Below are 72,089 nucleotides of genomic sequence, written 5' to 3'. Positions count from 1 at the left end.
AAACGTTTTTATGTTCTTCAACATCTACAACTGTTTCTGCTAGTTTCCCCAGATTAACATTAGATCTTGGCCATCGTGGTTTAACAGCGGTTAATTTAACAATACGGTTCAATATTTCTCTAGCAACAATATGACGACGAGTATGATATTTTATAATAAGTTTTGCAAACTCGATCATGTTTTCTCTACTAATATCACCGGAAGATCTCTCATCTCGTTTGAAAAGTTCCTTAATCAATCTGGTTTTATCATATCGTCTATCTGCGGGATTTCCACGTATTTTTTAATAAAGATCTCTGGCGCGTTCTAGCATATCCCAATTGAGTAGCTCGTACACTTTATTTGTTCTCTCGTTTTGAGACATTTATTATACTATTTATATATATTCAATTCATGATAAAATATAATTAAAACAAAACTTGATTTGATTTAAAATATATACCCACATGTTATATAATGCCATTTCAGACTGGAATGAAGAAATGCAAGTGGCTTACGCAAGGGTCAACTGAGATGTGTAATAAAAGCTGCTACAGAGAATACTGCGGCCATCATACTTTTCTTTTAGAAAAGAATAAAACAACAGGACTAAAATCATGTCTGAACTGTGGAAAAGGTGTGCGAGGTCAATATCAGATTTATACGAGTTGTGGTGAAGATCAACATCTTTTATTAATGATTTATTACAGAAAAGGTCTCCAAAGCAAGGAGTAAACAAGATAACTCCACCAACAACTGAAGAGTTTTTAGAAGAGAAATCACAAATTCTTTTGACTGGCAATGAAATAATCATGGTGAAATGAATTAAAAATAAATATAAACAGATCATGAATTCATTTTTAACAGATAAAATTCATATGAACGATGAAACTACTCCAGGTCGTAAAATTATTATAAAGATGGAAAACAACAGAATTACAGCAAAGGCGGTTACTAAACTTTACAAAGGATTTTTATATAGATCAAATACTGCAAGATTTTTATCACGAGATGAACTAGCAGGAAGACAATTACAGAAAAAAAGCCTTTTCCTTAGAAAAGAGAAAACAATTAACAAAATGGTTAAAAATATGTGTAATTATATAATTCGTTCAGTCCAAATGTCTTTGTGATTCAGTCATTTTCATTTTGTTCCATTTTTTATGTGATCTGAATTAAAAATAAATATAGAATAGTGTGTTCAGTATACGATTTTATCGCATTAAATATACTAGACCTCTTTGTCGCATAAAATATACTAAACCTCTTTATCGCATTAAATAAACATGACCTCTTTATCGCATTAAATATACATGACCTCTTTATCGCATTAAATATACTAGACCTCTTTATCGCATTAAATGTACTAGACCTCTTTATCGCATTGAATATACTAGACCTCTTTATCGCATTAAATATACTAGACCTCTTTATCGCATTAAATATGCTAGACCTCTTTATCGCATTAAATATACTAGACCTCTTTATCGCATTAAATATACATGACCTCTTTATCGCATTAAATATACTAGACCTCTTTATCGCATTAAATATACTAGACCTCTTTATCGCATTAAATATACTAAACCTCTTTATCGCATTAAATATACTAAACCTCTTTATCGCATTAAATATACTAGACCTCTTTATCGCATTAAATATACCAGACCTCTTTATCGCATTAAATATACATGACCTCTTTATCGCATTAAATATACTAAACCTCTTTATCGCATTAAATATACTAGACCTCTTTATCGCATTAAATATACTAAACCTCTTTATCGCATTAAATATACTAGACCTCTTTATCGCATTAAATATACTAAACCTCTTTATCGCATTAAATATACTAAACCTCTTTATCGCATTAAATATACATGACCTCTTTAGCAGGGCTAAAGACGGCAAAATCGATAATTATTTCTATAACAAACTGATTCGTGGATAAATGGTGGCAAATATTTCAAGCCACCGAGAGACTCACAAATCATTTTCAAAATCATTGACAATGAAATTATAACCTATCATTGGTAAAACAAATGACTTAACGATGTTTTCACTAATCAAGATCAATGAAGAGTTAGTACAAGAGTTTAATCATCGATTCAACATATTATCTCTTCCCATAGACGGTTTCGTGAAAGGAAAATGGCCTAATGCGAAATTAATGTTTACAGACACAGACTCGTTAGTCTATGAGATTGATGGCAATGATTGTGTTAATTGTGATGTTTTCTAGGATGTTTATAACAACAGAGAATTACTTGATCTTTCCGATGTTCCTCGCCAAAATTCTTTTCATGATTCTGCCAACAAAAAGGTGATTGGCAAATTCAAGGATGAGATTAGCTTCGGAATTGTTTCTGAAATTGTTGGACTGCGCAGTAAAATTTGTGTAATATTGACTGATGATGGAAATGATAAAACAAAGAAAGCGAAAGGATTAAATAACTATTATGTCAAAAACAAAATAGGATTTGCGCACTGTAAACAAGCGCTATATAGGAAATTAGGGGGAAAAAAATCCAAAATGACTCATCAAATGTTCGAAAGAAAGGCCTATTAATTGTATCTATGGAAACACCAAGCCGAGCAACTGTTGTTGTCTTTGACCCGAATTCTACACTCTGTTTCTTCGTCAGATTTAAACATATCATCTTTATACTATTGTCAGGAAAGTCACCATATCATGTTTCCCTAATTTTTCCTGACCAGTATTTTTGTAAAGCCACCTTAAGATTTGACCTTAAAAAATCTTGTGCAGACTTTGCAAATGATTCTACTCTCCGCTATAAATATTCTCTGCCATAACTAAACGACATTTTTCCTATTGTCTAAATTCTACCTTCAATTTTGACGGAAACTGTTTTGTATCGCATATTTGCTGGTGAAACAAAAAATCCATTGATGTGTCTTAGTACCCTAAAAGTCCAGATTTTTCCTGATTTTATTTTCTTAGTAGGAGGTGTTATCTGGTGATAAAAAAAAAGTCCCGGGTGAGCCAGAATTCTCATTTTACTATACTATTTGAAGGATTGAGAAAGAATACATGATATGAATATAGATGGATGGAGTGATAGTTCTATACAGGTACTGTTCTAGATTTCATCTGTTGTACTTAATTTTGACCCATCTTGTGAGCCATAGATCTGTATTACACAAGTGCTCTGCAGAAATAAAACGAGTCTTGACGCGCATTAAAACAGCATTGTCATTACTAGGCATAGTGTCCTAATTATAAAATGGGGTCATATTTCAGGACAGAGTTTCATAACACGTGGGTTTTTTTTAACTGAAGACGTGTGTGGTGTCTTCCAACAATCAACCTTTGGAGGTTATTTTACATACTTTACATTGATCGTTTTGGACGTTCAGGTTCTCTCGTGTTTTGCTTCATTTGATAGGGGTGAATGTTCAGGCCGTATCGTAGAGGCATATCAAATCATGGTATTTCCCTTGGTAACACAGTGAATGTTCTTCCATAAATATTCTTTTCACACCATTACGCTAGCATCACTTTAAAAGTTGCAGTGTTTCTCTAGTGCTGTAAGACCATACAATTACAAGGTTCAGCCTTTTGATTCAAGGATGTAGAAAATGAATCTGATTGTCGCCCCTTTGGAAGGGAAGGAGTGGGGCGCCGGAGGGTAGGATACAAAATAATCATTAATCTTTAAACTGTAACACATAATATCCCATTTTCTTTTTTATTTTAAGAATACTCTTAAAAATCTATAAAAAGAATATAATTCAATTTCATGCAAAAATATGCACGGATCTTACAGAGTAGTTGTCAAGCATCATTAGTTCATATTTCTCAAAAATGCTGATAAATTGCAGACCTCGTCACGTAAAATCTATTCTTTTTTTAAAAAATCTCTGATGCCACTCGTCATACACGTCATTTTCATCCGCTTTCTGAATAAACATCTACTAGACTCCACTGCCCTCGCCCCCTCCCCCCAGCTCAAATCAACGAAGTGCTGTGCTGTCCTGATCTGGTTGAACTCAAGGATGAATATGGCAAGACCTTAGTACCAAAATATGAGAATATTGCGCGATCTTGAGACTCGAGTTCGCAATCTGGATATTGCCAGTCAGATGATGCTTTTCAATCACATGACCTCCATAATACACATATTCTAACTCCAATTCTCGTTTCTGAGACCTCCATTTTGCGCAATCGAATCAACTACAGTATGTCATGTTGTGTATACACGAGAACTGACGTATGTCTCTTTGACTGTCATTATAATCAAACTTCCCGCCACACAATTCTCAATCGATTCCTGAATTAGAAGCAAACTTGGATGTAGGGTCGAAGGGTGGGGTGGGTGGATGTCATTTATAGTCACAAGAGCAAAGTCCCAAGCTAAGTCACAAATATGTACTTCTTTTAATTTATTCTTTTTCCACATTGTAACTTCCTGTAGCTTTATTTGATGAACATCTGACTTAGTCTAGTCTGCCGACCTGTTGAATGCGTTTGCTTTGTTGGAGTCGCCGGTTCGAAATTCAAGGTCAAGATCACACGATGAATTTTTTAAAATTATGTTTTCTAAAACATTACGTACAATGGAAGAGTAGGCACTAAATATGTTGTATTCACCTGACTGAAACAAAGGTTTTTCTTCTGCTTCATCTTATCTTGTAAACGCCATCGTTAGATTCCTTATGGCTTTCCCGTTTCATGGGGGTGGGTGGGTTAGCTGCAAGGGATAATACAACTGGTTATAGTTATACTATTCAGCATCTTAATTGTCAAGTTAATACAATAACTAACTCGTATTGCAACAATTATGACATTAAAGGCTGACATAACACCTAATGAAATAATTATATTATACGGGAATATTAAAAGTAAATTGTATTATTAGGGGTTGCTACAGTATGAAGGGGTCACAAAATAGCAGCCCAACCTTAAACTATAACGACGCACGATCAAGTGATGTTAAGCTATCTCGACGCCCGATCAAGTGATGTTAAGCGACCTCAAGAGAAACAATAGGAAGTCATATGATCTCTAATTCACTCAAATCGACCTTTCCATCATGAGTAATCAAAACTAATAGATTAAGCGTAATTGAACTACATGCAAATCCATCAAGAATATGATGCACATGTATTAAATTTTTTTTTTTCAACGCAGATCCACCATATCCAGGCCCGGCCCTAGGATGTGCGGGGCCCAAGGCAGCATGCGGGACCCCAAGGCAGCAAGCGATGAGCGGGGCACCAAGCAAAAATTAAATTGCATTGAGAAGTTGATTTCCTGAAAGCGCGGGGCCCAAGGCGGTTGCCTCGTTCGCATTGACCCAGGGCCGGACCTGGCAATATCTAGATAATAAATCAGATAAGGCGTTTATGCATGACCTTTAAATATTGCTGTTTTTATTGTTCATTTTTTGCGGGTATTTTTTTTTTTCTTCTTTTTTTTTTTACGTCGAAATACCGATTTACGTTTTCATGGCCTGAATTCGCTATACAGAAAAGAAATTATTAGGAAAATTCGTTTCGATCACATAATGGTTTGGAATGAGTGGTCGGCGAGAGATCGTCTTGTAATATTTACTGATTCGGTCTCACGAGAGAGCGATTTGGAGTCATGATCCGCTTGGTCCTAGGTAGAATTTAAGTGATTCTGTGGGGATCACGTTTCCAACTGTAAAAGTTAGAACTTTGCAGGTTTTCTAGTAGTTCGGTTACGCAAAGTCTAGGCCAACATAAAGCCTTTACAAAGATCGATTACATAGTTGGAATTCTGCATTAAAAACAAATATTCTGATCTTTCGTGTAACTGAGATCGCGCAACATTCTACATTATGACCTCAATGGCTTCTCGTAGATGCCTGCCGGTGCACACATTAAACCGGACTAGGCTATTTATATTGAATATACAGGTCCAAAAATCTGTCGTGTAGTATACTGTGTCGCTGTCATTGACGCCTGTGAGAAAATGAAGGGGAAGAAATGGATTTTAGATGCAAATTTTACCGGCGAGCCTTCACCAAGCAATTTCAAATTACTTGAAGAGGACGTGGATGAGAATTTAGAAGATGGAGGTGTGTATAGTATGAATGCACGTATGCAATGAATGACACTTTCTTTTTCTCTGTCTGCCTGTCTCTGTAACATTTGTGTGCACATTGACAAGCCCTCACACAACAAGAACAACAAAAAAAAAAGGTTAAAGTCGGGAACAGGAAACCTAGTGGGTGGGGGATTACTTCATAGACTTTTAGATAGGGCTGTGCAGCTTATGGCCCCCTCCCCCCCACGGACAAAAGCATGCATCATAATACATTAAAATTAATACATGCAGATATACCTACCATAGATGCATACTAGACCTAGGGACAATATCTAACACAACATATCCTTGTAAAAGCAGATGTGCATGGTCTCTCATTTTGCTCCAAAATTGTATTAGATTTCAGTAGGTTAGATACCAACTTTGATGCAATAAACCCTAAATTCAAAATTAAAGGCTTTTTCATATAATGAGAATCGGATAAATGTCTCCCAGGAATTTACTGAGAAAAAAAATATGAAAAAAAGCCTGTTGATGTCGGGTACCATTAGGCTAAGGGCATGTATTGAATCAGGTGGTATACGTCCCTAGATGCAAGTTCAAAGGAACTAAACCTTCCAGTACTCTAGTACTAGGGAGCATGCAACGGCCATGCAGTTACTTGTTCCAGAATTTACCAAAAACATAAGCACACAAAACTCTATGTGTGTGTGTGTGTGTACTTTTGTAACTAATGTTTGAATCAATCAGTAGAATCTGTAATTTGATCATGAGTCTGAACACAGCCTATTATAAACCACAGAGGATCGTATAGTTACTTACAATTGACCTGTCATACATGTACTATATAATAACTAGTAGTCAATTATAAGCAACGATACGAGTCCCTGTGCTATAACAGCGGATCATATATGACCAACCAGGTATGATGTGGAGGGGAGGAGGACTTGGATTTTCGAGCCAGGACATTTTGTTTCTTTTGCATGAATAATTTTTTTCAGTAATTAGGGCTGGAAATTTTCATAATCCCCATGCTAAAGTACTTATTTGATGTCAAAAATGTAATAAAACCACGTTACATTTAGTGTCATGCTTTCAAAACTTCACTTACATACACATGCAAACACACACACGCTTAATCAAGTGACGCGCTAACACATTCATACACATATACAGATCGTAATTGATTTTATTTTTCAAATTTCTTGCAGAGGTGATATGCGAGGCCATTTATCTCAGTGTTGATCCCTACATGAGGTAAATTTATTCCAGTTTGGAAAATATTGCTGACTGATTGAATGACTCTGTCTGAATATCTGTATGTGTGCATGCGTACGTGCGAGGATGCATGCATGTATGTGTAAAAACTCATACCCACCCTCACGAGCACTACTCCAAACACAAAAGGGTGGTTACTTTTATGGAACTTTGAGTTGTTAGGTACGACACAGTTTGTTTTAACCGCCTTTTATTTTTATTATTTTATGGGTTTTAACGGCACTTTGAACAGATGTTTCGCTAGATGCCATTGTGGGAAACTGCTAGAATGCAAGGGGTCCGAAGATCCATCAATCAGTCAATCAAGTCGTGGTATGGACTTTGATCTGGTGAGAATAAAGAGGATATCAGTCAGATATCGCACCATACGCAGCAAATTTGTACCAAGCAAGTAAAGCGGGAAGAGCCGAGGAAAGGTAGACTCAGGACAGACTTGTCTGAACAGAAGAGATACTACTGAACTCTTTGCAACCACCCGAGGAAAGAGCACCTTAAGCTTTGTGTTACCTGAGCTACAACACCTTGATATTGAAGGCAAAGATCAACAATATGAAACGCTTAGTCAAGCTGATATTGGAAAAAGGAAGAAAGATGGTCAAAGAAGAATAATTAGAATGTCTGAGAAGAGTTTGACGATGATTTAGAGAACATCCTAAATGCTGCTCTGCTGGGCAATGTCTACAGGAGGATCCAGTCCCTTTCAACAGTCATTTATACCACAGGAAAGGAGAGGTTTGGTGTCCATAAAACAAGCTCCAGGCCAACAACCCCTAGACCCAATAGACGTGAAGTCGTTCTAAAGAAGTTGCGGTAGGTGCTTCTGTCATCGAGGAGACAGTTCAGGGAACAACAATGGGACTGCAGTAGTTAAGAGAGGCTCTTAGCGAAAGGCTCCTTAAATTCAGAAGAAAAGAAAAACTACGAGGGATGAAAAGAATGAATTCACGCCAGAGGGCGACTTTTATAGCGAATCCCTACAAATTTGCTTCATTGTTCATTACAGCAGAGCGGTCTGGCATCTGGAGTGTAGCAGAGCGTTAGCAAAAGAGTTCTTGAGACACACTTATTCTGACCCTACAGAAGAGATGATCTGGGAGAGTGTTGTTTGATCCTACCCTTAGAACCACCATCTTGTGTCATGCAGATAGTGGAGACCACTTTGGAAAAAGTGCATGAAGTCGGAAGGAACGCTAGATCTAGCTTAGCCCCAGGACCTGGTGGTATCCTTTACAAAGTGTTAATGTACAAGATGTGCCTAAAGCTACTTAGACCTCTGTGGGGACTGATGCAGTTATATGGAGGAAAAGAAGGATCTTTGATTGGATGCAGGAAGCCGAGGGCTATGTGTACTAATGAAGAAGGATTCCAAAGATACCAGCCAGTTTCGAACGCTATCGCTGCTAAGCGTCGAAGGAAAGATGTTCTCATCGGCCTCCGCAGAGAGCATAACCAAGAACATGGTAAGCAACAAGTATATCGATATATCAGCACAGGAAGGATGAGTCCCAAAATTGTCTAGATGTATTGAACACACAAGTGCCAAAGTCAACTCATCAGAGGAGCTAGGATTCAAGATGGGAATTTGACAACTGTGTGGCTGAATCCTGCCAATGTTTATGGTTCAATACCCTACAAGTTCATTGAATTAGTTCTTGACCATTATGATATACCAGAGAGTGTATAGCAATTGATATCGATGTATTACGGCAAGCATGCAGCAACCCTACGATTTACGGCAGAGAAGTTCACCACTTTATGGATTGTGTTTGAATGGGTGCTCATCACAGGCTTACCATCTCTGTTATAATATTTGTCATGGACAAGAACCGCGTAATCAAAGCAGCAGAACAGGAGACAGGAGGGCCAAAACAACTTCAGGGACACGCATACCAATCAACATGGGATTCATTGAGTCCTAGCATTATTCACAGGAGTTGGAATCATCACCAGGGCTGTAATGCTCCAGTTAACATGGATATCAGTGGTGGAAGAATACCAAGTGGCCTAAACAAGGGTACTAGAGGCATCACAAGGTCCACTGAGAGCTAGGAGACATCTTGGAGAGGAGGAGAAATAAGAAAAGACCAGCACCAATAGCCAGGCCCAGAATTTTCAAAGAGTGAGAAACCAATAACACCTCACTAGAGAGGATGAAAACCCTCATTGAAGCAGAGAGTTGTGGTGGTATTCTTGTGGATTTTGGGAAGAAACTGGTTTTCGCGGAAATTATCCAGACGCATCTATGTCCAAATGTAGTGATTTATCAGAGTCCCGGAAGAAGCCTGTGTCCATTGAATCGGCTGTACATTAGGATAGTTGTGATGAGTCTCAGGAAAGAAAGTTGACCAAATATGCAGAGCGAATGGAGACAAGTAAGAACAGGGGATGGAGTACTTGTTGTTACCATTAGAGATGTGAATTAGAGGGTTTCGTGCTCAATCAGTCTGGAAGATGCTTATTGCTGTAAGGTTAACAGCGGAAAACCGTAAAGTGGCGGTTCAGGGAAGTGTATAACGGTTGAAAGAGTGTCCATCTGGCCATGGATGAAGCATGATTACAAGATCTGGCTGCCTACCTCTAACAGGTAGTGACTGATCAACACTTCTGACTGGCGTTCCGGGATAAGGGGCGAAACATCAAGTGATAGATGGTCCCGGCTGATGATGTTGTTTGTGATGCAGTGAATACACTGTCATACAATGTTGATAGTACTTAAATTAAAATACCAGATATTGTTTTCATTTGAACAGATGTTAATAAGCAATGGAAAGAAACAATATCATTACCACTCGCATCAATATAATATGTATTCATTAGAAAAATACACTACTTCCATACCCGATAGTTTGATATGGTTGGAAATGTGATTATATAAACAGCATATCTCCCAACGTTTGGATGAACAAGGTCATACTATTTGTCAAATTCTTTATAAAAAAAAATACAAACAAGTAAGCAAACAAATGGTTAGATCGGGTATTGCATTATCTGAGGGAAAATATATTTTTTTAAAAATGTATTGATCCATTAAATTGTAAATAAATGCAATAAAATGTACCAATTTCCATGTTCAACAAATTCAATTAAAGTCTTGTTTTCTACTTTTTATTCAGTGCTCTAAATAAGAAATCGATTTGTTTCAGGCCATTTTTTTTTTCATGACGAGAAGGTTCGCCTATAAATAATTTTCTCTATAAAGGAGTTGAAACATAAGATAAAACACCCTTATTCATTTCCTTGCCTTATTTTCGAACTTTTTTTTATCATTATATATAGTTTGTACGTGTGCGTGAGAGGTTTTGACTACTACAAAGACAGATGAAATCTATTCAGACATGTCCAAATCTGGACACTTTACATTTAAACTAGACGAGATCAGATGACACAAATGCCATCAGCAGTCGCTGTCATTGACAACACGTTGGTTCGGGATATAATGTCAAAGGTTTTAGTCAAACAGGGGACTTAAGAAGAATGAAAGTTTAATTAGAATTGTATATGAGTACCATTATTGACTTTGTAGTCTATCTACTTTGTTATTCATGATTTAGGAAACAGAAAGAATAATTCGTGATGCAAAGATAATGTTATAATTCAATCAGAGCGGTATAACTCAGTAAAACTTTGATAAGAAGAAGCGAAAATCAAACTTGACTTGTTTCATTACAAAATCTGGCGATGTACGGTTGAAGTCAGTTTTGATTATGAGGCACATTTAATTCTTTGAGACGTAATCTGGTCTGAAACAACTTTGGAGCCTTCTGTGATGTCGTTTGGCACTCTAGGAGTGAATCTGCTCACAGCCCAAACACGTCTGCTGACTAGAAAGTGTGCAACGGCTTAAGACGAGCAATGTACCTTTAATAGCAAAGAGATCATGTTTCCTTGTTTGTGAGAATATTAAAACTCTGGGAGAGAACATGCCATTTTTAATATTGTAAATCACATTTGCTTGCTTTAGGCATTGGCCTTGGTGCTTGACCATGTTTAAAATGTTGTAACAGAATAAAGCCGCACAATCAGCATTGCTGACCATGTGAATCTGTTCACGAGTATTATCAAGGGCTACGGGAAAGACATGCTGACACAAATATGGAACATAACGTCATGGAAAAACCCGACAAAATCAATGATGTTCAAAAAGATAGTGAAGTCAATGAACTAATAGCCTGTTAAAGCAATTGGGTTTCTGATTCTGGTAAAGTAAAAACATTACAAAAATTACTAATGGAATTAGCAATTAGACATTGAATTTCCCTTTGTAAATTATTTCAGTATATTTACTAAAAATATTCAAGTATCTTCTATATACTGTACAACTATTATTCAGTCATAGAGAATATATGCTGGGGATTATTTAAATATCCAGTGATTGTGCATTTTGGTGGCCTAGCACTACTATCACATTTTACTGAATATTATCTCTGGCAACTTGTGATCTTGAGATGTAGATGTGAAAACTTAAACACAAAAACCATTGCATCATATGATATATATGTAGATGTGAAAACTTGTATAAAAAACCAATGCATCATACATCATTTCAGCTAGATTTTTTGCAATGATGCCTCTCAGTTTCAAAACAATGTCATTGTTGTACAAGTTGGATGTTTTAAATTTTCCAATATGAAACTCAGGAGCTAAGTTTAAACCCAGGTCGATGTCAACCACTACCCGGCTGGTAAACTTGGTAAAATCCACTTTGATGGCAAACCTGGTGTGATCTAGATTAGCACTCTGTCTGGTTGCTACAAGTCCATACATGTCAAGAAATCCAGATTAGCACTCTGTCTGGTTGCTACAAGTCCATACATGTCAAGAAATCCAGATTAGCACTCTGTCTGGTTGCTACAAGTCCATACATGTCAAGAAGCTATATATTATTAAGCATAGTTTCTCAGGGATAAATCAACAAGTGCTTGTAGTGTTGATGAACACCCTCCACCCCATAGACGTGTGTGTCAACCTCCACCCTACAGACGTGTGTGTCAACCTCCACCCCATAGACGTGTGTGTCAACCTCCACCATAGACGTGTGTGTCAACCTTCACCCCATAGACATTGACTCGCAAATCATTAATGCAACATTTGTTACACTTCCATACTCCTTAGCCTCAGACATTGACAGTGAAACATCCTTCACACTGCTGTAGCAACCCTCATCCCTTAGACATTGACTTAGGGATCATAATGCTACATTTGTTAAACTCTTATACTCATCATAACAATCTGACAGAGACTTAGATGCCACAATGAAACATACTCATATTCCCTAGAAAGTGTCCTGAGGGTTGTAATGCAAGTTCTGTCACACTTTCATAATCACCCTCACATCTACACAAAGAGTATTGATCATGATGCAAAATCCGTCATACCCTTGCTAATCACCATCACACCCAGACAGTGGCCACAAGGCCACAATGGAAAATCCATCACATATATGATACATCATACATCTGCCTGTGTATATATGATGGCTAGTCATCAAATATTTTTTAAAATATTAATGTATATTTACTTCTTGTGAACATGTCACTTTTGCCCCCTTCCAGAAACCCAAAGGGTGGGATGACAATAACGAAATCCTACATGCAAATGGTTACCACAGGGGTAACACAACTTCAGAGTTCATGAAGTTTGACACAGCAGTTGGAAGAAATATGATAATGAATGGAAGGAATGTACCAATATGTCCCCAACACTTTTTTCCAAAACAAATGGGGATTTATTTTAAAAAAATTCAACGTATTGCGTATGTCTACTATCTATATGTCGGTACATGCAAAACTAATCATGTGATTTTCATAAGAATCCCACATTTGAGGGAAGGTAAAAAGTATAAAGAAATCACATTAGCATAATCTAAACATAGCATGCAAGGTGAATAACAATACTGATAATAATACACTTTTATGTTTTTTACTCACAAGTTAGAGAAAGCAACAACATTTGCATTTAATGATAATTTTTATGTTTTCATGTATATTTTACAAATTGTCCGATATAAACAGTTTATTGCTTCCAGATTTGTTTTGATTTGACTTTGGAAATGATAAAATCTACATGCAAGTTAAAATCAGAATAATTCAGATATAAAATATTATATTATTTTTTTTATTATACTTGAAAAGAGAACTTTTTCATGGATAATCGTAAAAAACATTTTAATTTTTTTTTAAAACGTACTTTTTTCCTCACAAGTCAGAGGAGACAGTATAAGTGTTAAATGATTTACTCGTGATCGTATTCCACACCATGGCAACAACTGCCACAACATTTGGTTTGTCGAGTAGCTGCATGCCTGAAATCATAGACAAATATATGGATGACAGCATTACACAAGCATTTAAAACTGACCTTGACTTTCCCCAACTGGCGACGCTGCAACAGCTAAGCAGTACGTACTTTTTGCATCTTTATCACTCACGCAGACGGAGCATATAACTTGTATGTGCTGTATGTGCACTCGTGTTCATGCAGCTTTAGCACCTCAGTCTCAAGCAGTACATATCTGTCATGCAGTCTCAGATGGTAACTTTTACATGTCTGTCAATGTTTATCAGAGGAAATGAAGTTCCTGATATTCAGATTAATATTTATGGACGACTATCCTCCCTCCATAAAACATGTCAGGGTCATAAAGCGTTACGCATGACCTTTAATAATTGTATTCAGTGAAAATAAGAATTTGTTGTCAAATAGTGTTTTAACTTGACTACAAACTAATTAATGTTAGTATCTTGAACCAAAAAAGAAGCAACTGCATATTTTTTTTTTTCAGGCTTTACAACGTAATGATGGGAAATGTCGTTAATGGAGAACAAGTCGCCAAGTAATTATCACATTGTTCAAATTTTTTTGTGTGTCTTATTTTATATAAATGCATTTGTATACATGTATATAACTAAGAGTTCTGGATGAAGTTAACCACATATAGAAACTAAAATTTGAAATAGAAATGCATGCTTAAGAAACAAAACATGAACTGGTACAAAAAATCTCTATGCCAAAATACTAGTATTAGCTAATTTTGTTTTACCTTTTTATTTTGTAAAATGTTTGCTTGTGAAAAATGTGGTCATTTAATTGCATCTTTTATTGCTAAGAAAAGGACAAGTATATATGAACTGTTGATTTTATTTTTAAAAAAGCATCTTAATATCTGTATACAGTTTTAAAAAATGTTAACATATGTGTACAGTTCAGTGATCAAATAATCAGTTGGTTACATGGTGTCTGTGTGAGTGTGTGAATGGGTGAGTTAGTAAAGAAGGATTTACTTTTGTTGGTTTTAATGATGCCTTTAACACATTATTGGATGCATCTTGGTTGGAAACAGGAGCTAGGTACCTTTCCCAAGGACACTGAGACAGCCGACACTGGCTGGACTTGGTGGATATCAAACCCATGACTATTAGATTACACTCTTCTTAATAAATTTCATGTTATGTTTACAAATTTTCTTTTCTGTAGAGTCATTCTCAGCAAAAATTCAGACTTTAAAGTTGGATGCCTTGTTCAGGCACACTTTGGATGGAGAAGTGTAACAAAGGTCACTGACCTGTCGAAGATCAAGCTGATACCACAGTTAGGGGATCTTTCACCCTCACTGGCGCTTGGAACACTGGGAATGCCTGGGTACGTGTACAAAACCTTAGAACATACATGTTTTTTGTTTGAAGCTCACCTTTAGGAAGTGAAGGAAAGTTATTGTATTAGCCCTGACATCGGTGTCCGTACTTATAAAAGCATATACATGTGTACATTCGCTTTGCATCTCAACCATTCCTTCATCATTTGTCCCATGCACCTATTTCAAGTGGGGTTTATTTTGATCAATCCATGGGCAGTGGAGCAAGGGGGATAACTTTGTACATACACAGACCTTATTTATATATTCTTGGTAAAGTTCTTATGTTCAGTTCATAACAATATATTTTGGCACATTGTATACATATTGTTGTACCAGAACTCACAAAAACATTAGTGAGGGTATCCATGGTGAGGAATATATATATATATATATATATATATATATATATATATATATATATATATATATATATATACACACTTTTTTATTATTACAGAATGACAGCATATTTTGGTGTATTGAAGGTGTTGAAAGTCAAAGCAGGAGAAACATTTGTTGTCACTTCAGCTGGTGGTGCCGTAGGTAGTGTTGCGGGGCAGATTGCAAAACTGAAGGTTGGTTGTAATTGTCTTAAATTGAATGTTTTGCAATTGTTGCAGCTTTTACTGTAATGTATGCCTTTTGCTCAGCTTATTAAATGAGTGTACTTCTTCATTTGTTTAAATATGGTGACAGCAAGATTTTCCATGCAATATGAATAATTAGCTCTACTGGTCATATACCAGAAGAGATTATGGGATGGTCTTGTGTCTGTCATCTGTCTGTCATTTAGTTGACATTTCTTATTGACACTCTTCCTAAGCTGCTTGGAAGAATGGCATTCATCTTTACACACACTTTCATCCAATGGTTTAGTTGGTCTGAAATGAAAATGGTTTTGATTGGATGTCCATTATGACCACCACAGTGGACATCTTGAAAATCTTAATATTTCTACTCCACCCAAATGAATAATCATATCAATAGGGGGTTTTCACTAAAAGACTTTTTATGAAATCTGGTTGGTTCTAAATAAAAGGGTGTAAATCTGAAGTGCGATAAGGCCACCACAGCAGCCATCTTGAAAATCTTGTTACTGCAACTGCTCCTGAACAGAACATCATATTTACATGGAGTTCACACAGAAAGACTTCTTAGGATGCCCCATTTGTCTGGAATGCAAATGGTGCTTAGATGTAATTTACAACATGAATGTCTCACTGTGGCCATCTTAACCATCTTGTTTTCACTACACTCCTCTTCATTGGATGGTCATATAAAAAAATGTTTTGACTAAATTGTCTTTGTATGATGTTGATTTGGTCCTAAATGAAAAGGTGCAGACATGATGTTAATATTGTCACTAGAACAGCCAGATTGAAAATATTGTTATTGGTACTATTCCTGAATGGAAAGTCATATCGACATGTGTTATTCACCAAAAGACTTCTTATGATGTCTAGTGGTGCCGATCGGAAGTCTAATATGGCTGCCACAGTGGCCGGCTTGAAAATCTTATCACTTAACTTCCCTTGAATTAATGGTCATATTAGCATGGGATTTCACTAAAAGCCATTTTTTAATGTTTGAATAATCAGTGCTGATCAGATGACCAATATATGACCATCTTGAAAATCTTATTTTCACCACCACTCTTGAACGGAAGGTCACTATGCCATGGAGTTTTCATCAGAAGAGTTCTTATGGTGTCTAATTGGTCTTAGTTGAAAGTGAATAATGACCAATATTGCCACATCTTAAAAATATCATTTCTTTTCCTCCCAAATCGATGGCTATATCAGCATGGGGTTTTCATCAGTAGAATTCTTATGATACCTACTTGGTCTAAAAGAAAGTGGTTCCAGTTGTACAACATGTCCACTAAAGTGGTTCTATTTGTATAACATGTCCACTAAAGTGGTTCTATTTGTATAACATGTCTACCAAAGTGGTTCTATTTGTATAACATGTCCACCAAAGTGGTTCTATTTGTACAACATGTCCACCAAAGTGGTTCTATTTGTACAACATGTCCACCAAAGCACCTAATTTGAAAGTCTTTTTATCACTAATATTAGAAATGGTTTTAACTTGAATTCCTGGAGAGAAAAAAAATGCACTGTAGTGAGGCAGTCCCTTCATGGAACTTCAGTTTTATGTAATGTAAAGTCCATTATTTCTACATAATATACGTGTAGTCCACTGCTGAATGGGAAATGTTAGTTTCAACTAGTTTATGAATTAATTTACATATGATAACATTTACAAGATGTTAGGAAAAAAGTTAAGAAGTGTTTATGGTCTCTCTCCTGCCCCCCCCCCCCCCCCCCCCCCCCCCCCCCCGTGATATATACTGTACAATGTTTACCTCTAGGAGTTAATAACCTCACCTCTGTTTCAAAAAGAATGTCAACAAATGCTGACCTCCCACCTGCCAAAGATAGTTGTCTAACCACAGCATTTTTCAAAATCGAATATCTGGTCACAATTACATTAAATCTGGAATTACTATTCTCAGAAGCATTAAGTCAAGGTTTAGTACAATATCTGCATCCAGTAATCATCCCTTCACATGAATATCAAACAACTGGAATGCTACTGTTTCTACACTATCCATTATTACATCCATAGTAGTGGATTAGAACACTTAAGGTAGAAACATTGTAAACAGTCTCATTGAAATTGATATATACGGTACGTCTTACCTAATCTGAGTGATTTCTCTGTATGTGACATCACACAAGGTTTCCATCAGAGATCCAGTGCTGAAAAATGATGTCTGTGTCAAATTTTCTATTGATTTACAAGGACAGTAGCTCTTTGAATTATTATTTGTAAACAAATGTCTACTTTGAAATGTTACAGGTTATAGAACCATGCATTATTAATTCAGCTAGCATTAGGAATATTTTTTTTGTACATGCAGCAATGGAAAGGCATATCATTTGAGCCAAAAAAAATGAAATTGTTTCTTCTTTTTTTATAAACTATTTACATTGAAATTATTTGATTAATGGAATCTCAAATGGGTAATGATTCAATATTAAATTTATGAAACCTGTTGAAGGCTTGCAAAAGGTGGAAATTATTTAGCATTTAAGAAATTCAATATTAAATCTATACCTGGTTGAAATCATGTAAATATACAACCTTGACCCATTTGAAGAAAAAAAAAAAATATATATATATATATATATATTACACACACACACACACACAGATTCTCAGGATTGGATTATAAATGAAAAGTTTCCAAATGATTTGCCTAACCTGTCATCATCACATGATTAAGAGACTTTACAACAATGTATGCAATGTAAGAATGGAAACTTGTATACATGTCATTGTAACATTTTTGTTCTGTAAAAATATGAGTCATTTTTATTTATCTTTCTTTCAGGGATGCAAAGTTATCGGTTTTGCTGGGAGTAAAGAGAAGTGTGACTTGATCAAAGAATATGGCTTTGACTATGCCTTTAATTACAAAGAAGTCACTCTACAGGAAGCCATGGCAAAAGCTGCACCGGAAGGAGTCGATTGCTATTTTGATAACGTAATTACCGCTCTTTGAACTATTCTCTCTCAAAGAAAAAATGATGGACTTGAAATTTCCTTTCATTAGTTCCCTGTGGAAGAGAATCTGCATTTATAAATATTAATAGGGATATTGGTAGTAATAACCAAAACATAAGGATACATTTTTCATTTATCGCATAGTTGGTACACTTTACATAGTGTTTACAGCTTAATATTTTTTATATGTCACCGCGTTAAGATATCACTTTTTGTGAATCTGATTGGTCCAAAAAGCCAATGAAATTCTTGCACAGTATTTTCATCACTGATTGGTCCAATAAGCCAATAAAATTCATTCACAGTATTCTTATTTCTGATTGGTCCATGAAGCCGATGAAATTCTTGCACAGTGTTCTCATGTTGGATTGGTTGTGACCTTGGGAAATTTCCTTAACCCCCCCCCCCCCACCCCGAACCTTTTTGTTTACTATTACTATCAACAATATAGCAGCTATCTAATAAAATGCCTGATGGACATTGTTAAAAAAATGGTCAACTGTGACAAAAACACAAAGTTGTGGTTATGTATTTCAGTAAACATGGCCCTATGTGGAATTGTTAAAATGTAAAACCAGAAAATGAGTAAAGTGTACCTGGCCCCTTGCAGCTACTCAGAAGATATTCAATCACAACACTCTTCAAAATCAAAATCAAATAATGCAGATATCTGGTTGTTGTTGTTGTTGTTGTAGGGTTTAACACCGTTTTTCAGCAAATATAGGCTATACATGGCACCCAGTATAAATGGTGGAGGAAGAACCTGGGAAAACCCTGGAAAGAATCGCCAACCTATGAGAAGCTACTAGTAAGCTTTCCCACATAATCACATTGGCCGAATTCGAGACTTGAACCCACGCAAATGGGTAAGATGGCAGTGATCCGTAACAGTGAGTGCTTTAGACCACTCAGCCACTCAGGGCCTTGCAGATATCTGGTCCAAAATTATTATTCCTTGAATCACTATGATGCACTGCAACACTTTTATGGTCTTTATTTAGTAACATTTCTGTATCCAGTAATCATCCCTGCACACAAAATATCTGACAGTTGGGATGCTACTAAATTTTTGCTGTATCCAGTACTATTATACTGATTGTCCATAGTGGAACTGACACACTTTTGGTTGTAAACGCTCTTATTAAAATCCACATACATGGCCCATCAATCACTCAAAGCAAGCGAACTGAGTGAAATAATTTCACACATAGAATTTCCACTGGAGATCTAGTGTTGACAAGTTATGTCAAATTATAACAAATCTACTTTTAAATGTCACTGGTTATTAAAGTGTGCATTATTGATTGAACTCATGCCTGTGGCTACTTTTTTATGCAGAAGAATTGATCGGTACAGCATCTGAGCCAGAATTTGATAAATGCTGAAAATCATTTGTTCTTCTTTCTATCCAAACTCATTCAACTAAAATAAAAACTGTGATGACAGAATCTCAAATGGGTAATGATTTAATATAAAATTTATGAAACTCTTGAATAATGTATCACTCACAAATGCTGTAAATGATTCTGCTCATATACATATAGCATATCCAAGTTGCCCTGCCTTCTGAAACCTTTTTTGTACTAGTACTATCAATAGTGTGGTGACCAAGGCTAGAGAGTATTTTGAAACAATGTGTAAATTTAATATTGTAATTTAAATTACAGAATTATAGGTGGGTAACTCACAGTGCTTATGTTCACATATATGGATGGATACATGATGCAGTTTCTGTTGGCAGAAGCATTTGGGGGTGTTAGATAGTAGAGGTGTGTGCTTGTCTTTGAGATTCGTCTTGGATGATACATCGAAAATTTTCATAATGGCCAATAGCTGCTTTTCTTTGACATTTTACCTACAGGTGGGTGGAGAATTCACAAATAATATATTATCCTTCATGAACATGAATGGCCGAATTGCAGTGTGTGGTTCAATGTCTACCTACACAATGGATGAGAATCAACCTACAGGTAGGTACATAGGCACAAACATGCAAACACTCACTCACATACACTGTCCATCCACCTGACTTGTATAGGTCACAGTGACCTGCTTGCTAATCATGAGTTTGTGATATAAATTTTTCTCCATTGAACACATATTTGGATTCTAAACAAACTTCAAAACTTGCGCAGGTAAGTAATTTGCATATTTGGTTAACATAACTGAAATGTTTGAATAAGTGGGTATATATATATATATATATATATATATATATATATATATATATATATACTTGAAATACTATGGTCAGTAAGCTAATTTATCTCTTGTGACAATTTAGATTTGTATTATTTCACTTAATTGAATGGTAATAATCTGGAGAACAATTATCAGATTTCATGGAACCATGGTACCAGGAATTTTATATGCCAAGTGTTCAATCAATGAGGCAGATAGTGTTTTTAGCAACAGCAACAACTGTCAAGATGATTAAAGAAAAAGGTGTAACATTTTAATTAGCACCTATATGACCCTGTGTATGATTGTTCTTGTCAAGATGATTAAAGAAAAAGGTGTAACATTTTAATTAGCACCTATATGGCCCTGTGTATGATTGTTCTTGCTACCATGATCAAATATTAATGCCTGTAATCCAAAATGGAAATTTTAGGACTGTCCACCATGAGAGCCACTACCCTCCCCTCTCTCTGTATTCACCTATCACACATTATCTGGTGTTAGATGACCCTAGTCTGCCCATAACATTTCTGGACTGGGGGTTTGTGTCATAAAGGTTTGCAAATGAGTCAAAGTTCAAAAACAGGAAATCAGTTGACAGACACAATAAACACATGCCATCTATGCAACTATTGTGTAAGTGAACTCTGTTAACATGTGCATGGGTTACATTTTTGTGTTGTAAAGGTTTCAAGTGAGCGAAAGTTCAAAACGAGGAAATCGCTTGACAGACACAGTGAACACATGCCATCTACACAACTGGGATGAAAGTGAGCTCTGATTAAAATGTGCATAGGTTAAAGTAAATGACTGTGCAGTTAAAGTTGAAAGAGATATTTACATGTTTGTAAGTTATTTTATAAGTATTGAAATCTGATTATTGAATTTCAGTTGCTCATTAATAAATTCTATGAAATAGAAAATGTGATTGTATGAAATATTACTAATGGAGTTTCACTTGGTGTAATTTTATTGAAGTCAATGACTAAGAGTTTTGGATGAGTCTCATACGTTAAAGTAAAATATTCTTAAACTACTTTTGATTTTTCTTTTCTTTATTCAGGCCCCTTGCCTTACCATACCATATTGAAGAAAGCTCTCATGGTACAAGGTTTTCATGTATACAGCTTCAGTGCTGAGTGGCCAGCTGGTCTGAATGAGATGATTCAGTGGGTGAAAGAGGTAATAGCATGTGTGTGTGTGTGTGTGTGTGTTTTATAAGTCACCATTAGGATCACTAGGTTGCTCTACAATGCTAATTAAATGATCTGATTGCCTGCCAAATTTAGGGTCAGTATTAATGAAGCACTACTTTGTATCAAATGCATTACTAAAACCTATCTGGATTTTTCCTCTGACAGATGGTTTTGGACAATTTTGAATGAAAGACATTCAGACAGTGCAGTTACAAAGAACACTTGTGAAAGAGAAATTTTAAGTTTAAATAAGATTTTCAAATTTACATTATTTAAAATCATCTGAGTATGAATTATAACAAGAGACCCAATTTGACCTGATATTGTTCACTTTGCTTGCATAACTTAAAAGTTGACTATTTTACTGAACAGCTTATGTAATATTTTATAAACAAATCCCTGTGCAAAGCTATATCCTGTTGATTTTACCTATTCTATATTATTCTGATTTAAAACTCTTGCCAGTGATATAGGTATATTCAATATCTTGTTCATAATTAGGAGATCTTGATTTAAGCCTGATTACCAATACTGTTTTGAAGTCAGACAAGAAGTAAAGTCTGTAAAGCGGTAACAAGATATGCCAATCTAATACGACTCACATTGATAATATGCACAGACATCACATTATGCAGAACCTTTCTTAGGCAATCATGATACAAGTTTATTTGCAAAGACAGAACAAAATCTGATTGAAATTCATTCTCCAGTCAGAAATAAGATTACTTCATATTTGCATATATCATATATAGGAGCATTTCCAACTTTAATGAAAATCCTATATAGAAAAGTCTTTTAAAACATTCCTCATTACTATGCATAGGTCATCATAAGTAATAATAATATACTATGCATACGATGGGCCAGTTGGACGCACTAAAGTTAATCCTCCCCGTAGAGAAATTTCTCATGGATTTCGTATGGAGTACTTCAGGAATCAATATGGAAGAGATATGGACTGAAAAAACTTATGGAATCAGACAATTTATTCCATATGAATTCCATAAATACTTCACAGCAAGCGAAAATTCCATATGGAATAAAGTTGCAACTTTAATCCATAAGCACTTTTTCCATATGGAAAGCAAGCTCATGTATTATAGCATCATGGAGAATACCCTCTGAAGAATTAATAACCTAAACTATCTGATTCAAATAGAAATATTGGTGGGAGTTAGAGTACATATATATGTCACTGTAACTGATGTGGAAGGATGAATATGTTCATACAAATTTGAAGAAACACATGTATGTCAGTTTTCTTTAATTTATTTCCACAGATGTTTAAAAACAGACAAAGACATGACCAAAAATGTAGAGAAATGTAAACATGATCAGAAAATTAATATCTGGTAGTACAAGCATAGATGAATCTTTGGATGGTGGATTTTGGGCTTGATCTGATGTTTATTCTGAAAAGTAATTTTTTTGGCTTCCTATTAAAATATAATCTTCAAAAATCATACCCTAGTGAAAATGTGACAGAAATTTCAGCAAAATCACTGAACATTTCTTGACATTCACTCAAATGTCCTTTTTCACTAAAATTATGGTAATTTAGGAGATTTTGCCAAAATTTCTGAAAATATCAGTGAAATTTTCTGATTGAAATTTCACTGACTCTGCCAACATTTCTGAAAATATCAGTGGGAATTTGTGATTGAAATTTCACTGAGAGTTTGTCAAAAATTCTAAAAAATATAATGGTATTTGTGATTTTAATATCACTGACATTTCAGTAAAAAATATCAATAATATATCAATAATATATAATAATTTTTTTTTTCTTGTACAATTTGAATGATTTTCAGCAGCATTTATATTTCCTGTTTCCGATAGCTGTAATTGTATTGTTTATTTTGGGCACAATAACTTCTTTCCACATCTTTCCTTGTTATATTTCTTTATCAAATTTTGTTGTTGTTGTATTTTTGTTTAACTTAAACCAGATTTAACTGCCCTCAAACAAGTTTTCTTGTTTTCTGTTTTAAATCAGAATTTCACTTTTCTCCTGACCCGAATCTGATTTTCCTCGATACGGACCCTTTTTTCAATATCGTCTCCGAAACTTTTTTTAGATAATGCTCTCTCCAGTCCATTCCGCAGTGAGCTTTATAATAAGTATTTGTTCTGTTTATTATTTAAAGGATGATTGCTGTAAAGAGCTTTCTGATTGGTCAACATTTTTTACTTTCCCAATGAATGAATTTTCGAGCGGGATATGAGTTTGAATAACCATTTGAAAAATGTGCGGCAATGAGAATAGCATGAAAGCAAAGTCATTGGGAACGTAATTGGTCAGTCTGTATGAAAACTGAACGCCAGGACTAGCATTTTGCTTTTTGTGCCATAAAGAGCTTCACAGTAGTGGCTAACATGCTAAATATGACAAGGAATTGAACCAGGATTATTTCGAAGTTATATAACTCAAAACTGATTAACTTCCAGAATGAATTTAAGGAGGACAACGTATAGATCACTGGTGGGAATTGTTGTGAAATACCTATGTCTATCAAGATCGTCATATCTTTGCGGAATTTTCTTGGCCCTCATGTAGAATTATAATATCGCGAGGCATTATTGTGTATGTTATCAAAATGTTCTAGGTGTGTTGGAATTCAGTGTAAAATAAGAGTAATTACATCATGATAAACGTTTGTCACGGCTAATAATAAATAATGCGTCAATAATTTGCTTGATTAACCATTACAGGTGACTCCTCAAAGAAAAAGCATGCATCATGAAGTCTACACTTAATTCCTACATTCATTTACATGTACAATAAACAGTTAATCTACCAAGGGTAGATGATAAACATAGATGAATCAATGCTATCATACCCATATTTGTATGGAAAAATTCATTTTATTGTAGGTTATGGTAGGTTATGGTGAGCTTTGGTCAGAAGGATGTAATAATAACTGAGATAGATTCATTTATCAAGTTTAATGACAGGAAAATAAACAGCACCCCAAAAATGAATTTTAACCCAAAATCTGATGTCTCTGATCATCAAATTTGGGTCAAAGAGACCTCTTTTTGGCAAAAAATGTAGAAATTACTAAGATGCAACCAGTCTCAAGATTTCATTATTCTAGGTAGCACAGTATCATGCTACACATGATATCATGAAGTCAGAACTAAATGCAATCTTAACAAAAGCCAGTAAATGAGGATACCAGCTAGATAAACTAGGCTGGTTAATATCGAGATATCTGCCAGATAAACTAGGTTAGTTAATATAGGGATACCTGCTAGGTAAACTAGGCTGGTTAATAATGGGATACCTGCCAGATAAACTAGGCTGGTTAATATCGGGATACCTGCCAGATAAACTAGGTTAGTTAATATAGGGATACCTGCCAGGTAAACTAGGTTAGTTAATATAGGGATATCTGTGTCAGAGAAACTCGGTTGGTTCAAGTTAGCCAGTTATTACATAACTTTTCTATATGTTTTTTACAACTTTGCTTGCTGTATTCCACCACTCACCTTTGATTTGTTGTGAGAGAGATCATTGTGTTTTTAAAAGCATGAACATTGTTTGCTTCTTATGCATTAACACTTATTGTATATGTGTGCTGTTTGTATGTTTAGTATTGCCTTGTATATTTAAATCATGTATGTGTGCTGTCTGTATGTTAAGTACTGTCTTGTTTATTTAAATCATATTTGTGTGCTGTCTGTATGTTTAGTATTGTAATGTGTATTTAAATCATATGTGTGCTGTTTGTATGTTTAGCATTGTAATGTGTATTTAAATCATATGTGTGCAGTTTGTATGTTTAGCATTGTTTTGTATATTTAAATCGTATGTGTGCTGTCTGTATTTTTAGCATTGTCTTGTATTTTTAAATTGTATATGTGTGCTGTCTGTATGTTTAGCATTGTCTTGTATATTTAAATTGTATATGTGTGCTGTCTGTATGTTTAGCATTGTCTTGTATTTTTAAATCATATATGTGTGCTGTCTGTATGTTTAGTATTGATTTGTATATTTAAATCATATATGTGTGCTGTCTGTATGTTTAGCATTGTCTTGTATATTTAAATCATATATGTGTGCTATCTGTATGTTTAGCATTGTCTTGTATATTTAAATCGTACATGTGTGCTGTTTGTATGTTTAGCATTGTCTTGTATATTTAAATCATGTTTGTGTGCTGTCTGTATTTTTAGCATTGTCTTGTATATTGAAATCATGTATGTGTACTATCTGTATGTTTAGTATTGTCTTGTGTATTTAAATCATGTATGTGTGCTGTCTGTATGTTTAGCATTGTCTTGTATATTTAAATCATGTATGTTTGCTGTCTGTATGTTTAGCATTGTCTTGTATATTTAAATCATGTATGTTTGATGTTTGTATGTTTAGCATTGTCTTGTATATTTAAATCATGTTTGTGTGCTGTCTGTATTGTTAGCATTGTCTTGATATTGAAATCATGTATGTGTACTTTATAATCTGTATGTTTAGTATTGTCTTGTATATTTAAATCATGTATGTGTGCAGTCTGTATGTTTAGCATTGTCTTGTATATTTAAATCATGTATGTTTGCTGTCTGTATGTTTAGCATTGTCTTGTATATTTAAATCATGTGTGTGTGCTATTCTTGTATAAGTAGCATAGTCATGTCCTTGTATTTGTATACAGTATTTAAAATCATGTGTGATATCTGTATTTTTAGCATTGTCTTGTATATTTAAATCATGTATGTGTGCTGTCTGTATGTTTAGCATTGTCTTGTATATTTAAATCATGTATGTGTGCTGTCTGTATGTTTAACATTGTCTTGTATATTTAAATCATATATGTGTGCTATCTGTATATTTAGCATTGTCTTGTATATTTAAATCATGTGTGTGTGCTGTTTGTATGTTTAGCATTGTTTTGTATATTTAAATCATGTATGTGTGCTGTCTGTATATTTAGCATTGTCTTGTATATTTAAATCATGTATGTGTGCTGTCTGTATGTTTAACATTGTCTTGTATATTTAAATCATGTGTGTGTGCTGTTTGTATGTTTAGCATTGTTTTGTATATTTAAATCATGTATGTGTGCTGTCTGTATATTTAGCATTGTCTTGTATATTTAAATCATGTGTGTGTGCTGTCTGTATGTTTAACATTGTCTTGTATATTTAAATCATGTATGTGTGCTGTCTGTATGTTTAACATTGTCTTGTATATTTAAATCATGTGTGTGTGCTGTTTGTATGTTTAGCATTGTTTTGTATATTTAAATCATGTATGTGTGCTGTCTGTATATTTAGCATTGTCTTGTATATTTAAATCATGTATGTGTGCTGTCTGTATATTTAGCATTGCCTTGTATATTTAAATCATGTATGTGTGCTGTCTGTATGTTTAGCATTGTCTTGTATATTTAAATCATGTATGTGTGCTGTCTGTATGTTTAACATTGTCTTGTATATTTAAATCATGTATGTGTGCTGTCTGTATGTTTAACATTGTCTTGTATATTTAAATCGTGTATGTGTGCTATTCTTGTATAAGTAGCATAGTCATGTCCTTATATTTGTATACAGTATTTAAAATCATGTATGATATCTGTATTTTTAGCATTGTCTTGTATATTTAAATCGTGTATTTGTGCTTTCTGTGTGTTTAGCATATTCTTGTACATGTACTTGTATACAATATTTAAAATCGTGTAAGTGTGCTTTCTGTATGTTTTGCATTGTCCTGACCTTGTATATTTAAAATTGGTATACACATGTAATGGCACCTTAAGTATGTATTGGGCAGCCATTATTTTAACCAGTATATTTTAACACTGAATGCAAGAGAAGAGTTTATTCTATTCATGTAAAATATTTTCTTTGCATTGAATATTTAAGCAGAAATTACAAATAGGGTTGGGGTATCTTGAGTGTGTATTGGCCAGCCATTATGCATGTATATTTTAACAAAGCATGCAAATAGTAGAGAGTAGTGTCTGTTCATGTAAAATGATTATTAAATTATAAATTATAAATGGGGGATAGGGGTGGGGGTGGTTTTAGCACAGAAACATAATTTCATAACTAGAAGGAAAAATGTTAAAATGTATGTATATCTGATTTTTCAAGTAAATTGTTATATTATAGTTTACAGTCAGTAAAACAGCTCCAATGACCTAATGTTTTTTATTATGTAATGCAGTTCTGACTCTAAATAAAATTTGTCTGTATCTGTATTGAAGACATTGGGCATTCCGCATCTCTTATTCCAAAGTAGAAATTAGAAAATATACCAGAAGTCGACTAAGACCTATGAACTTAAAGGTCAGTGTAATGTATATAGATATATTTAATATGGGGGATAGTGATTTTGATTCATGGAAAACTTTATTGACAATGGGCCAAAATGATTTTATCCAGTTTTTTTTCCATTGGAGCAAAGTATATCTTACTGAGTAATTTTCTTTAACATCTGGTTTATGTTTGTTTCATAAAACATTCTGATTGGTCACTGGAAATGACTGTGAAAATGAGGTGTGTTTGCAAGCAGTCAGTTTTCTTTAGTGGCTATCTGGTAAACTCTATGGTATTTCATCATCATCATCATTGTTGCTATCCTCATTATCTCCTTTTTCTTCTACAGATGTTACTGCTGCTACTAATTGTTCTTTATTATTAGTGTTAATAATAATAAAAAATGTAATTATTATCAACAAACATTTTCCAGCATTGATATATAGGAAATTAACATATATAATTGTTTGAATATTGTTTATTAGCTTGATAATCCACATTAAGAAACAATGACTTGTACATATATTTTAATATGTAAAACATGGAAATCTGTTACAGATCACTTAGATCTAATTTATAGCTATTTGTGATACAGATAATTATAATCAGATATTAAGCTTTCAGTTTTATTTTATTTTCTAATACTGATTTTTATTTCTTTCAGGGGAAGATAAAATATCAGGAAACGATAACAGATGGTTTCGAGAATATGGTGGATGCCTTCATCGGGCTGTTTAAGGGAACAAACATCGGAAAAGCTATTGTGAAATGTTAAAACAATATAATGTGCACAAAATTTGCAGGGGTAGACTTATAATGCACTTGTTTGCCAAGAGTTTATTATGGAAGTATGCAGAATGAAATATTGGTGTTTGGTTTAATATATTTGTTCTCAAGGTCAAATACAATTTTTATATTTGTTTTAATAATATTTTATTATTTTATTATTTTACCATAAAATTCATATAATAATTGCTATACACATAATAGCATGTCAAGCATTTTGTAGGCAAAACTATAAATGCTATCTTTGGCATCTTAAAGTAATTAAGAAGTGTAGTTGCCTGTTTAATTGTTTAATGAGGTAATACGTGCATTAGTTACAGTATTATTTCAATATTTTGCTGACTGAGGCAATAAATACATTAATTACAGTATTATTTCGATCTTTTGCTGACTGAGGCAATACATGTAGTAATTACAGCATTATTTCAATCTTTTGCTGACTGAGGCAATACATACATTAATTACAGCATCATTTCAGTCTTTTGCTGACTGAGGCAATAAATACATTAATTACAGTATTATTTCGATCTTTTGCTGACTGAGGCAATACATGTAGTAATTACAGCATTATTTCAATCTTTTGCTGACTGAGGCAATAAATACATTAATTACAGTATTATTTCAGTCTTTTGCTGACTGAGGCAATAAATACATTAATTACAGTATTATTTCAGTCTTTTGCTGACTGAGGCAATAAATACATTAATTACAGTATTATTTCAATCTTTTGCTGACTGAGGCAATAAATACATTAATTACAGTATTATTTCAGTCTTTTGCTGACTGAGGCAATAAATACATTAATTACAGTATTATTTCAATCTTTTGCTGACTGAGGCAATAAATACATTAATTACAGTATTATTTCAGTCTTTTGCTGACTGAGGCAATACATGTAGTAATTACAGCATTATTTAAATCTTTAAATGTAACTTTTGATAATGAACTTTTCATATTAGACAATTTTTATCAATCTTGCATTTTTGTCATCCTTATTTCTGAAATTCTTTCCCATCTCTTTACCATTTTGCTATTAATTTCACCAGGAAACCTGGTTCAGTTGCTCATAGTTGGATATTAGTTGGTTCCATATATTTGTTCACAAATTATGTGTTAATACATGTACTGTGTGTTGATGAGAAAAATATGAAAAATAAAATTTATTGGGAAGTATTGTACTGTAGTCTCAAGAAAGTGAATTACATATAGTATTTTCAGCTGCAAAATTTCTTCATATGAACCATTTTCAGTCTGTTGTACTTCAAGTTAATTGATGTGTTTTACCTGGTAACAAAAGTTAACAGCAACTACATACATTTGTTTTGTAAATTTATGCTAGGATGGTAGCAATTGTTTTACATCAAAGAAGATAGGGTAACAGATTTTGATTTACTTAATAAAGCTAGATAAAGTTGTTAACTTTATTAATAAAGATTATAACAAACAAGGAAAGGGTTGCCAGTAAAATAGCCGAATATGTAGAGTACCAACATTTTATGCCAATAGAGGAAGAATTATCAGATCTGCCCACTTTCCTTATGTGGACTTTAAACTAGCTATAATGCAACAATTGATCCACCCTGTACAGCAAAAATCAACCACATTTAATTTCTTCCGGTAATTTAGTAGTTATGGAACTGCAATAAACTATGCCACATTTTTTGACACTGTGGCCAGAGCTGATTAAAATACTGTTTCTAATTTTATTATAGAAATGAAAGATAATCTTCTGATTACCTTCTATTCGTAAGCTTTATGATTATTATTATTATTGTTGTTGTTGTCATTGATAATGTCATCAAAATATGAAGCAACCACTGAAACCTGCTCATTTTATCCATGTCGTCATGTTGTAGTGAAAGCTTTATAGAAAATACAATTGCTTTAGAGTTTTTATTTGTTTTTTTTTTGTTCTCTTACTCAGAGGTCTCACTAGGATTTTAAAACTAGGAGTCTAGGACTCCCATTTTGGTAAAAATAGGAGTCCCACCATCAAAAATTGCAGTCCCTTCTTTCCTACATAATCAACACAAGCATGAATGCATCTATTTTCAGATGGAGAGGTTTTCGTAACTTAATCACTCACTATAATATAGCTTCATTACAACAGTCCATTGACAGGATCGCAAATTTATGGTTTATTTATTTGTATATATACTTGTAGTAATTTTAGGCAAATAAATAGTATCTGATTTGCTGTTTTTCCCTGTGTCAAGTCAGAAAACAGCTTAGACCTTAAAGTGCATCTCGCGAATTCCACAACATTGCATTGTCCCATACATTTCTGACCTACATAATTTGCATTTTAAAGTTAAATCTTTAATAAAATAATTCCTCGGCTTTGGTTTGAATGATTTGTATATTTTTCAGAATATTATATTTGCTTGATGATTTAAGAAAACAAACAATCTAATAATAATGCGGGAGGTCATGGGTTCGATCCCCAGCTGAGTTATGCCACTAAAACACTTGTGTGTTCATTAGTACTTTCAAGACTGGACTATTGTAACTCAGTTCTGTCTGGTTCATCTCAATATTTACTCCAGAAACTTCAAAAAGTTCAAAACACAGCTGCTCGGATCATACTTAGAGTACCACAATCAGAGCACACCTCCCCGCTGCTCTGTACCCTACACTGGCTATCCATTTGATCCAGAATCAAACAAAAAATTTGTTCTCTGTGCTACGTTTCACTGTCGGACTCTAGTCCAACAAACCTCTCCGATCTCACCCATGTGTACACACCAGCAAGATACTTATGCTCCTCTTCTTCTCTCATTATTCCCACTATGAAAACAAAGTCATATGGACAGCGTTCTTTTGCATACCAAGGCCCAGCAACATGGAATGAATTGCCCACTGAACTTAGACACAAAGACACAGTGATCACATTCAAGAGGGCTCTCAAAACTCTCTTATTTCGACTCCAAGAACAAACTTAAAAACCTAATAATGTTTCCTACCTGAAATATTCTCAGCAAGTTTTTATTTTTTAATGTTTTCCTAATTTCATGGTGTTTTTGTAATAATATTATTATATGTTGTCTAATGTTGTAAAGCGCTTAGAGCTTCTAAAGATTAGGTGCTATACAAAGTCCTCATTATTATTATTATTATCTACTACACGTAATGTATCATCAATTTAATTCTTCAATGTATATATATTTAGTTGCTCCTGACATTTTGATATAATGAAATAATTGTCCATTACTATTTTCCAGAAATGGTTTTCTACTGAAAACATGCTATATTAGTGCCAACCCTTCTCAATGCACCCCAGCCATGCCCTGGAAAGTAATGTAAACAATGAGAAATACTTGTGATTCTTGAATAAACACCTTTACAAAATGATGAATGATGTTGATTGTTGCACTTCAAACTTACTTTGAAACACACTAAAAGCTAAGGAAATGTAGAATTGATTTAAATTTCAAAATAGATTCTTTTTGAGATATATAACAAGAACTGACTGCTGAGAAAACTGATAAACACCAGTATAAATTATACATTTGAAGTATGTACACTGTATAGGTATGAAGGAAATCCAAAAGAATTACATCAAAACCATATACTAATATCTTGACAATACTTCTATAACCATATGGAGTAGATCAATAACATACAACTAAAGTGATTTCTATCTTGGACAAAAATTCAGTTACCTATTGCAATATTAGTATTAAAACATACATGAAACCAGTATTACAAGGTTTTTGCAAGAGTTTTAAATTTTCCTTACAATGGAGTATCTTGCATGCAACAAAATCTGATGCATATGTATGCAACATATGAAAGGCTAATGCCCTTAGATTATTGACATGCATATGTATAAAGCATATGAAAGGCTAATGCCCTTAGATTATTGACATGCATATGTATAAAGCATATGAAAGGCTAATGCCCTTAGATTATTGACATGCATATGTATAAAGCATATGAAAGGCTAATGCCCTTAGATTATTGACATGCAAATGTATGCAGCATATGAAAGGCTAATGCCCTTAGATTATTGACTTGCATATGTATGCAGTGTATAAAAGGCTAATGCCCTTAGATTATTGACATGCATATGTATACAGCATATGAAAGGCTAATGCCCTTAGATTACAGAATAGCAAGATATTAAATCGTTCCATTAGAAAAGGAGAGGAAATCAGATGGCAGTTATCTGAGGTTTGTTTTCTTTTTGCTTTGGATGCAAAACATACTTTATTAAGAATGAGGCTAGAAAACTGATATTGTTTAAATCATCTTATGTCTGATGTGTCATATTATATAAATTTTACCCAAGTTTTTGAAGATATTTTTTGTCTGTAAAGGCACTGATCCAAGAGAAAAGTCAGATGACCATGTTTTTGTCATATAACATATGTTGCACTACTTGTTTAAAAGAAATGACGATCTCTGTGGTTTCACAGATATATGCTTTAAAAATGACCTTGTTGTCTTTGTTTTATTCTTCATAAGTTTTATGAATGTTTTATTCTTCATAAGTTTTATGAAATGAAGATGTGGAAGAACATGGCCTTGAAATCAAAAGTTCCCAAGTAAAAAACTGGACTTTTACTTGAAATCCAGTTTTACAAATTATAAGTCAGCTCATAGAAAGCTGTAAAAATGTTAATGAATACTTTCTGGAACAAATTAAAATATTCATGCAATGAGCATTTACAACTTTGAAGTGTTACAACTCTATGGTCTAAAACAAAGTAACAGAGAAAGCAAATCCAGCAAGTTTCGTAAATTCAACAAATAATTTATTTCCTAAGAATAGAAAGTGAAAATTTAAAATGAACTTATGACTACTTTGTTGTTCATTTTCTTATTTTAAACAAACATTTTTGCAAAATTGAGATACTTGTACATACAAGATGTACATGGAAAGAAATGTTTTATGACCTACCTTTTAGTAACTGAGAAAACTAAAACTGTATTCCAATTTGCTGTGTGATCTGAAGCTGCCCATGTGGCAAAAAAACAAATGCCAGTTACATAAGCTTCTCGTCCACTTAAAAATTTTGTCCCAAAAAAACCCAACTAGCTAGCAAAGTTCCAATACAGCTATGGTGCAAGTTACCAAACAGAAGATCATCAGCACCATTTTTTCTGTACTCATTTGCATAATGTACCCAAGAAATAAAGCACACCAGACTTTTGGTCTCTGACAAGAATTCTACATGCTAACCTCTAGCTACATGTGACTGGAATAGCAAAGGTTGTAAGCCTGTCAAGTCTGCCATGATGCTATTAATACCATCTACAAACACTCTACTTAATAAAATACCAATGATGCCATTGTAAAAAATAAAAAACAGCAGGTGATATTGCCTTTGATCAGAATCTCTGTGATATAAAGGTAGCTTTGAACAAATGGAATTTGATATGTGATATGAAGGCATCCATGAATGAATGGCATTTTCCCGTGATATGAAGGTAGCTCTGAATGAATGGAATTTTCCAGTGATGTGAAGTTAGCTCTGAATGAATGTAATTTTCCACTGTGATATGAAGGCATCCATGAATGAATGGCATTTTCCCCTGTGATGTGAAGGTATTTATGAATGAATGGAATTTTCCACTGTGACATGAAGGTAGCTCTGAATTAATGGAATTTTCCACTGAGGAAATAAGGAAGTAACATCCAGATTTAGTGAAAAGCAAATGTATTTTTTGCTTCTGTTCTCCATTAAGCAACAGTTTTATAGCAAAAGAATGTAAAAAGATCTATTTTATGAGCAAATGTTGATTGAAAAATGCTTCCACTTAAGTAAGAACTAGGTCATTACTGATCATCAAATGGGATTTTTGAAAAAGCATAGTGCACAGTTTGGAACGATTATCTTATCATGTGTATCTAACAAACACAAGGTATGTGTGGATTCAAGAACAACACACTGCTTCAATCTATTTTTTATTTCTCATCCATACAATTATTTACAAATTCAGTGCAAATTTACCAAGAAATGGCCAATTTATAAATGCTGTTCTTGTGCTATTCATGGGTGTTCTTTTTAAATCACTTCTCTCCTCCATGTCCCTTCACATAAACAAGAACACATTTTATTGACTTGTTGATTGTTTGCATTTCCTGACTGCTTGTAATGTGGTTGTCAGTGATGGACCCTAAATACCATGTCATAATGAGGGAGGGCTGAACATGGACCATTTTTTCCACAGCAATGGTGAACCAATAAAACAACTTTGATGATTTTAAAATAATCTATTGTTAAATGTTTATGTGATACATGAAGAAAATGATAATAATTGCTGCTCATTAAACACAATATAAAATGTCTAGCTGACAAAGTACATGGTTCAAGATGGCAACAGTATGTGTATTAAAAAATGTGCTCATTGACAATGAGCAAATCTTTTCATGATGCAGTAATATTTAATGATTCTCTTTTAAGATAAAGATCACCTCTGGTAAAACATAAGTACTAATTTTTACAAAGCAGATGTCTTTTTATCAAGTACATCCTGATAAAAAAATTTAAAATTGTTGTCTCATGGGATAGGAAAATCAATTTGTGTTCTGTCAGAAATAATATCTGTATTGTACTCCAGACTCCACTGTCCTTTGAGATGGAAATAATCATCCATTTTTTTCTTTTAAGTCAAGTAAACATTTGCAAGACTTGATACAGGATGCAAAAGAAGAAATGATATTGTATTTAAATCATCCTTGCATGATATAAATATGACAAAGGCCTAATGAAAAAGATGAATGCTTAGAAATGAATTATTGTACATGTGGGTTTTCAGTGAGTAACCGGATTAAGTGGCTCTGCTTTGATGGTGTTGAAATCCAATGAAGAATCTGTGTCTTCGTCCACTTCTCCTATCACAGCACTGTAGGAACAAATAGAGAGCACAGTAAGCATAAAATTAAACTAACGATACACAGCAAAGCAAGGAAATACATAATTATCAAATATGTTAATATTAAATATTACTCTTCATGTGACTGTAAAAACAAAAGACATAGTGGAGACATGAGTAAAGTGTTGTACATGGTCTTTTAGCGAATAAGCAACTAGATTCCCCACCACCTATCAGGATACTTTCATTTGTGCAATCTTTATCTTCACATTTTTACAAAATCATCTGACAGATGTCAGAAATGTTGTTTGGGATGATTTACAGCTCCATCATTCACCCAACCATCTGAAAAAATTAAACTGTTAGAAGACAGCAAAGTTTGCCTGTACATATTGATTCAGACAAAAGAGTTTTGTATTTGTCAATATTGACAGTGATGATAATAATAAACCAAGCTGTTGATGCGGGTCGCAGTTACCTTTATTTGTGTGCTTCTCAAGATGTATAATCATATCCAGTTTGATGGGTTTACAAGCAACATGGCCAAAGAAACCGTATCACCATTAAAGATGTAAAGAGTAGTTACTCAAGTGTCAAGAGTAGGTTATGGTGACCTACTTTTGATTTCACCATGTAGCACTTTTCATGATGCTTGCACATATCAGGAATCATGACTCTATTAGAAACAATGCAGAAAAACCAACCTAAACATGAAAAATATACATGATCCCAGAAGCATAAGCAATAGTCTACACTGACTTACTTTTAGCACAGTGGTCTATTACTTCTCAGGACTGATGCACAGATCTATTTTCTGTACTGTACAATCAATAGTATCAGAGAAACTAACCTAAACATAAGAAGTGTACATAATCATTGCAGTGAAAAAAGTACATCACAGTGGCATATCTTCGCATGGTGATATAGTAATTCTCAGCATGCATGCACCTACATACTGTAATGACTACATAAGCAACAGTGTCCCAAAAACCTAAATGTACAATGTGCACATGATCACATAGTTCAGTGGCCTACAGTTCACATGGTGGTGTAGCACTAGGTGTAATTAACATATTTTCTGGTGTATATGTTGTTACATTTTGACGTGGATGTCTGGGCTTCATCTTATGCTTTGAATCAACCTATATATAGATTATGTCATTGACATTGCTTTAAGTAGCAGTAATACCATGATTCTGAGATGTAATCAGTAAAACTGAAAACTAGAACCAATTCTTGTTGAATTATCCTGTCAATAAATTGTTATAAACTAATATGGCTGGTTTTATAATTATTATTCTGTATGCATTGGTATGTGCTTGCATTTTTCTTATTTCTCCTACTGAGTATTTATAAAACACCATAGACTAAGTACACAAATATCATATATTCACAATACTGTCATATACTCGCATAAGAATGCCCATAATATAGTATAGTATTAATATGTAACTTGTCTCGATTTTTCTGTGTCTGTTGCTAATTTTCTATAAATTGCTCATTTCCCTATGGTTTGTCTCATTTTCCTATTATTAGCCTCACTAATTTGATCTCATCTGTGAACTCTTGCCATCAAAAAGGTGTCAACTGGAATAACCTGGCCAAATCTCAAGGCATGTTCAATCAGCATGTAAATAACACTGCACAGCCATGTGGTTCCTGTGACAATGGGCATCATACATAAAATAACGAATTCAGAGGTGTCAGTTGATAATGGAATATAGAAGTGCTCTTGTAAATGAGGAAGATCACAACTGTCATGTAAGTGAACAATACTGATTACAATTGCCCTGAAACCTCCACACCTCTCTACAAAAAAAAATAAATTTGTAAGTGTCAATGATTCCTTTTTTCCAGTTAACCATGCATAGTGTACAGTGATATGACTAATATTCATGAAACCAGAAGTTGCTAGCAAAAAGGAAATGAATCCAAGGTGATGATCTGGCTATGTTTTACACTCCACATTGATTTGTCTATGGATGAAAGATGGAAAATTAAAAAAATTAGCAAATGCAACTTCAGCTTATAGGCTGGAAAATGAATTACATATGTTTTGTAGCTGTACATGCAACAGTGTCCGAGAAACCGACATTCACAGTGTATATGTGTTTAATGGCATGTCAGCACAATAGTGGCTAAAGAATGCTGATTTAAAGTAAAGTTCTAAAACTTTAAATATAAAGAACTGCACACAGCAACTTTAGAAAGATAAAACCATTCCAAATGTAAACATGAAGTTCAGGAAAATCAAAGACGGGTAAACTGTTACAATTCTGTAAAATGTATATAAAATAAAAGATAAAGGTAAAGAGTATACAATCCTTCAAAAAAAAAAAGGTTGCAAATACTGCATTCTCTAGTCTTAAGGTCTCTTTGGGTGGACATGAAATTTTCCTAATGAATATGTAAAAAATAAATTGTGTCTCACTGAGTGGAAGTCAATATGCTCAACAAAAATGTATTCCTCTCATCAAGGACACCTGCATGGCACATACTCCTGTCAAGATGAACCTTTCAGGAGGCATGCTCAAATTGGGTATGTGTGTTCTATATGCACCCAGCATAAAATCACTCCATCTCACTGTGACTTGTTCAATATGACGGATACCAATCTCCAAGGATGGGCTTGATATTAGGGAGCTTGTTTCTGGAGTTTTTATTCCACATATTTTGCCAAGTATTATGAGCATGCATATTTATATTTGAAGTCAGTATGCAAAATCTTTCATTCAAAAATGGGTGAATGAAGTGCTGCACTGGCTGCTTTATCCACCCTTTCATTATCCATACCCAATGCAACTAGGAAGCAAATGGTACAAAATAGTGTTTTCCAGATTGTATGTCTTTCAGAAAACCATGTTGTTGGTATGTTGAAGGTTTTGCGAGGTTTACAGTGTGGAAAGGTAACCAGAAGATGATGAAATTTGCTTTTAATGTTAGAATAAAGTTTAATGATTTTAGGATTGGCTGTAATTTCTGTGGTGAAAATGGAGGCTTTATTAGTAACTGGCTCAAGATGGATACTTCATTGGCAACACTATCTCCATATTTCAAGCCATTTATATATTAGATGAACATCTGAATTTACACTCAAGAACAAATTGATTTGATAAGATCTTTTTAATTGGTAAAGATCACATTTTTGGGGTGTGGAGGATTTGATGACCAAAAATTTGATTACAAAGAATTCTGCTTGTAAACTCTGAGCTATAAACAAGCTTGGCCTCATCGTATCAATCCGCTTATAAAATCTGGTTAAAATCCAATAATAGGCAAAGCAATGATTGTGCGGTCAGCTTTGTTTATTCCAACGATGAAAAATTAAAAGCAGAGCTGATCATGACTGTAGTTTAAATAAAATGTTAAACTTCAAGCACATGTATTTTGCATTCAGCTTTTGATAAGGTATTGTTGCAACTTCAGTTGAATTTGACTTGTGTTTGTAAAACATATGCACCAACTGTAGATGACAAGGTCCAGGTCAAAAAAAGTTAATAAAATTAATTCCGATAATGACATGATAATCTAATCAGGTGATTTAAATGTGAATACAAATAAGCGTTCCAAATTTGATAAGTCTACTTCAAGTTGTTCTGAGCCTTCGAATAATCATGCCATGGTATTTCATTTAAAACAAATGTCCAAACAGTTTAAAACACAACCTAAAGAATTGCTGTAGTTGAAATGGCCTGAAAATCTAAATCAGACCATCTAAATGTGAATACAAGCAGGTCCACTAAAATTTAATTTACTGAGTAGTTTTCAGCATTCTTGTTAACATGCTTTTTGGGGTTGATGGATGAATGTATGGGCAGGCAGGACTAAATTGATATACCCCAATTACAAGCAGTGGGGGAAAAAAAATATCAACTATTTTCATCAACTTCAGATATCAATCAGCAGATGGCAAGATAGCATTTTACCCCAGTTTCTCAGTCAATGATAAAAAAAACAATTGAATTATGCCTTCATTACATACAGTTTCCATTGTTCATATTAGTGAACAACAGATAATAAACAAAACTTCATCATGTTTTGTATGTATTTAAAGTGGAAGAAAAAATGGCACTGAGTTGGTCTGAACATAGAGGTCAGTGTTTCTAATGACATAGGATCATATCCATCATTCACTGATCCAGTGCTGGGATGCTGATATCCTCAATGTGGCACCAAAGGAGGATAAAATTTGTATCCACCCCCTGCAGCAGCTGAGTTGGTAAAATATCAAATTCATAATCCCAGGGTCACAGGTTCAATACCTACCCAGGTCAACTGCCCATGTCCTTGGGAAAGAAAATTAGTTCCCATGACCTTGGGATGATGCATCCAATAAAGTGCTGAAAGTGCCACAATAAAAACACGAAGAACAACCCAACAAAAATTGTCAAGTAGTTGAAAGATTAATAATTCTGTGTAAATTACAATCACACATATGAATCTGTCAATAACTATGTTCATTCAAATAAACAAACAAAAATTAAACTAGGCAGGAAAATAAGAGTATGTAAGGAAAACAGGAACCATACTTTTTCTCTTATTTTTGTCCTAAGTGTCTTTGTAAAGAGTAAAATGAGACAAATATGATACCACCAGTTTTTTCCATAGGCAATAATGAATCTATAGTGAGAACAAAAAAGATGCAAAACAAATACAATATAATCAAGAAGTATGAAACAAAATACAATTCTTGACAGAAACTGGTTTTCGTGGTATCTTGCTTCTTTTGCACCTCTTAAGTCTGGAGTTCAATATTGGGCATCAGTAAGTACACATCATCATCCAACCAAGGTATTTTCTTGGTCTCTGGTTTCCTCCACCTTGGAAGACCATATTACATCATCAAGAGCACATTTGGACAAGGCAGATGAATGTTTTGCACAGCTAATGCAAAATAAAGTTTAAAGAAAACAACAAACCAAATGACCACAACAAATTTAATATTGTGGCAAAATGTAATTCTGCTATTGATAGCTCAAATGCATCAAGAAGAAACTTTAATGTAGTACTTACACATTATCTCCCCTGATGATGTACAATCCAAGTATCACCTGTTCTATTCCATCAGACGTACTGTAAACTCTTTCATGGCTCTCATCCAAAATCAGATTTATGGTTTGGTCAAAGCCTTTCAAAAGTCCCTGAAAATGCAAAAATAAAGATCAGTCTTAAATATAACTATCAAAAGTTCCTGGCAGTGGATTTTGCCTTTTACTTGTACAGAGTACTTCAACTTGTTTGAAATTAATTTTGATATGACTTAGTTTAATTCAATTGTAACAAGCATGTAGGAAATGGGTAGCACATGTAAAATGCAGGAAAAAGCACACAAACAATGCACCATCCTTCAAATATGCTCTCTTCTCCATTCCTATAGCACAAAAGGAGACAAAACCTCCTTCAAATATATATATATATATATATATATATATATATATATATATATATATATATATATGGGTGGGGAGGGGGGGTCTCTGCTATAATTTCATAGAAATTAGTGGATATTAAATTGTCCATGTTTGTCTATTATGCCATTCAACTGTCGAGATTTGGTTTTACAGAGCAACTCTTGTACTTATTATTGGATTTCAACTAAATTTTGTATGCAGCTCAATACCGATGAGGCCTTGGTTGAATTCAATAGTCATCATTCTGCATCATTTAGCAGGCTTACAGTCTTTGATTGACAGACTTACCCAGTTTTGATTCTGCACAATAACTGCTTAATTATTTTTCATTTTCAGCCAAATTTGATTGGCAGGTTGCTACTAATATGACCTTGCCTGGCATCGATTGAAAGCTTTCTGCATCAGTAAGAGAGTAATAGCTATCGATTGTAACACCCACCCAGTTTTGTGCCCACTCATTAGCTCCCTAACATTGGATTTCAACCAAATTTGGAATATAGCAGACTTTCATGACACCTTGGATGTGGCCATTTGTCATCATTTTACCTAGTCATTTAGTAGAGTTATAGACCCTTATGATCAGTCTCGCACGGTATTTATTTTGCACAAAAACTCCTTTAACTATTTTTGCATTTAATCCAAGTTTGCTTCCCTGTTTTACTTTTCCAAGACCATTGGTTGAGTTTCATTTTCACAGTTCTGTTTCGTCATTTAGCAGAGTTACAGCCCCTGGCATAACTGTCAAACACTTATTCTTTTCCTCATAGTAACTCCCTTATTTATTATTGAACTTCAACCAGACTTGGTATATAGCCTGATTTTGATGAATCCTTGGCATAGTTCTTTCATCTATATTTATTGTTATAGTCTTTGGTTATCCTGAAGAGCTTGTTTTCGTTTGTCTGAGATGAAGCAATGGTTCATTTGCCTCATAATAAAAGTTCGCTTAAGGGGGAGATGTACTCCTTGACAGACTCAAAGCCTCTCAATGTGTATCAGCTAATACACTGTACTTGCAGATGCTTGATCCAATATGCTATCACAGACTGACTTTGCATGGGTGTATTGAGTACTTCCCCTTCAGCAAAACTCTATGCACAGGAAAAGGAGTCATCACTTTATCTGAGATGAATGAAATTGGCTCTACTGTATGCTACCAAACTATCTTCTAATCCGTCTAACCCTGCATATGATATATAGAGGTCCAAATACCAAGCCTTGTATGCTTAGAAACCAGACTTCATTCCACCTTGTAGCATACAAATTTATATACACTATTTAAAAAAACAGACAAAAACAGACTTTTGGAAATACTGCGGAATTCTATATTCCCAAATTTCCATCATGGTAATCGAAGCTTCCCAAAATACTATTTGATCTTTGCAAACTCAGAAAGTCCTCAACAAATCCTCTCCTTTTTGAGAGTAAATTCAATGAAATCAGAGCTTTCTACTGTAATCACGTGTCTGGTACATAGATGATTCAAAAGATGGAGACAAAGTTAGGGTTGCAATTTGCAAAACCTCATTGTATCATCTTGAGCCAGTTACCACATAAAGCCTCAATTTTTAGTGCAGAAATTAGTCATATTGAAAGATTTGAGCTATGTGGGTTTAAAAAGCAGACATAGATTAGTACTCCTATCAAAATTGACAGCAAGAGAAGGATCATTGTTGCTTGTAAGATTTTGCAATAACAAGAACAATTTGGCATAGAGAGCACCAAATAATTTCATTTATTATATAGTTAAGTGTGAATGATAGTGACTTGGTGAAATATTTTTTGTTCATTCCTATATTTTCATATCTGAAAAATATATACTTGTGTTTTCACATGTGAAAATATAAGATATCCCATCATGCCATGTGACACTTGATTGTGTGTGCCCACAAAATTTGTACATGTACCTTTGGAAATAAAATGAGAATTTTGTGAGCTTGAACAAATAAAAAGAAACTGTCTCACAATACAGACATAGAAATCAATCTTTGATAAAGAAATCTGACCATATGCCATTTGCATTTATCTGGAGTTATTTCCCATTATTTCCTTGACAACAACGATAAAATGCTTGATGTGCCATTGCTGAATCGGACTTGCATTATTTTCATATATGGTCAAATAGTTTACAAAATGAAAAAAATGTAATTTAGTGTGACAGATTATGTCAACCCAATCCTACCGCTTTCTTAAGTCACGCATATTAATACAATAAGGCTATGAAAGTAGGAGAATTTACAAAAAGGGGAAGGAGATGAGTATCTTAATATTCTAAACTTTGAATCTGGAGCAAGTCTGGTATATAATAAAAAGAAAATTTTCTTTTCCCCTGTTAATATGAGATTTATGTCATCTTGCGGTACCAAAAATGACATATTTTAACTTGTGGTTTTGCCACTCCTTAAAATATCACATTTTTCGTACCAAATGATGAAATCTATCCAGTATTAACACTTACTTGTGACCAAGGCTACCTGAATTTTATATAATGCTCATTCATTTATAACTAAGATAAACTACTTTAAATTTACATGATGTTCATTCATTAAAAAATAGAAAGCTAAAAAACCAAAAGATGAAAATGTTTTTGAATATTTAAAGAAAAGTATGTATAAATAAAATAAACCAGTTCATAGACCGTTATTTAAGATCCACTAGATACCACAAGAAGTCCTCCAGTAGAAACATGATCCTGACATGACTGTTCAGGAGTAACAATAACAAGATTATTAAGATGACTGTCTTGGTGGCCAAACTTTCATATAAACCAGACATCATAAAAAGTCCTCTGGTGAACACACCATGTTGATATGACAATCCACTGAGGCTGAGTAGCTACAATAAGATTTTCAAGATGGCTGCTGTGGTGGCCATATCTGATACTGAATGTCCCACTTAGGACAAATTAAACATTGTAAGAAGTCTTTTAGTGAAAATGCCATGTTGATATGATTTTTGTTCAGGAAGAGAAGTGATATGATTTTCAAGATGTCTGTCATGGCAGCTATTCTGCACATCAGATCTGCAACATTTTCATACAAGCTTAACATGATAAGACATCTTTTAGTGAAAAACCCATGTTGATCTGTCAATGTTAAGAAATCCTTCTTCTTTTCTTTTTTGTCAATTTTGATACTTTTATGCAATCCCCTGCCCAAAAGAAACCAGTGAATTTAGTCATCTAAATCTAATTTACACTTGTGTGTGTGTGTGATTTGATTTTAAAGTAGCTTTAACACTTTTTCAGTCATATCTCTATGATGATAACAGTTTGGTATGACTTCGTCTGTGTTTAAACCCACAACCTTCCCCATATGAGGTGGATGCTCTAACCGCTTAGGCCATCAGAGTGGTCATTTACACATGTAAAATTACATTTTAGGAATCTTGAATATATATATTTTTTTTGGGGGGGGAGTGGTGAACAGAGGATTCCACCTAAAACTCAGATGAATGGGAGTTTCATTTTCCATTTCTATCTTCCACGTCAGTATGACTAAAAATTTTCCTTTAGTACAAAATACAGGCTTAAAGTTAAAGAAGGCCATCAAGTCATAATTACTTGTTCAGTAAAATAAAAGAACTATCCAAAACAAAGTTTCTGGGAAAGGATATGCTCACAATCAAAATGCATGGACATGTTGCCTATTTAATTTAATTACATTTAAATATGTTGATTGCTTTCTTGACTTTGATATTACAACCCTGTTCTATCGTAAAGTTTGTTATCAACTTTATGTATCTTGCCTTTTCAAAAGATCGTACGAATCAATGTAAAGAAATGATGTTATAAGTAATGTGATTACCAGTATTCAGAAGTCTGACACTATGATTATCTGGTGATTCAGCAGGTTTAATGTTGTTCCCTTCCAGACTAATTTGACATGACACAGTTTATATATCTGCCTTGTTTTTGCTTCCAAACTCACCTAGGTAAACAAAGGAATACTCAAAGATATATTTTCCATTTGAATATTACTAAAAAAGTATTCTAATTTGAATGTTTGGTTATTCATTTCAACTCTCATTACCAAGAAATATGAAACACGCAGAAAGAAAAATAGCCACACTATTGTAGGTAGTTCTAAACTCACAACCATAGGCTTTGCATCATTATCCTTACCTTGACTGTAAGAAAACTGGACTGCACGTGAATGTCTTGGGATAAAGTACACAAGTGACTGAATTTTACGTATCCTAGTGCCAGGTGATTAAAATAGAATATAAATTAAGTTAAACAATTGGCGCAGGGCATATCTCAGCACTGAGCTGGGGTATGTGCCTGCTGCATGCTCCTGCCCTGAATATGTGCCTGCTTTTATACTTACTACAATAATTCTGCCATCTGCTGTGACTACAGAAACAGTTTCTGAAAATAAGTTAAGGTTAAACATTTTAATTATCAATTTTCCCCATTTATTTCATAATCTTCTAGTCTGGTTTTGATTAAAGAATAAATCATCATGCCTTTCGTACACTCTTCCCAGAAACAGCTGGAATATCCGTTAATCAGAAATCTGCACCCTTGATTCAAAATATGTACATTAACATTTTTCTGGTGTGTCAAGAGACTACTAGTAGAGTGATATTATTTCTGACATCTTTATTCTGGACTAGTATTGATGCCTGACCTGGACCACTTGTCTTTTGGGAATTTAGTCACCTAATGCATATGTCCTCTCACCTGATAGAAATATAGTTTTTTGGTATGAATTCATATGGAGAGTCACTTTTACTTCAGATGTCATGCCATGTGTATTGTGTTTTGTACTGGACAGTTTCTGCTGGTATGCCATCAGTATTGTTTTTCTGATTCGATACATAATCCAGAAATTTGTTAAATTACTATCTAATTCTGAATCCAGTAGGTTATTTAGATGGCTGTAATAAAATGCATGTAATTGATTTCTTACAATGCAGCAAAAGTCTGGATATTTTTTCATGTCTACATCAGAATTATTCTATTAAGACCTTTTGTAAAGCCTGTTATTTTTCTTTATTATTAATCTCTGGTATATCTGGCTTACTCTTGAATGTTTTCTTTTTAGAACCTTCACTAATTTATTCTCAGGATCATGTTATTATTTTTTTTAATTTGTCTCCAAAAACTGACATGTTGATCCTGATTAGATCCCAGTTAGCCTGCCTGAAATTTAATGCTGTTCTTTTGGGCTATTATGATTGAATATGTTTATATCCAGTTTTCTCAAGATCTCATTACGATGCAAAGGCAAGTGAAGTGTTTTTCTACAAGCCCTGAATGGGACGTATTCACCTAGTCGAGTAGATGACCCTGCTCTGTATGTGGTCTATTTATATGTTTATGAGTAAAAAATTTCACAATATCCATTTTTAACGCACGTGATTTATATCTGACACCAGAGATAGTGCCACGCATATCCCAGTTGATGTCGATAGGCTGAAGTCTCCATTACTGTCGCTATAGTGTTAATATCTCTCAAACGGATGCGAATGTTTACTTATTATGCATAACTTCAAGAATGCATCACAAAATGATTGTTTAAAGGTATATATTCGCATCCGTTCGAGAGATAGCATCGTGGCCTATGACGACAAAATGGTACAGGGCGGGAACTGGTTATCAACCACAACAAAAACGGGTGCAAGTGCTTTGGACCCGGCCTGACTTGTGTGATTACCTTGTATCATGAGTGTGACCTTAAACCAAGTACGCTGCTGTGACTCCCCTCCCATCGCCAAATAGAACGATCAACATTAGAAGCTGTACCAAGTATTGTCTAAATGAAGATGTAAATAAGAAACTTCGACTGCAGCTTCATTTATTAAACTAGAGAGACAGGAATCCTATTTAATAAATATAACAGATCTCTTAAAATAATCTATAAAATACGAATTAAAGGATACTGTTAACGTAGCTCTCCAGGGCTGATGCCATCCTCGAAACGAAGTTTCAGTTCGCCTTCACCGGTTTAGGGACCAATCTTTATTTAGTTATAAAATAGAGAATCAAAATAAGACTCAATGTTTAATAAAATAATTTATTTGTCTTTCACAGTAATAAGGATCTCAAAAGTATGTTCATTATATTTTGTAAACTTTGTCCTTTTTTTTTACTTCTAATTACAAATATTGTATTCAATAGTTTCACAAATAATTATCAACCCCTTTCATACAAGATGGCGGCCTCCTAGTCGCGTTCGCCCTGCGTTGGAGAATTGCATAGATAATGCGTCAATTTTGATTTAGAATTAAGTCATCTGCTACGTGCATGTAATACTTTACAATGGCGAAAACATTACTGAAGCCCATTTTAACAGAATTGGTGACTATGGCCCCCAATAACATTATTAAGTGAGTTACTTTTGCGCACGGTATAGTTTAAAAGTCGACTGGGTCAAGTTGCTGTCGTGCGGGCGCGTCTTTTACACCAATAATCGTAAAAAAAATTGGTCCAAAACATCATTCATTTTGTACTTTTTTGTGGTTGTATTTTAATTATTTCACAACCCTTTCTTGGTTTTGATAGAAAATGTCCATGTTGTTGGTTTCCGGTTTGTCTTTCCTTCACGTGAACAAATTAGAAATTCCGTAGCTTTCCGGATAAATCTTGGAAACTATCCGTCATGTTAAACAGATTTTGTTACGATAATTATATACACTATGCGTTTATGAAATTAAAATTATAATTTACCTGGAAGAAATAAAAAAAGAAAGTGTAAATGATTGAAAAAAATTCAAGGATATCAGTTCATGTAAAATTGTACATAATTTAAGGGTGCATAGTAACACCGGAACGCAATGAAAACACCAAAACGCACATTATTTATATCGTATATACCGTAGTATGGGTTGTTTTCACAGACATCACGATTGAGTACGCAAATACCCACAATGCAAGGCGCGCTCACCTTGCGCCACCATCTTGATTCCCTAACAAACCTTTGTCAACAGTAGTCATTATGTATATTGAAGATAATAATCTGATTTAACTGTTGACAAGGATATTTACTTCATCGAAAGGATACATAGATTATGCTTGAAATTAAGTGCCCTGTAGCATGAAAATAAAAACAAAGCTGGAAGTTCGTCACTTATATCGAAAGACAGAATAGTGCAGTTGTACCGAGATCGTGCATATTGCTATGAAATAGAAATGCAGTTATTTTTGTTTACAAACAGATAATATTGACATTTTATAAGTGTTTCATATCATATCCCTAAGCTTGTCATCTTAAAAGAGTATTTCTGGACAATGATTTTCAGGATACTATATCAGTTACAAATCAGAATTTCATAGTATGTGTTTTATGCCATAACGTTTATGTACACATATGTGCCAGACATAGTTGACAAACCAGTTTAATCAGTATGGTCAGATGTTGTATTTGTGGTGGAGATGATGGACGTAGGATGATATTGAATGAAAGTGATAACCATTCAAAGAGTTTCATCTTCATTGTGTTCAAACGAAACACGTGCCTAATGGAACATGACTTTGTGTCTAATGTCAAAAAGAATTATTCATGAAATGCTTTTAGAAATATGAAATTATACATTAACAATTAGCTTTTTAACTTGAACGATAACCAACTTTTTGATTTCAGCCCACGAAAGTCGAAAATCATTACATGTTTCTACTTGTTTGTGTATCGATTTGTGTATGCGTTTGTTTATTGATCGATCTGTTTGTTTATGAAAGAAAAACAAAGATGGTTGAAATTTAAATGTTTTACTTGAAGAAAAACAAGTATAAAAAGCATGCATTCGGTCTCATGCGGTTGACAGGCACAAAATAATGTGATGTATTGTTATACTCTTGCGCACAAAATGAGATGTGTCTTTATAATTGTACGGAAGAGCAATGTTATTAGGTATAGGGACTCAAAATGGCGGATATGGATGTACACACGTTTTGTGACTTCGTGTGAAAACAACGGATATGTTGGTATTCATATATGTGACATTTAATATTGGTTGTATAATAAATTAGAATGTACTCTCTTTACTGGAAGTGATACAGCATCAAATTAATAAGAAGCTGGAAATTATGCATTTTGGTGAAAGTTTTTAAAGTAAATAATATTAACATCATGTATTGCAATGTATACATGAGTTTAATGCTTAAGCTATTAAAAATAAACACATACTAATAATGATTTATTAAGTTTATTATATTGTGGTTATTAATAATTACATTTTTCTTATTATCTTAAGTTCCCAGATGTTTGAGATTTGCACAAACTAGCAAGTGAAACAGCTGTATAGTTTAAGGGTAGCTATCATGAATTTTGCTCGATAATGGTATAAATGCAAAGAAACATGCGAGAATATCATGTCAAACCATTTTCATACTTATTTAAGTATTTATATCACAACAGAACTTGTTGGCACACGATTCAGAGTAGTTAGCATTTTCCATATTGTTTATTCTTACTAGTATATACAACAAATGTAGTAGCTACTAATACATAGTACACTACTGGTTGGCTAATGTTTACCACTTTTTAAACCTATTCTGCTGTTACAGGAAGAGTGGGATACTGGATAGTTGCAGAAATGGGTTTATTACACAAAGACAATTTTTGGAACATATTTCAAAATGTATTTGTTTCATATAACACATAAATATTTAAAAATTATTGTACAAATAATTCAAGTGTGACATGCCCACTCAGAGAGTAAATAAGATTAAATATAACAACAGAAATTAACACATCCCATAATATATCAATTAAATGATAAGACTATGGCCTCAGCATACAATGTTATGAACAAAACATGAATACAGTGTGTTGTATATATATAAATATATGCAATAAACTGACAACGAACAGTGCAGAACTACTATCTAACTAGTAGCAGATCTAACTATCTAACTGGAAAATTATTCCAGCATCCTCAACTAGTTGAAACATAATAAATTTAAAGGTTTCATTCCTGTAGAAACAGCCATGTAAAGTTTTGCAAACACAACGGTTTTTCGTTTTATTTGTTTGTCTTGTCTGTGTTTTGTATTTGCCTTTGAAAAGACTCATTTAGAGTTGAAAGTGCTCAGGCTAGTTAGATACTAGTTTAGATACAATCTCCATTCAAACTGGACAGACGCAGAGTTCTTTGAAACGCTTAATTATGCAAGTAACAGCTGCATGGCAAATTCAAAGGCTTTCCAGTCCTGCTTCAGCCACCTGCTGAGTGGGAAATTATATTGATAAATTAATCATTAACTATGCTGATATTTCAAGGACAGAATTCAGTGGCTGAAAAGCCCCTTAGATAAAAATTATGTATGACCTCTGAGAATCATCCTGTTAAAACATGTGAACCAAAATTTACACAATATTTTTTTCCATTTGTCGTTATAAACTTTTTACTGTCTTTAACATCAGAGCTCTTTTAGATGCTGAAGTGTCACTCACCACTACTATCATATTCATATGTATAATAAATCACAAGTGTTCTTTTTCAATATTCATAAGTCTACATGAAATTTGTACATACTGTCTATTAGAGTATAGTGGTCCAAAACATCCCACATATGTGAACTGAGCCATCCTGATTGGTATAGTGGGTTGCAACATCCAGTTAAATCATCACAGGCTGAACTAGGTTTGGCCAAAATGAACTGTACCCCACCATTTGAATATAAAAGAAAGATATACAGAATGGTATTCTTTAGGTGTGAAACAATACACCTGTGCCACAAATTGATACAATTCATGATACACAGCCTATGATATGATACATTATTGATACACATGATTTTTATGATCTTTCCATCTTTAGAAGGTCAGTCAGTGGTAGTTGGTGCCCTTTAATGTGTGTTGACATATTGGTTATATTTCTCGTCTTACGACTATATGGTCTAAGTAATAGAAAACCATGAAAACAAGTTTTGTACAATTCAACAAATATTTTATTTCTCTCGAATACAAAGTGAAAATTTACAAAGAACTTACAGTAACAAACAGATGATCCATGCAGTGGGGATAAACTAGATATAGTTCACGCAATTGCAGAGAGACATTTTGCCAAGATCAGTTACCCAGACAATTTCAAAGCCTTTTTTTTGGAGAAAAACCAGCATTCCTTATATCACAGTAGTGTAGAATTTATTCTTACACCTTCTCTACAGAGCTGTCTGCATTAGGCTGGAACTATGCCATGATTAATATGACTTTTGCAGACTTACTATAAGATTGATAAAGGAGTTAAGCATGCTATTTTGAAGCTTATCTGCAAAATTGTGGTCACATCTTTATTGTTGGACATGGCATCGATGGCAATTTTCCAGCTAGCAGACAAGGCGGGCAATGAACACAACCAGTAGTCATCGGCTAGAATATCTAAAGGTTATTAACTGAGTAGCCAGCCATGCAATGGCAAATGCTTTGACGGCTTCCGCTAACCTTGACTAGTAGATGGGGTGTATGCTTATGCTTTATCATGCACAAGCCTCATCATGCCCTGACCTTGCATACTAATCCCTATTAGCCCATGAACTTCCCCTCCATCTCTCTATACAGCAGTCACATAAATCATCTTCCACTCTCTCTCAAAGACACTATGACAGGAGATATGGCAGATGCAGGTTTGTTTGCTTCTTCAACCAGAAAACAGCTGTGATTCCAACCCTATTCACATAGGTAATTTGTTGATCAGTTTTGGAGGCATTCATCTTATAGGGGTAAAAGAAATTAAGTTTCCCTATCACCAAGCCTCCACTCTCTTGCCATTGATTTGTGTGTCTGACTGCCTGGTAGGCACCAGACTTGTTTTCCAAATAGCATTGGATCTATCTCTTCCCGCAAGATCCAGATTGTTCCAGAGGGATTTTGAATCTCGTTTTTCCATCCCCCTCCCCTTTTGTCCATTCCATTCCTGACGAAAATAGCTTCAGACTTGTAAAGGATACACTTTTACACAAGAGATCATAATGGTTGGGGGGATCATGGTCATAACAATGACCTCACTGATTTATTGTCCAACTTTGACTTGCATAGTCCTAAATCATTCACTTTGTTTCCAAAGTGTAATCTTTTCTGAGCTCTGACTTGGCTGAATTAAAACAAGTTCAAGCCTTTAGACATGACTACATTGAAGCTTCTTTCTTACAAAACTCATTAACTTTAGTTTTGGCATTCAGATTCCTTGAATTATATGCACTCTCTGTTGACCGAGTCTGTCTTCAGTTTTGATCAGATGATTCAATGTTTCTAATCATGTAACCCAGTTTTCTTGCCAAAGACAGGTTGCCATCAGTGGGCAATACAAAATTTATGTGTTCTCTCTCCTGTATTGACACATTCTGAGAGGCTTTGCAAACAGGACCCAGTACATGTACTTTATCTGAAGTGGACTGAGCCAGTTAGTTGAGCTCAAGGATGCCTCCTTCTTAACATACCCTCCACCCTCCACATATTACTTCATCTACTCAAGTTAGTGGGGGCCCCGAGTGGTCTAACGCGCTCACCATTACGGATCATTGCCATCTCACCTCTGTCTGCGTGAGTTCAAGTCTCGGTTTGGCCAATATGGATATGTGAGAAAGCTTGCCAGTAGCTTCTCGTGGGTCGGTGATTCTTTTCTGGGGTTTTCCCAGATTCTTCCTCCACCATTTATACTGGCTGCTATGTATAACCTGTCATGTGCTGAAAAATGGCATTTAGCCAAACAACAAAAACAACAACAAGAACTAAAGTTAGTGTGATTGGAGAATGTATTCAAAGGAGAAAGCTAATTTTTGAGAAAATTATGACCATAGCTGTAATAGAATGTTTTAAAAGAAGTAATTTGAATAAAACAATACATAAGACATTGTATGTCAGGCCCAGCTCTGATTTCACCAAATCTGACATAACGAAGTTTCAGTTTTGCACAAACAATGCATGCTGGTCCACTATTTAACCTTGTAAGAACTTTTTTTAAAAACTAGTTTTAACAAGATTTGACTAAATTTCACAGAAAGCAACCTGGCATAAGGCCTTTCAAGTTTACATAGATGATACTTATTCACCCAATATGGGTGTAATTATTAAAAAAACATTTATGTCAGAAAGCATTACACTAACCCCTATTGTTTGGGTAACTCCTCTTTCATTTGGCTTTTATTTATTTGTCAGCCAGGTGAGCAATCTCAAGCCCACTTAGGTCTCTTAAGAAAGGAATAGCTTTGGTAATCATGTTGTTGTGAAAAGTGCAGTGGCATTAATTAGATGAATGTCAACTTGAAGGACATGTTGCCTGAAGAGATTAATTCCAAGCTCTTTTTAGATTTTTCATACTGGTAGTCATACACCCTCAATCTTCAGAAATTAAGCCTGCTGGTAGGAAAAAGTGAAGGTTTATGGGGAGGGGTCAATGACTTAACATTAAATCATGCTGAAGCAAATGATACAATTGTATATTAGGACACCTTACTCTTTAAATATGAAAATTATTTATTTCATTGCATTAACTGCCATTTTTGCTAATTAAGGCTTTTGTATTTTAATATGTTGGGGTCAGTGTATATCCACTGAATTCATAATTTCAGGATCTGAGGGCCAAAGGTATATTGAGATTCCACAGGATGCATAGGCAGAGAAAATGGTGTGTGTGTGTGAGAGAGAGAGAGAGATGGAGGCTCCAAAAGCATTTGAAGATCCAGAATGTGCTGGAAGTGCCTATAGGGTTCTATGATTATTTTTTTATTTGATGTAAGAAAGTTTCAGATTATACAAATTGGCTATATTATAGAGTCACAGTGTTGAAAGGCATTTTACTTTAAAACTTAGCAATAAAAGTCTGCCATGTGCTGATTTGGGGAAGTTTAAATCAAATCATTTGAATGGGACACATTTAAAGGTTCAGGACAATCGCCAATGAGGTTGTGAATTAGGTTTTTTATCCAGATTTGTTCAATCGTTTTCTTCTTTTTATTATTACTACTTCATTTAAAGTTTATTCAGTGAAAAGTATCTTGCTTTTCAGATCTTTCTTCCACAACTCCCCAGCAGTAAATGGGAAGATAAAATTCATCCTTCAGGGAATTGACCTTAGCAAGAAAACTTTAAAGCCACTGCCACTGCCGAAAACTGGAGGAAGAGGACCAGATGGTAAATCACATTGCTAATCATTTTTAACCAGATTGTATTGACTTTGTGCATGTGTGTAAGAGAGGGTGGAAGGGGGAGTATCTCCAGATTATCTGTACCAATGTTGTACCTTGTTTAACCAGTATGGGGGACATTGTTGCTCACTCAACAATCATGTTGTCCCCTTTCCATTTTAAAGAGACCTGTACCTCTTAAATTTTAGGGAACAAAGGCAGCTCAGTGTGGGCTCAAATCTATTTGGCATGTACTAGATACAACATTGCTGTACATAGATTTCTACATGGTCAGAAAAAAGCAAGAGTTGTTGAGGGTATGCCTGTGTCTCTCCCCTGCATCATGAAGAACATTTTATCACTTTTGCAAGGCTCTGTGGACTGAAACCATATTTAGTAGGAGGGTTAGTACTCTGAAGACCTGATTAAAGTTCACTTTTTTACCGCCTTTTTGGTCAAAATGATCAGGAGTCATGGCACTTGTTTTCCTGAAAGTTTGCCTTTACATAACAAATTGGAGTTTAATTATATTTTGTTTTGTATTACAGATGGCTCTTATAAAAATTTTTTTGTAAATTTGTACATTGGAAAATCATTGTTTTTTCAGGGTATATTATAGAACAGAAAATTTAGGGGTAAATTTTGCTCTACATTGGAATAAAGGTGGGAATTTTCTGAATATAGGAACCATTTAATGAAGAAATAAAGGTATGATGTACAGATTTAGTGTGGCACATTTTTGTGGCACTTACAGATCAGTTTTTGGTTAATTTATTTTAGGGAAGTTTGCTTGAATCCCACAATCACATCCTTGAATATACACTACAATCTAAGAAAGATTAGGTCTTCATTGTGGTGGTGTCACCAACAATAGATAGCACAGTTTTGTAAAATTATTAGATGAGTCCTTTAAAGTAAAGAACAATCTTTGAAACCGCCATTAAAGTAAAAGACAATCATTCAATCCCATCTTGCACCATGTACACAGTTTGCATTTTAAAATATCATATTTCTTTCAAGCCCATCCTGCAACAAGTATAATGTTTTCATTTGAAAATATCTGTTTCTTTAAACTTACGAACATTCGTAGCTAGCTTTTATTTGGAGTTTGTGCAAGTGGGGTTGGGATGGGCTGGTCTTTGTACAGAAGAGTAAATATTCAAAAATATTATTTTCCTCAGCTGAGAATCAGTGTTTTTGGTAACTGAGCTTTCAAGAGATAAAGTAATTATTATAATTTGGTCCTCAGATTCTATACATTTGACTTTAAGTTTTGAAGAAAATTAGCATATTTTCTTCTGCAAATAGAGATCTTTTTGTGCATCTTTTATTTTTTGGTTTGCTACATTGACTTTTGTGCAGAACAGTCTGTGTTGGATATAAGCAATTTTGATTTGGCACTGCACACGGATCCAGTTTTAACATGCCATGATGCTATTCGGATCCAGTTTTAACATGCCATGATGCTATTCATTCTATATGATGATATTTCTGTCATTTTCTGGTTCCAGATCTAGAGTCTTCCTGCATATAAAAGTACATAATCCAAGTTTTTTTTCTTCCCTAGCTTTGATTCTTCTTGCCTGGGTGCTAATGTATTGTCGACTCATTTGCTGCTGATTGCAAGGATTTAATCCATTTATTGGCATTCAAATTGCTCAGTCGTGTCCTTAAACTTGTCAAAATAAAGTCACCAAGTGATTAAAGATAAATCAATAATGCGGCAATAGCTGCTGTGGTAAAAGACACAAGAAACGGGTGCTCCATCACCAAAAACACAGTCACTATGAGTGTAATTATCTTTAAGATTTAGGTTCTCTCATTCTCATGCATACATTGAGATTCAACAAACCATCCTAATTGTACATATTTTCACCCCTTCCTAAACAGAATCTTAGTGTCCCTTCCATGTCCAGTTTCATTCAGTCTTTTATCATATTTGTTGATTGCCATATTTATAATCATAATGCAGCTTTACAAAGATCAATGGTAGATTTGCAGAATGGTGAAACCTTGGTGTTAAAGTACATATTGTAAATATGCCCAATTGAAGTACAATGTATTGAAACAAGATGTGTCCATTAACAAACCTGTATTTAACTGAGTGGATCTTAAAACCTTTAAAGAACAACAAGATTTGTTTGCCAATCATGAAATGTAAGATCAAATACCGTTATTTTGTAATGCTCAGCTTAGTGGACACTCAACAGAGTAATAACATTGGCATCCATCTTCATGTCAGTAAACTGGGCATTAAAGTTTAAGACTAAGCTCATTGTGAAACTTTTATTCTGTTCCTTTCATATATGTCTTTTGCTGCTAAATAAAAAGACCAGCTTGTCAAAAATTCTGGCTCTTGTTACACACAAACTTGCCAGGCTTGAAAGTACTGCATGAATGCACTTTGTTAAGTACATGTAATATGTTTTTGTCAGTTGTTTTATTTTTCAAATCTCAGTTTATTCATTTTATATATGATATTTCTTAAACTGCTTAGTCTCTTTTTCTTTTATTCTTTCATGAAGTTAGACATTACAGATCGGTGTTTAATCATTTCTCATCCAAAGAGCTAGTGTTCTCCGTTTGAAACCATATATGAGTAGGCTACTATTGTGACCTTCACATGCCTTTCTAACCTGGCATAGGGCTCTTGATGTGCCTTTCTAACTTGGCAGACATCAAGGATTAAATACAGTCATATCATTTCTGATTGTTCTTGAAAGAGTCTTTATTTTGTTGCTGAGTTGACTTAGAAAATTTTCATTTACCGTATATACTCATGTATTAGCCCGTTCACATATAAGCCAACCCCCCCAAACTGAATAGATACAAACACTAAAAAGTGCATGACCCATGTATAAGCCGACCCACAACCCTGAGACATCACAAGATGCACAAGGTAAGTTCTAAATGCATTTATTTAGACCTACTTTTATTAACAAAAATTACATGTATACTTATCTCGGGGTTAGCATGTATGATTAAAGGAAATGGTATAAACTTGTTTGAAAAGTAATTTAACTTTCTGTTTTCCTATTGTCTCTGCCTAATTTAGATTTTTGTATAATTACATCGAACAAGATTGATCAGTATTTAGTGAAAACAAGGCTGTAAAAATGCCACGTAAAACCTACAGATTTTAGGTCCCAATCTGTTTTTTTATTCAGTCTCCTTACTTGGCTTTTGAAAAGTTGACAGGTATGCTTTACAAAACTACAGTAATCATGCTAATATTATGGAATGAAAGGAAATTACACAATGTACTGGTATAGTTTACGGTCAAAATTCCATATTAACAGAAGCCATTTTCAGGGTTCTGATGATTAACTGGCCTGTATTACTGTCAGAAAACGAAAGATAAATCTGCCAACTATCAACAGTGGAGATGCTGAAACATCAAGCTTTCCATTGTGTGGAAAGTTAAGATGTTATTCAGCTAAAATACAAAGCTAAAATAGATTGATGTTCATCTCAGTTGGTCTATCATGAGAATTTTAGCCTTTATTGTAACCATTCTTTACGAACATGTAAGCTATGCTGGTTATGTGCCTTGAACAATTAAACGTACTTACCTTGTAATAAATATTACCTTAGTTTGTAAGATCACTTATATCACTGAAAATGAATAACTCGTGAGCACTTGATTCAACATAATTGAAACAGCTATTAAGGATTAACTGAAATGTTGTCTGGAAGAATGCAGTGAATAAAGCAAGATATGCATCTAATATGTTTGGGAATAGGTAAGGATTTAAGAGCCACTATGCACGGTTTGCACTGTGTAAGTACTGTACATTATAGTTCAGCCTGGTCTCATGGGTAAACTCAACTGGCCCATGAATTATGAAGTTTGTATTTACCTTCATTTAATTTCGCATTGGAGAAACCAGAAAATATGCACAAGCAAAATCAGTCATAGTACTTTATAACAATTTAATGAGTGTTAGGTCACCGAAAATGATTTCTTTTACATGCATATGTCTTTTGTGTCCCAAGATTTACAGCCATTACAGTAGTCAACAAAAAGACTTAAAAACTGTAAAGTTTAGACATTGGCCCGTGGATAATCCAACCCCCAACCCCCCACCTTGTTCCAGACCTTTATTTTTCCTACATTATTTGGCTTATATGCAAGTATATACGGTATATATAAGATGTTCCTTAATTTTTTTTTAAAGAATAAAAGATGTTACCAGTGTGCAGTATTGAAACTAGAGAATTATTTTCTTAGATATTTGCAACAAAACAAAATCTCAGTTTCAGTAGAATTTAGGAGATATTTAGTAAAACTGGGACCACAGTGTCTATGTTTGTCATTTTACAGAGACCAGTTTTTTCTTGACTTAGGTCGTATTTGGAATCACAGATGTGGAGGGGGTGCAAAACAGCGGTACCGTCAAGTGGATTTTGTGCGCACAGCACAGAAAAATAGCCCAGCAGTGATTGAGAGGGTGATGTCTGTATTGTATGATCCATGTAGGACAGCTGACATTGCAGTTGTTGCTGGACAAGAACAGAAAAGATATATAATTGCCTCAGAGAATATGAAACCTGGTGACATCATTAAGACTTCAGTTGATATTCCACTGGTGCCCAGTAAGTCAAATTATTGTCATTCTGTAAATTTTGTCTTGCCTTCCAAGCATATTCAAAACATACCAGGATGGCGCTGGCTTTAAAAAAGTTTCACCCAAAATATTGCCAATGTCAATATTTGTCACTAGTTTTCAAAATAAAGGTCACCTTTTTCATAATACAGTACTATCTGTTATCTGCACATCAGTACCAAGGTAATATTGTTGACATAAGCGGATGTTTAGATGGGGTGTGTGAAAAAGTTAAAAATTTTGCATACATTAAAAACTGAAATTTTTAAGAGGTGATCTGTCATCAGTGACTAAAGTTTACATGGAGAGAAAAAGAAAAAATAATGGAAATTTTGATTAAATGAAGACAACTAGTCTGAAATACACTGGTGTATTGACAACTTAGATTTGTTTAGTATATGTATGAAAAATCCATGAATTTGAGTATTAGATCATATGTTAGAAAATTCATATATTGACACATCCCGTTAGAAACACAACTTACACATATATATGAAAGTATGGTAGTCCACGTTTAATCTATATCTTATTGTCAACAAAAACATTTCACAAAACAATTCACTCTGATATTCATTATCCTAGTCGCAAGTGGCTGTCTTGTTGTTTCTATGGTACATGTACTGTTACGAGTCTATGCTCTTAAAATAAGTAACAGAAAAGAGTGAAAACAACAAGCTTTGTAAAATTCAACAAATAATTTATTTTCCAAGAATACAAAGTTAAAAATGAGACAAAAGAACTTACTGTATTGCAAATTAAATCCAAAATTAATCCATGAATTAAAGATACAAGTCTTAGTAATAAAAAGTCCTGAATAAAAGTCAGTTCAAGTCCCGAAGAGATCCAAAATTGAAGGTGATGATGTGTCTGTTATGGCCTATGAAGTGCTGATGTGTCAGCAGTCTCTTGTTGAATCACAGATATCTTATTCCAGGTTTGAATTCAGTATAAATTCCAATGAATGTCTTTATCCAAGAATTTTATCAGAGCACTTTTGCATTTCCAGAGAAAATAATCACTTAAATTCAATAATTTGAAGAAAATAAAATTCAGCCCAAACTGGTCACAGTATAATACAACTTAAAGTGTTAGATGTTAAAACACGACTGGTAAAATCCTCACAGTGACAAGATAATATAGTTCTCTGCTTCACCTCAGGTCACAATTAGCGTTTTCTAAAAACAACCATTACCTTATGGAAAATAACCTTCTAGAATGATCTAATGAGCCTTGTTTATTTACAACACAATAGCCTATAAAATTCACTTAGCAATCTCCAAGACCCTGACCCTGATCAACATGTTTATGCCGCCTTGTTTACCTGAATAATAATCCTGATAATAAGCTGATGTACATAGAGAATAATGAAGCTATTAATAGTTGCTTACATAAATGAAATAAAAAAATTAAAAAAAGGTCAAGCAGAAATGAACTCAATTTAGGACAAGGTCAAGTCCAGCAAACAATGTTACATTACATTTAGCATGTAATGAAATAAAAACATTTAAAACTAACAGACAAACAAATTAAATATACATAACAGTACTTAAATTGGCCTAGATTTTGATCTGCCAGAGACAACTACCATCATGCCGAGACAGCCAAGGGGATGAGGTTATTCATAGGGAAATTAAAACGTGAACAAATTAAAAAGTTTACCAAAAAATTTTGTAAGATGTCCCACCTTTATTTAACTTGACAACCAGACATCTGTTGTTTCAAAATATTGGAAATTTAATTTGGGTTTTATGCTGCCATTGGCAGTGATCCTAACAAGAACTTTTTTTGTTGCAAATGGGAAACTTTCATGGCGCAATAAATATGTTCCAATCACTGTGGAAAATGAAACAATGCTTTTATTTAAGTTGTTGCTGACTTCCTTTGATCAAAGGTCATCAGCTTGCTTTGATGAAGGTGCATGAGTTATTGAAGGTGTCACTAAAGGTAACATCAAATAATTGTAGAACATTGTTTGCTTTTTTCATTTGCTTAGTGTATATACAGAACAATCAGTGCTTTAAAGGCAATCAGTTTTCTTTGAAGTTTCAGCAAACTATTTTTTCTGGCACATTTTTTAAAAAAATATTGCCATCTGGTCAATTGAAGTTATTCCAACTCTCGCATTAAATGGTGGTCAATAGTAGCTAGTCAAGTAGCATGACTTTTGGTTATATTACAGTATGCAGTACTTTAGTCCAGACATCAGCATTATCAGATTATGGTATAACAATGCACTATTTGGGTGGTATATGAACAAAGGATTTGTTCGTATAACAATAGATAGATTACAGTGTATTTAATATCCAAGTTTGCAGCTTCCTGTCATGGTGCCATTGAATTTCTCCGCTCCAAACCCAATATTATGAATGCAATTTTTAATAGCCAGAAATGTTGCCAGATGGTATATTTTGTCACCAATGCAGGGGGAAAAAATCACAGTTTGTGAGATTGGTGAAGCCCAGCTTGATTCCTGCATACATATCACTTGTCGGATGGTATTATTGGAATGGTTGATGTTATTGCATTATGGGCCATTCTTTTAACACTTTGGCAATGCAGTGATGAAACTTTATGAAGCTAAGAAGGACTTCAGTTTAGAAAGCAAAACGTGGAACTTCTCACTGTGTGAATATTGTATTTTGTTTGATTGGTTTTTTTTATATAGATAGGTAGGTAAAGGACAGAAAAATCCCACTCATTTTGTCTTTAAGGATAGCTCACAAGTTGACATTTCTTGTAGTCAGAATGCACCATGACCAGGCATAGGTTAAAAAATAATAATGACATTCTGTATTAACAGTATCCATACAATTGTACTTTCCTCAGGTTGAAAGTTTATGTTATGTTATTTATATGAAATTAATAAAACAACTGATATTTAACATTCTTGAAAGCTGATATGTTTGTAATGTGTCGTACTTCAGAGCTTGAGAAAATCATCAGCCTTGGATAGGCAGTTACTTGGCTTTACACGTATCAGACCTTTTGGAAATTCAGGACTGTTGATGTGTAAAGTGACTGTGTTTTCTGTGTTTTGTTTTTGTCTCTCAAGTTTCATAGAAAGCTGGAAATATTGAATTAGGTGTGCCCATCTTTGACATTTCAGCCATCTCACATTTGTTTGTGCACATTAACTCCAGCAGTTTTTCATTATTTATGAGTTCTAGACACTGATCATCAAACTTGGATTATTTATTTTTATTTCAGCTGAATTTGGTATTTTGCTTGATGCATGTATTGACAAGACCTTGGTTGAGTTTGATTGTCTGTTTTCAGAGTTATAACCACTGACTGTCAGACCTACCCACTTTAATTTACTGTACAGCTTGGTGTTGAGGAGACCTTGGTTGAGTTTGATTTTCTGTTTGCAGAGTTATAGCCACTGACTGTCATACCTACCCACTTTAACTTGCTATGCAACTTGGTATTGACGAGACCTTGGCTGAGTTTGATTGTCATCCTTCATCATTTAGCAGACTTGTAGCCCATGATTGACTGACCCACCTACTTTGTTTATGATTACATTTCAACCAAATTCGGTAGACAGCTTAATAATGATAGAGTTATGCTGAGATTGATTATTAGTATTCACCATTATGATTTAGCTTAGATATAGCCCCTGGTTGTTGGACCCATTCTCTTTAATTTCTGCTCAGTAGCTAAACTAATTTACTCATATAGATGTCCATTTGCATATAAGCCAACCCACCCACCCCCCAACCCACCCACCCCCAAACTAAATAAGTATAAACACTATAAAGTGCATGACCCATGTATAAGCCGACCCACAAGTCTTAGACAACATCACAAGATGCAAGCGGTAAGTTCTAAATGCACTTATTTAGGCAAACTTATATTAGCAAAAATTACACAAATACCTCTTACGGGGTTGACATGTATGATTTTTACATAAAATGGTATCCATTTGTTTAAAAAGTCAAGAAATATTTAATTTTCTATTTTCTTATTGTTTCTGCCAAATTCAGATTTGTATATAACTTGATTTGATGATGACAAGAATTGAGCATTCACGGGTTGCTGTAACAATACCTCTCCCATTTGACTCGATTATTGTTTGTTTATGCATTATTGCAATAGACTGTTTATATCAGTGCACCAGTAATTCTATTTTTATTTTGCCTTGAAATTGTGAATACCTAACTCATTAAAATTTGATCCAATTATGACAACAAAGAACAATAATAGGGTTTGATTCAATGCTCGCAATTAGCCTAGTGAGGGTATTTACATAATGGCACCACCATATGTACATTGTAGGTTTGAACACATGCTGAATGAAGTACATCCCTTGGATTCAAATCATGGGCAACACTGCACTAAACTTTAATGATATCTCCAAAATACAGAAATGATTTTTCAGAAATAATGCTTCAAAAATTATGCTAATACCATAAAAACTGAGTTATAGTTTGCTTTGATGTAAGCGACCTTACACCCAGTTTTACAAATTTACAGTAATCATGCTAATATTATGGAGTGAAATGCAGTTACACATGAAACTACTGGGTATAGTTGCCTGTCAGAATTCCCTCTTAACACAAGCCAGTTTCATCCAGATTTTTATGATTAACTGGTTTGTTTTGCTGTTGGAAAATAAAAGACAAATCCGCCAATTATAAACAAAGGAGACAACAAAACATCCAGCTTTCTACTCTGTGGAAAATTATGATTTTATTCAGCCAAAACACAAAAGTATAACCTAGATTGATGATGATCTTTGTTGATCTATATTCAGAATTTTAGCCTTTACTAATATAATTCTTTCATGAACATGTAACAGTTACGTTGTTTATGGGCATTGCACAATTGAACGTGTGTACCTTTTCATAAAGATTACCTCAATTTGTTGCATCGCTTATAGTATTGAAAAAGAGTATCATATTTGCAGTCCTTTAAGTTGCTGCAGAGTATAAGTCGGATGAGCAATTTTGGCAAATTTTCCAGCCATTATCCATATATGAATTTGATGCTGTGTATAAAATGAGGCTACATCAATAGCCCTGCTTTGTCTTTTTCACTTTGTTCCACACAGCATTGTGAATTTTATCCTATCTGTAACTCAGTAGCCTTTCAGGTGAGGCTCATTAAATGTAACTAAAAGTATCAGATTTGTTTCACACAAAGTATTTTAAATGTATTACATACTTTTTGCTATACCTAATGATGCTGAACTGAAAATTTATTGAGTTACAGATAGGATACAATTCATGATGCTGTGTGGAATTAAACTTTTAGTAACTTTTGGTTTCATAAATATTAAAGGTGTCGGTGTATGCTATTTCAGATTACCACAGTTCATGTTTTAAGAGAGAGAGGCATGTATATTCCATTTTCATTTGTCTTCATGCTCCTCATGATCAAAATTAAATATCATCACCCAATATGAGAGAGAGAGAGAGAAATTTCAGCTGTTCATGTTGGGGGTGGGGTTGTACCTTACTGACCCTGTTTAGCTGAAGCTTTTGTCAAAGAGAGATTAATAAATAAAATAGTAAATATAAGCTACGAAAATACATACCATACTCCTTAAGAGTTTAAATATTCACAATATTTACAACCATTTAGACTGATTTATGTTAAATCCCAAGAATAGCCATTTTGCATTCTAATTTTTGCAAGTACAATGACCTCTCTATTCCAAACAATTTTTTCTTTTAAAGTGCATGTACTCTCCCTGTACATAGGCAGCAAAAACTCTTGATCTTTGCTCATACTTTATATTGCTAGCAGTTATGTCGGCAAGTTCAAAAGATATCACTGGTTGAGAAATTTACAGCATTTCCTTTCATTATATGGTACCATATTGATAATACCCTATAGGTAGCCTCATATCCCCATTGGCAGACTCACTAATCTGATCTGGTTCGCTAAATCATGCCATCAAACAGGTGTTAGCTTGGAATGATTGAATACAGCTGTAGCATATTTGATTAGCATGTGGTTGTTGTTGTTGTTGTGTGGTTTAACGCCATTTTTCAGCACACAATAGGCTATGCATGGCGGCCAGTATTAATCGTGGTGGAAAACCCCAAGAAGAACCACCAACCCACGAGAAGCTACTGGCAAGCTTTCTCACATACCCACATTGGCCGAATCCTAGACTCAAACCCACACAGACAGAGGTGAGATGGCAGTGAGCGCTTTAGACCCTCGGCCACTCGGGGCCCCTTAATTAGCATGTAAATAACATACCAAGCTATTATGGTGGTCAATAAAAGAATCTTAAAAACTTTCAGGTTTAGACCTGGGCTCGTGGATTCGCCAACCCCTCTTCTTCCAGGCCTTTATTTTTGTTGTTGAAATTATTCTGCTTATATTCAAGTACATACAGTAAATTTCAACCAGATTTTGTGATCTGAAGCTTGATATTGATGAGACCTCAATGGAGTTCATTTGTCAGAATTTTCTGCCATTTAGTAGAATTATTGCTCCTTACTGTCTGACTCTCCCACTTTTCATTTGGGGCCGTCCATTTAGTACATACGCATAAGAAAGTATGCATGTGTATGGCAGGGTCAAGCTTTGCAAGATTAAATATTGACCGTTCTATAGAATTTGGTGGTGGTGTGTGTGTGTGTGCGTCAAGCATACATATGCAAGGGGGGGTAAAAAAGCATGCATGTGTATGGGGGAAGGGGTCAAGCTTTGCCAGATTTTTGCATACGTACTAAATGGAATGAATGGTGTGTGCGTGCGTCAAGCATGCATACGCAAGGGTGGGTGGGTAAAAAAGCATGCATGTGTACGGGAGGGAAGGGTCAAGCTTTGCCAGATTTTTGCATATGTACTAAATGGAATGAAAGGCATCCTTAACCAAATTTAGGAGGCAGCTTATTAATAAGGTCTGCTGATTTTGATCATCCATGTATATAAACATCCTCATTTAGCAGCATTGGGACCCCTGATCTTAAGACTGCCCAGCTTTCTTTTCTGTGTAATAACTCCCAGGTGTGTGACTTGACATTGTTGCCACCTTGGTTCCTACATCAGCATTTAGTGAAGCTAAGTTGCTGAATCTTGAACCCACATTTTTATATTGATTTATCCGTTACTTCATGTACTGTTTCATCATTTTCATTGTCCTCTACCAAACTACATGCCCCTACTTCTAATGACAAGTAGAAGACTTGAATACCAGAAATTTTTCTTTTACTATAATATCTGATCTATTTCAGTTCAGGCAAAGGAAGGAGATGCCTATCCTTTAGGAGCCTTGCCACTTGGCACAGTCGTACATAATGTTGAGATGTATCCAGGTGAAGGAGGAAGATACGCTCGAGCAGCTGGAACATGTGCCATTATATTAAGAAAAGTACAGGACACATGCATTCTTAAGCTCCCATCAAAACGAGAACTTGTGGTCAGCAAATACTGCATGGCTACTGTAGGACGAGTTTCAAATGTCGAGCACAATAAAGAACACATTGGCTCACCTAGCCGGGCAAGATGGTTTGGTATTCGACCAAAGAGTGGATTATGGCATAGAAAAACTGGTTATGCAGGCAGAAAAATTAAAGAAAAAAAAGTATGCATAGTTGGGAAAAAGAAGGCACCTGAGCCCACTGCTTACAAATTTACTTTGTAGTGTAGCATTTTATTTTACTATCTGAATCACTCTATGCTTAGTTGATAAATTGATTGAACAGCAGTAATTGCTTTGAAAGGTATTCTTTTCCAATAAATAAAGAGTTGTGAAAAATAAGATGATTTGGCTAGCTTATGTCTCAGTCCTACTTCAGAAATGATTTCTTCTTTCTTTCTGGGCATGGGTAGTTCTAATGCAGTGTTGTATCTTGTTTCCAAATTCTGGACAAGATTTACTTTTTTAATTTCCTCAATAGTTTAGTTCACTGTTTGTGGTAAGGAAGTAGTGACTTTGTAAATTGCAAGGGGTTATATCTGGTCGGCCAGTCACTATTGGGATCTCCTAGATACAACACTGCTAATGCCTATTGTTTGTTCTTGAAGTATAAAGAAGACCCTGGCATCACTGATTTGGATTCTGTGAGTATGTGAGGGGATGATAGGCCAGTTTGTGCTCTGTACTGGCTGGCATACTGGACAGGAGATGCTGCTAGGGTTTACTTGATCAACAGAGGATGTGATATGATGTTTATTCTGCTCATCCTTCTACACTGCCTCTGCAGTTCTCCTCAGCTCAGAGCCTGTAGGCTAAGTTTCAAATGAGAATGCCTATGTGAAAAATTGTGCCCATTGGTCACACTGGCATCAAGATTTGGGGGACAGAGGTAAAGCTGAAATGAATATTAACCTTTGCTTTTTAAGTATTTTTGCTGAATATATTCAGTTGGGATTTGAAAGTTAATTGATGTTTAAGTGATAAAATTCATCCATTGCTATTTTGCTGATTCTGGTACTTAATGCCACAATCACCACCATCAATCTTAATTTAAAACAATGTGAACTCAGTCTTCTGACTTAAATTATACTTTTAAAAGACATTTTATGAGTCTTGCAATAACATTAAGGGAATTCACACCGAAAATCAAATGATTTGGGTTTTGTTTTCTTTAAACACTTCGCGCTCAAGAGAAGATCAGTAACTTTGCTTCTCATTCAGTTAGATGCTGGGACTATCTCAAAACAGTTATCTTGGAACAGTTTTGTCACAATGATAAGCTCAAGGAAATTAAATTATATGATTCGAGTTACAACTTGAATGCTTTATGCTGCATGCAATAATTATGTGATATAATGTTAAAATCAGTTAAAGAAATGTTAAATGCCCAATGTAATAAGTAGTGAAAGGAAGCTTGTCACATTGATTACTGCCCATGTCAAAATAAGAAAAAACTATGCAGTTACTCCATGATTGGTGTTGGCATTGGTGTTATGGGTACCATCAGTGATCCTCTTCGTTTCAGTTTTGGGGACAAATTATAATAATTGTTGTTCTGGGAATAGTCATGTTTAACTCTGACTTACTCTAATTGTTTTGGGAATAGTCATGCATAATACTCATCTGACTTTATACTGTAATAGTGATGCCTAATTCTTATTTGACTGACTTTATTGTTGTTCTGGGAATAGTGATGCCTAATTCTCATTTGACTTGCTTTATTGTTGTTCTGGGAATAGTGATGCCTAATTCTCATTTGACTTGCTTTATTGTTGTTCTGGGAATAGTGATGCCTAATTCTCATTTGACTTGCTTTATTGTTGTTCTGGGAATAGTGATCCCTAATTCTCATTTGAGTTACTTTAATTGTTCTGGGAATAGTGATGCCTAATTCTCATCTGACAGCTCATACAGAGGACAGTTACTATAATTCTCAGGAATCATATAGGCTTACTGTGTTAACGCCAATGACATCTTATAATGGGGTAGGGTTAGGGTTAGGGAAGATTTTTTTGTCAGTTACATAAGTATTGATGCCTTACAAATTCTATTTTCTCCACAACTGAGCAAAAAAAACATCAAAATTTTGGTGATTGTGAGAGCAAAATGATACAAGAAGTCTGATTTTGCAGTTATTAAAGCTTCAAATGAGTTTTGCCTTGGTGCTAAAAGTTTCACTTGTTTTTAAATTTCAAATAACTGTACATGATCCGTCTATTTCATCAAAGGCATGAACTTTTACTTATTTTTTCTCAAACCATGTTAGCTGATAGACAAGACATGGTGACCCACATGTATATTTCATGCCCTGCCAAATGTCCTGTACATATTGTCAATGAAATCATGAAACATAGTTTGAACTTATTCTGACAAGTCAGTGTCATTGTCAACAATGATTATGGTTTTTACATAAAAAGATTCTGTTCAATCCCTGACCCAAGGATGGATAATAATGATATATAATAATAAGAAGAATTGTAATTATTTATCTATGATAATACAGTTCGCTAGAATCTGATTTACATTGCAGCCTGCAATCTGAAAAAAAATGTAATCAGTAAAAGTCTACAAGATTAACGTCTACTGCTTAAAAGAAAACAAATATAACGGAGGTTAATAAAAATTGTATTCAGGGCTATTAAACATACTATTCTCTCTTTGATGTATGGTACAGAATTCAGTGTCTGTAAAAAATGTATGTTTACTGAAATAGTGAACAAAACTAACTTAAAGCTGGTGCTTAAATCATTTGCAGTCAGCTATAGAGAGATAACCAATATATAACTATATTATAAAATTAACAACACCAACACGTAGAATGTGTGAACGGTTTTGCTTTAATGCTTCATCAGACTGAATTCAAACTGAATTAACTATCATTGCTTAGACAAGAAGATATGCATATACAGCACAGATTAATGATATTTTAATAAATAAAAATACATAAAACTGGATCTTAAAGATACATATATCTCTATTGATAACATCTCTAAAATTTATGACTAAATAGAGATAAACAGTTTTATTAATATTTTTATTACGTATAATGCACATTTATTATAATTATATATATAATTGATTATTAGTAAATGTAAAAACAAAAATTTTGAAACAAAATGTTATAGATATTCTCAAGTTTTATTTTTATTGTGTTGTTGTAGGGTTTAACGCCATTTTTCAGCACAAGATAGGTTATACATGGCGGCCAGTATTAATGGTGGAGGAAGAACCCGGAGAAAACCCGGAAAGAACCACCGGTCCACAAGAAGCTACTGGCAAGCTTTCTCACATAACCACATTAGCCGAATCCGAGACTAGAACCGACACAGACAGAGGTGAGATGGCAGTGATCCGTAACGGTAAGCGCTTTAGACCACTCGGCCATTCGGGGCCCCCGTATACAATAAGGATGTAATTTTTAAATGCCGTCATAAAGTTCAGCTGTAGTATAAGAAAGTCATTTATTTGGTTTACTGAATAAGCATAACTATATACATTTGAAGTCATGGTGAGATCCCCGGAACCATATAAATAATAAACTATAAAATTATTCTTCACCATGTGTAGATGCATTGCTTGTGTCCTAAATGTTCCAAAATCAGATAAATTTTATGCCAATCTCATAAATTTCCTACCATGGTTGACCTTTTGAGGAAAGTACATGTGTTAACTAATTCATGATGCAAGTAATAATGAATAACACCAACATAACTTTGGCCACAGTTTTCAGAAATTTCAACTCTTGTGTCAGAATGTTACATCATGGATTAGTAATGAAAAATGGATAGCAAATGTAAATATAGCTAGATACAATCTACATCAAGCAGTGCTTATTTTACTCCTTTTAAGCCTAATATCATAAAAGCACTTCTTTTTTGTGTGTGTGTGTTTGTGATTTGGATTTTTAATGTAGCTTTAACAGTTTTTCTGCAGTGTGACAGTTTATAATGATGTCTAGCACTGGGGCGTCATGCTGCAAACGTAGCATGATGTCCCACCCAGTCACATTATCCTCACACCAGGCCGACCAGTCCTAACACTAATCTCTTAATGATGAGCGCCAAGCGAGGCAGCTGTTAGTACCATTTTGTAAGTCTTTGGTATCACTCGACTGGGGATCGAAACCCATGACCTCCCGCATTTGAGGCAGACACTCTAACCAATAGGCCTTTGGGGTGGTCACCATCTTTTTTGTAGATTGTCAGAAGAAACAGAAGTATGCCTACTTTCTTACCTCAGTTATGTCAAGGTAATCAACCATTTTTTAATGGAATTTTTACTTCATAAAGATGGACAATAGTGTAAATAAGTATAAATTGTTGAATGAGTTCAATTTATATTATATTTTTCTTTAAATTGGTGGATTAAGCAGTTAAAGTTTTACAACTGATTTTCAAGAATTCAAGTTTTTCCAGCTGGACAACCATTTTTGTTTGTATCCTTTGTTACATTCTTATTAGATTTCAAGTCTGCATAATATTTTTCTATTCTGGATTGAGGACAGGTTCATAACAGTACACCTTTCAGGAGAAAAAGGAGGGTGTATCAATAACTGCGAGATAACATGCACTCTTCTGTTGCCTGTCCATTGAGTAAGAATATGTAAGTGGGTTGAATATCACATTTCTTCAATAAATAAAAACATTAGCAATAATAACATCTGTAGAAAAATCAGAAAATGGATTGGTTTTGTTGGGCTCAACACCATGTTTCAGAACATGATAGGCTATGTGTAGCAGCCAGTATATTTAGTGTAGAAGGAACGGGGGGGGGGGGGGAGAGAAGAACCACCAACTGATGTAAACTACTGGCAAGCTTTCTCACATACCCACAGTGGTTGAGCTGAGACATGAACCGATATGAACAGAGGTGAAATTTGATTAATCTGCGAGGGTGAATGCCTTTTTGCATGATGTATTAAGACCATGGATGATTCAATTTAGAAAGAAATATTCAATCCTGGATGTAACAAAACAAGAATTTAAATTGCCAAATTAAGAAAATGAAACCCAGTAAAAATGCATAATAAAGATGTAACATATTAGGTTTATTTAAATCGTTCGAGTCAACAATTATTCATTTTAGAGAGTCATCAAATGAATTTTATAATCTTTTTTAAAAAAGCAACAGTGATGTCCTGTTTATATCATCAATCAATTAATGATTACAGTTTTGATATACTGAACCAAATGTCTAATGTAATAAGTAAGATCAGTGAGATTGAATTCTTTTTACATCAACCATTTATTTCTCTTTTTTAGGGTAATGTATTAAACTAACTTTTAAATGAAATTAAAGTGCTTTGGGAGCATGATTATGGTCATATTTAGGGTTTAAACCCTAGAAATAAGCATTTATTAGCAATTTTAGTGACTCGTACCAAACATTCGCGAATCCTCCTGATCCACAACTGGTTCTGGAGCCTAACCTTACGAATGTTCGAGGTATTACTGTACTTGCCACAATGCTGTAAGGGATATCTGTCATATTTGAACTGTAAAACCAGTAAACACAATCCTTTCATATCCATGCACCAAATTGTCCCCCAACTTTGTGGCTAGGTAATGGTCATTTAAAAATCTTTGTTAAATTTTGTTTAAAGTTTGTGACCCAAATCCTAGAAGGGATAGCACTGTAGAATCTGTAAGCACTGCCCCTTTTCTGGATGTGTACCCCTATCTTCCCCATGGTCCTGAGGCAAGGTCAAGGTTATTTGAAAATTCTGATTGTTTTTGGTTAATTTTTTTAGTCATTGCATTGTGAGCATGTTGCCTTATAGATGCAATTTTCATTATATCAGGAACTGTTGTTTATTGCCTACCTTACCAAGATAACATTCCATGTGATCAGTGAATTTACTGTCTTTCCTGGAATGCGA

General features: G+C 34.3%; 3 protein-coding genes across 4 annotated transcripts; 2 read left to right on the top strand and 1 right to left on the bottom strand.

The window, feature by feature from the left end:
- The first annotated feature begins 5,146 nt into the window (after positions 1 to 5,146).
- On the top strand, positions 5,147 to 32,272 carry LOC149802190 (prostaglandin reductase 1-like). Of its 2 annotated transcripts, XM_089956603.1 has the most exons (9): positions 5,150 to 6,044; positions 7,225 to 7,270; positions 14,073 to 14,123; positions 14,765 to 14,929; positions 15,382 to 15,499; positions 18,325 to 18,477; positions 20,359 to 20,467; positions 21,742 to 21,860; positions 28,800 to 32,272. In XM_089956603.1, exons 1-9 carry the CDS (start codon positions 5,939 to 5,941, stop codon positions 28,908 to 28,910), a joined length of 978 nt encoding a protein of 325 aa, XP_089812729.1. In that variant the 5' UTR covers positions 5,150 to 5,938; the 3' UTR covers positions 28,911 to 32,272. The 2 variants fall into 2 exon arrangements, with proteins under 2 accessions (XP_089812730.1, XP_089812729.1); XM_089956604.1 differs by lacking the exon at positions 14,073 to 14,123 and having other exon boundaries at positions 5,147 to 6,044.
- A 2,547-nt stretch (positions 32,273 to 34,819) lies between these two features.
- LOC149802189 (U6 snRNA-associated Sm-like protein LSm8) lies at positions 34,820 to 47,116 on the bottom strand. Its single transcript, XM_089956605.1, has 4 exons — positions 47,041 to 47,116; positions 45,483 to 45,523; positions 40,757 to 40,884; positions 34,820 to 35,773 (listed from the first exon to the last, which is right to left on the bottom strand). The coding sequence occupies exons 1-4, from the start codon at positions 47,069 to 47,071 to the stop codon at positions 35,683 to 35,685; spliced, it is 291 nt and encodes a 96-aa protein (XP_089812731.1). The 5' UTR covers positions 47,072 to 47,116; the 3' UTR covers positions 34,820 to 35,682.
- A 185-nt stretch (positions 47,117 to 47,301) lies between these two features.
- On the top strand, positions 47,302 to 66,553 carry LOC149802188 (large ribosomal subunit protein uL2m-like). The gene is made up of 4 exons (XM_089956602.1): positions 47,302 to 47,487; positions 54,106 to 54,230; positions 58,571 to 58,819; positions 66,027 to 66,553. Exons 1-4 carry the CDS (start codon positions 47,420 to 47,422, stop codon positions 66,434 to 66,436), a joined length of 852 nt encoding a protein of 283 aa, XP_089812728.1. The 5' UTR covers positions 47,302 to 47,419; the 3' UTR covers positions 66,437 to 66,553.
- The last annotated feature ends 5,536 nt before the right edge of the window (positions 66,554 to 72,089 follow it).

Source organism: Sinohyriopsis cumingii, chromosome 4, assembly GCF_028554795.1.
Source record: "Sinohyriopsis cumingii isolate HCF-2022 chromosome 4, ASM2855479v2, whole genome shotgun sequence".
NCBI classification, from domain to species: domain Eukaryota; kingdom Metazoa; phylum Mollusca; class Bivalvia; order Unionida; family Unionidae; genus Sinohyriopsis; species Sinohyriopsis cumingii.
Note: the sequence above shows the minus strand (reverse complement) of the source record. Positions and strands in the feature narration are given on the sequence as shown.

Coding starts and splice junctions, on each gene's coding strand:
- LOC149802189 (XM_089956605.1), bottom strand. CDS start 47,071: ATGGCATCAGCCCTGGAGAGCTACGTTAACA. Junction 45,524..47,040: donor CCTGGAGAGCTACGTTAACA/GTATCCTTTAAT, acceptor ACTTATTTTCAG/AAACTGTTTCTGTAGTCACA. Junction 35,774..40,756: donor ATCATCAGGGGAGATAATGT/GTAAGTACTACA, acceptor TTGTTCCTACAG/TGCTGTGATAGGAGAAGTGG.
- LOC149802188 (XM_089956602.1), top strand. CDS start 47,420: ATGGCGAAAACATTACTGAAGCCCATTTTAACAGAATTGGTGACTATG. Junction 54,231..58,570: donor TGGAGGAAGAGGACCAGATG/GTAAATCACATT, acceptor TTCTTGACTTAG/GTCGTATTTGGAATCACAGA. Junction 58,820..66,026: donor TGATATTCCACTGGTGCCCA/GTAAGTCAAATT, acceptor GATCTATTTCAG/TTCAGGCAAAGGAAGGAGAT.
- LOC149802190 (XM_089956603.1), top strand. CDS start 5,939: ATGAAGGGGAAGAAATGGATTTTAGATGCAAATTTTACCGGCGAGCCT. Junction 6,045..7,224: donor TGAGAATTTAGAAGATGGAG/GTGTGTATAGTA, acceptor AATTTCTTGCAG/AGGTGATATGCGAGGCCATT. Junction 14,124..14,764: donor AATGGAGAACAAGTCGCCAA/GTAATTATCACA, acceptor TCTTTTCTGTAG/AGTCATTCTCAGCAAAAATT.